Source organism: Cyprinus carpio, unplaced genomic scaffold (assembly GCF_018340385.1).
Source record: "Cyprinus carpio isolate SPL01 unplaced genomic scaffold, ASM1834038v1 S000006701, whole genome shotgun sequence".
In the NCBI taxonomy this organism is placed as follows: Eukaryota; Metazoa; Chordata; class Actinopteri; order Cypriniformes; family Cyprinidae; genus Cyprinus; species Cyprinus carpio.
The window spans coordinates 672,323-744,411 of NW_024879310.1; the positions used below are offsets into that span (position 1 = coordinate 672,323).

General features: G+C 37.4%; 2 pseudogenes; one reads left to right on the top strand and one right to left on the bottom strand.

The window, feature by feature from the left end:
- The first annotated feature begins 1,774 nt into the window (after nucleotides 1–1,774).
- Nucleotides 1,775–55,282, top strand: LOC122134591 (annotated as a pseudogene).
- A 5,739-nt stretch (nucleotides 55,283–61,021) lies between these two features.
- LOC122134406 overlaps nucleotides 61,022–72,089 on the bottom strand; it is a 14,833-nt pseudogene continuing 3,765 nt past the window's right edge.

Here is a 72,089-nt window from a genome sequence, read left to right on the forward strand (position 1 = left end):
ATATTTATTTCTTGCTTTCTATTCATATTTTTTTTTCATTTTATGAGCAAAAAAAAAGAGAAGCTCAACAGAGGTAGAAATGTATTTTCTCTTTCCCCCAATTACTGATTTTTTTAAAGTTTGCATGAAAGTCAAGAAAGAGAAATCCAGTTCTGATAGCAACGAGCACCACCTTTGTTCAGCACAGCTTCATGGAGGAGCTTTTGTCCTGGCAGTCCAGGCTGATTGTGTTTGTGAATATGTGGGTGACAGGCAAAGTGGTGAAACACCACCCCTGGGGGCATCAATTAATTACCATCATCACCTGACCGTTTCAACATGGCTGGCCGCATCTATGGTGGATTTCTCTCTACTCTAGTTAGATAATCTATGGCAAATGTTTTGATGGTTTCTATATAAAACACAGTGATCATCTCTCACTCACATCCTTGCTTTAACCGATTTACACTAATTGCCCCTCCGCTAATCTTGTTTAAGCCGATCGGGTTTACCCTAAACCCAAATGTTATACTGCAGCCCTGAGGTGATAATATGTAGATTGTTTGGAAAGGTGGTGAACAGCAATTATCTGGAAGGCAGCTGGTAGCGCTTGAAAAATAATATTATTCCGCTATATTGCAATAAGCCTGTGCAAAATGCAAATTCTGTCCCCACTTTAGCAAAATAAGTTGATAGATTCAGCTAATTTCTAGTTGAAAAATGATGTCATTGCATGATAGCAGAATTACAGCTCACAATCTTCCCCTCCCAGTCCATTACCATTTCGCATTGTTGTCCATGACAACCTCCCACATGCTGAGCCTTTAGGTTTCCACGGAGGTCTACTCTCAAGATGTGACCGAAGGCACTTCTCTCACTAGGGTCGAAGAGAATAGCAAAGCATGCTGGATGCTCAGCTTGAATCAACACACTGGAACTTCTTGTTATGAAATATTAAAATAATTGGTGGACAATTTTAGCTGATAGTATGAGTTGATTTCACTATATTTATGGTTAGTATTGCAGCAGCACAATGGCTTTTGCTTCTTATATCAGACACAGACATGTGTTTCTCAACCTTATTATATTCTAGAGTTTTAAAATATATTAACTAGATGGTATATCATATAATATATATAATATATATATATAATATAACAGATAATTTGAATGCTTGTTTTGTCTTATTTTACAAGTCATGTTAGGGCCCCCTTGGAAGCCTTTGTTGATGTCCCCCCTGGGTTAAAACCCACCAATTTAAAGGGATAGTTACTTAAAAAAAAAAAAAAAAATAATGGCTTCTGATGTATCTGTCATCATTTACTCACCCCCTCATGCCGTTCCAAAACCTGTATGACTCCTCTTTCTTATTCTCTGTATCATAAAAAGCAGATGATTTTAGGAACGTTCGTGCTGATCTCCCCTTACAATGAAAATGGATGTGGGACCAGAGAAAGTACATCCTCTGAAGCCATATATTAGCCTTGCGCCAACTACAATTTTTAAATGATATTCAATGAACCATTTTATGGAAAAGAGCACCTGGACATTTCTTATAAATAACTCCATTTGTGTTCCATACAACTAACAGAAATGCTGGGTGTCCAAAAATGCCTATTTTCCCCATATACCATGCAAAAAACAATATGCAAAAAGAGTATGTCATATCCGAATATATGGTATTAAAAAAACATTAAGTGTAAGTCACCATATAACGCCAAAGACATATTAATGTGAAAACACGTGAGCATGGGAAATATGATCTGACTTTTTTCTTTCATGTTTGAGTGAATCTATGCTTTTTAGAGCAACTCCATTGGATTTGAAATTTGAGACTGGAAAAGCATCTGAAGGTCCAAGCAGAGCGCCCCCATTTGGTCAGTCTAGGAAGTTGCCGTCTCAGTACAGCCATCACCCCTCTACCCCTAGCCTGAAGGTAAGATTCATTATATCTATACTTCGATAAGACTTTTTTTTCAAAGGTTTGCAGTGACCTAGATACATTTCCATTTTTTTTTTATAAACTTTGGGGGGAAAAGTGGAACATTCTCCAAATATGATCCAATAATGTTTAGTTGTACACGGAAGAAGGAACAACTCACCTTTATATAACACCCATATACAACAGATGGCCAATCCCTTGGCGTCCCTCTGTGTTGTGATTGAAAAGCCAGTACACCCGAACTCTGAGCCTTAAGCAGCATGGGGTCTTAAAAAAAAACACCCTCTCTTATTAGAAAAGCCCCTTGTTTCATTAACCACCACCTTCATCTCCACCTACTTACTTTTCTCTGAACAAACTGACCACCATTTATACCAGTGTCCATCTGGGTCTGAAATTACTCAGAGACACAGCTGAATTATTATGAAGGCTTTGAGAATTACCTTATGAAAAGGGCATGAGAGCAGTGAGGATTTTGAAATGCGTTATTTAATTTATATTAGTCACGCACTGTATTGGTATTATAAACTGATATACTAGCTTGTGTGATTCCTCTCAGGTCACAGGCAGCTTTTATCTCGTGCCTAATACAGATGAGGCGGGGTGGGGGCATGATGGGAAGCAGGGTGAGGGAATGTGGTTCATCTCACTGACAAAAGGCGGCCAACTCAGTGAATTAAGCTCAGTTTAATTTAACTTACTATACATCACCACTCTGCTGGAAAAAAAAAAAAAGAAAAAAAGATGTCTACTGATGTAAATGTTACCATCTATAACTATTGTTGATGGGTGTTTCTTCACTACTGGCCCCACTTTTGGCCTCTGTCTCATAAAACAATATGTTTCTTCTAGTTTTATTTGAGTTTTATACAGCCAACACAACATAGGAAATTTGCCAGTATTTTTTTTTTTTTTTTTGTCTATCCTAACAAATTGTATAATATATTAATGAGGGCGGGGAAATGAGAAATAAAAAAGTCTGACTGATGTATCTATAGAATAGATTATAATATATAGATATATATATCTATATATTATATATATATATATTCTCTACTATAATATATTTACCGTTTTTTAATTTAAGAAAAGACAACTTGACTCCAAATTGTGGCACAATAAAAATAGTCTGTTCACAATGAGAATAACTTTTGATCCAACGTCAACGTTGTTTCATATTTTTTAATCAAGCTCTTATTATAATACTTTCCTATCTCCTTAGAACCTAAAAGTACTTAAAATTTAAACTATAATTTACTAAATATTATTAGGTTGCCCGATTGTTTGGATCAGCCGCTTAGGATACTTAGGCCTGTGCATATAGTAATCAAATTACTTATGTAATTATGCAATAAATGGATCAAAAGGACAGTAAAACGTAATTATAATTTAGCAAAAATATTTCAAATATCTGTTCTGTTGAATTTTTTATTCATCTCATCTCAGATCGAGGGGGGCGGGGGGGGACAGCGGCACAACCGTGACGCGTATCTCTGTTCCTTCTCCTAAACCGAGCGAGGGCTCCGTGCCCTTTCCAATTCTCATTCTTCGGGCCTCCGGGGTACGCCATCCTCGCGCTGCGGTCCCGCGCCGCCAGCTCTGTGCGCCCCTTGTGGCGGCTGTAAAAAAATGTACCCGTCGGGCAAGCGAAACCGGCCGCGTGTTGGAAGGAGAGGGGGGCGGGCCAACTGCGACCGTATAGGCGCTCGCGCCGCGCGGGCGGGAGAGCGTGTACCCGGGAGGGGGGTGGGGATATATATATATATATATATATATACTCTATATATATATATATAATATTACAGTTTTAATTTAGAAGAATGACAACTTCTGATTCAAAATTGTGCACAATAAAAATATTCTGGTTCACAAGTGAGAATTAACTTTTGGATCAGACGCCACTGCATTTCATATTTTTATCAAAGCTCTTAATTATAATAATTCTATCTCCTTAGTAACCTAAAAGTACTTTAAAATGTAAACTATAATTTACTAAATATTATTAGGTGCCAGATTGTTTGGATCAGCAGCTTAGGATACTTAGGCCTGTGCAATATAGTAATCAAATTACTTATGTACTTATGCAATAAATGGATCAAAAGTGACAGTAAAGACGTATTTATAATGTTAGAAAAAAATATTTCAAATAAATGCTGTTCTGTTGGAATTTTTTATTCATCAAAGAATCCTGAAAAATATATATATATATCATGGTTTCTACAAAAATATTAGGCAGCACAACTGTCTTCAACATCGGTAAGAAATATTTCTTGAGCATCAGATTGTCATATTAGAATGATTTCTGAAGGATCATGTGACACTGAAGACTGGAGTAATGGCTGCTGAAAATTACACTGAATTGAAATAAAAGCTTTAGCAATTTTACTAGCCTACGTTTTTGCTGCTTATTTTTGATGGAGTGCACTCTTGGTACAGACATAAGAGAATTCTTTCAAAAAGCTCAAGGAAGCACACACTGAAAGCCACATCAAAGAAAAACTTAGGGCAGTAATCTATCCTACAAAAAAATAAAACAGACATTCATTTGACTTCTCTCTCTTCAATTATATTTTCAAAACTAAAGTTCATACATGTTAACGAGGAGTAAGCACCTTGAAACGCCAACATCCTGTAAATAGTTTGTCGGAAGTGTAGCAGACTCACCCGGCCGCCGAGCGACATTAACATCCAGGGTCTAGGATCGCAGCTCAGCACTGCTTTGTATCGAAAATGCTACAAGACTCATCACGCTGCACCCCTGTGGAAACCAGTGTAGCATGGACGGGACTAAGCCGTCAAACCAAAGTCCTCAAAGCACAACCATTATCATGGAGACATATCTACGGCACGAACGAATCCTCGTATTCCATTCAAACGAACAATACAGCCAAGAATTTGAATCCTTACTTTCTGCAGCATCAGCCATAATTAAAAAATTCAAACATGATTCTGAAGTGTAAAATCTCTTACTTAAAGGGAATCAACAAAATTCAAATCAGTTGAAAGTCCTGCTCCTCCTCAGCTTTCTTTGGTCTGAGGAAACACTTTGACCAAACAGGCTAGAGAGGTGTGTGTGTTTTGGGTGATCTTCACATTGTGTTAGCTTCTAGCATTTCACTTATTGTTCCAATGCGTTTGCTTGCTCAAAGATCTGGCCACATTTTGTCTTTGGTAATGAAAAGTTCGCATTTTACCGCAACCCCTTGATTCTTTATTTATCATCTCTAAGGGCAAAGTGAGTCATAAAGAGCAGGAACCCGTGCAAAAAGAACGTCAAATGCAATAGCTGGAAGTTTCAGGCTGGCCCGTTGCCCCCCCCTGACATGCAGAGATTGAGGCTCCACGGCTCTGGGACTCCTAGGGGTATACCACCTCCCTTCCCCATCCCTTATCTGAGAGGGAACAGCCGTACCAGCGACGGAGACAGTTGTTCAACTTTACCACCCATCAGCCACGAGAGTGTGCAGGGGTTCAGTGGACTTCAGAAGTGCTCGATACAATACGCACCTCAGTTAGTCTATGCATAGAATATATTTCAGGCATCGAGATATATACAGAAGGAAGCCTAGCTCACTTTAATGCATTTTGACACTTATTTTGCTAACGTATGTTAAAACCGCGAAGCATGGGGGAATAGTTGATGGATCCTCTCTATGGAACAAAGGATTTACCTTACGACAAAGCAAGTCAGTCTCTGCATGCTACAGCTATTATGTAATGCTAAAAACCATAGCTTCAGCACCCCAAAGGGAAAGAATAGGAATGTTGCTTACAGATGATGGAAGTGATCTGTTGGATTTTAAAAGTAGATGTATGAGGACCCAATGCATTTGTTTGAGTAGTTTTTTGGTGAATGGTCTATGGTTGAGGATATTTCTCTCTTAAAAGCAACAGATTATTCTCAGATACGCTTCCTGCATGAAAGCTCATCAAGAATGCTGCGTACAACATATATAGTTTTGTATATACAAGACATTTATAATTTTTTTTACAAGCAAGGGATGCATTTAGTTGATTAAAAGTTACAGCAAAGGCATTTATAGCTGTTGTAAAGATTTCTATTTAAAAAAATATGCCCATACTTTAAACTTTCTCTTCACAAAGACTCTCGCAAAATCGCGGCTCTTTATCTCAAACATCAAGCAAAGCAGCTATTTTCAAAATTAATGTTTCTTGAGCAGCAAATCAGCATATTAGAATGATTTCTGAAGGATCATGTGACACTGAAGACTGGAGTAATGGCTGCTGAAAATTCAGCTTTGCATCATAGGAATAAATTACATTTAAAAATATATTCAAATAGAAAATAATTATTTTCAATTGTAATAATATATTTATAATATAACTGTTTTCACTGTCAAACAAATGCAGCTTTGAAAAAGAGACTTCTTTAAAAAAACTTTAAAACAAAGAGTTATTACATGACTAGGAACAGATATGGCAAATACACTAGTATTATTTGCAATATCACCATAAATGTGTGCACAGGGTGCATAACCCACAATAAACCAGTCCAAAATCTTGCAGAGAGGTTTTCTCTTGCATGTTGGCAGGGGCATGAGTGTGTGTATAGTATTACACTTCTATTCCTGGTCAATGTGACCCAAGAGTGCTGCTAATCCTGTTTCTATGAAGCCCTTCCTCATTCTCCACACACTGTTTGCTCAGTCAGACTATCCACACATGCTTTTATTTGTCCTGAACATATACTGGCAACCCTGCTGGAATAGCTGACAGAAAGATAAGGGGATTGTTGCTTATTATTCTGCTTTAAGTTCCCTGTCTTCACCCAGTATGTTCATACTTAACCTCCACAGTTTGTGTTTGTCACATTTGAACTAAAGTAACCTCTGATCTAGGAGCTAACCACTGTCCTTAATATGTATTTGTCCTTTCATTGAGAGTTAGAATTTTTTGTTTGTTTTATTTGTTGGGTGTGTTTGTGTCAGTCAATGCACACTTTGCATGCAGAATGATCCATCTACAATGCATTTTCACAGCTTTCACAGAGTATCATTCAGTTTACCTTTTTTTACTTTTTTTTAATTTTTAGCTGCATCACTCATGGCTGTATGCCCAATGCTTTCTGGATGTGTGGAATTGGGTAAAGGTTAGAATGGAATACTAGAGTTTGGCTTGGTTTTTGACCTTTCCCAGCGCAGTGAAATCTTAAATACCGTGGCAACCTCTGGTGGTTCTTTTTGTGCATCAGGCTTCTTGACATCTTCTATGTTCACTAGCTGTTGTTTTCAGCCTGGAACAGTTTTGGGGCGTGTGCTCACCATACTCTACGTCCGCCGCTTTAATTGAGATCAACTATAATGCAATATTAATGCAGTTGGTTTGACACAGAACTCAGCCTCTTAGTTTACTGAAAGTGCATGAAGGCCAAGATCTGTACTGCTCTGTCCATCCGTGGTTTTTGGAGAGATGCAGATTAGTTCCTTCCAGAAATGACCAAGACACTCTATGCAATCCTTTTTCCATCCCTGTGATATAACAAGTCAGGATGAAAGGACCTGAGTGCATGCAGATATTTGCTGGATATCTCTGAGTCATTGGTTTTTCTTAACAAGAAATTGTTAAACTCTTCCCACTATAACAGTATCTTGGGATGCACCACTGGTTTGTGCTACAGAAAAGTCCATCTATTTCTGTACTGATTTCATGTGTTGAAAATGAAGAGAACAGCAAAACATTTTGAGAAAGCTGTACTTTTTGTTAGAGCCTCATGTTCTTTAAGGTGTGTTAAAGACCCTGGGGTTCTCTCTTGCTCAAAAAGAACACTGTAAACATTGATAGGGTAAAGATTGATGTTTTATAAAATTATCCCAAAACTGATCCAAACTGATTTTAAATGAAATATTGTACATAACATTATTTATATTGGTGTCTCAGAGACCACAGTTACAAACATGAAAAAATAACATTAAACATTATATGTAATTTATCTATATAAAATTATATTAACAATAATCATATGAATTATAAATAGTATCATGTCATACATAAATAACATGTTGTGAATAATGTATTATAATGTATTTAAGTATACATTTATAATATTTAAATAAATTAATTTAAATACGTTTTATGTAATGTTACATACCACCCCCTGTTTAGCTTCTATAATGCATTTAGATACATCATATTTAAATAAATACATTATTGAAAAAAAAAGAAAAATACAATTAAATTTAATATTATAATACTTTATTCATAATTAATTATGTAATACAATATTACTTGCATTATATTATATATGGTATAAATAATTATAATGATGTTATATTTAAATAATAAACTTGTACAACATATATTAATAATATATTGTAAATGCAATACAATTATGTATTTAAATACATATATACTATTTAAACATTTTTTTAATGCACTGCATGCAATATTTTATGCACCACCCATTTATTTGATATATATTTAGATTTTAATGTATTTAGATGCATCATATAATATATAATAAATACAAAATTAAATAAATATAAATACAGTACAAAAAAGTATTTTAACTTATAGGAAGCAAAATAAACAGATGGAATTAATAAGCTTTATTAAAGAAAGTGCAAAGCTTTATTCTAAACAAACAAAAAGAAAAATGAAAAATCTTCACTGCCATGTCATTTAGTACTTCTCAGGTGATTTTGGCATGGATAAACCTGCACTTTCTTTTAATGAGTTTGGCTTCTCAGAGTGTGCAGTTTTGGCTGTTCTAGAGGAACGGTTCATCTGAGAGCGTGGGGAATCAGTCTCTCTGATTAATGTCGGGGAGACGGGCTGTGCATGGGGAACAGCCACTCTCCTGCTGTGCTTTCCAGATTCACGCGCCTCTCCGCACTCATTGTCATTCAGTAGTGAGGTCTGTCTTTTTGCAAATGGCCTCATGAATTTGATTACAAAATAGCTCTTAGTCATGCTTTGCTGAGGATGACGTCTATGACAAGGAGAGGTTATTTAGTGGTTCTGCTCTTCAGAGCAGGCCACACTGTTCTGAAAAAAATGTGTCTTATTTCAACAGAAATGAAAAATGAGTAATCTCATCAGTATGCCTTATTTTTTTATTTTATTAAGCAATATTTTTGTGGTAATGCAAAGTGGCTGCAGATGCACAGCAGTGGTGTTGAAATAGGGATATTTACTATAAAAAAATTAATGTTAAGGACGTTTTGTCAGTTCATTTTTCCTATGTTGGAGAAAAGATTGACTAACAGTTTCATGTTCTTTTTAAAGTATATTAACATAAAGTCAAACAAACTATTATTTTCGTTGAGTATAAAAGTATAAAAGTGTTATACTACTTTAGTTTATACACCTCTGGTTATAAATGGGGTAAAGGCTGCACTAAAGCCCCGTGAGTCGCACTCCATATCGTGTCGAGGGCAAGCACCACAAAAGGGGTTGACAATTGTATATCCTCTTCCTTGCTTCCACCAAAAATATCTGGTGTTTAAAAGTATCCCATAATGAATGGCAGAGAGAGAGAGCCATCTATATACAACAAGGCAAACCGTCCATGTTTAATCTGTTGATTTCCCCACTATTACATTTGAAACTCAGTAGCCCCCCTCAGGACAGAATCATCTGTTGACGTCGGGTGGCGGTTTTGTTGGGGCTGATGTCGATAACCACTCCTTTCAAAGTAAAATATAGTCATCGATGTTAACTTTCGTAATATTCCTGAGCTCATACTGTTCTTCTTTCTCGGTTTGGACACCAGGGGGACATTTTTACCTCTTGTTTCACTGTTTGGTATTAGCTTTCCATCATTTCCTGCATGCCAAGACTACTAAACATAGACCTTTCACTTTCTCTTCTGCCACACATAAACAAAGCCATTACCATTTGATATCCCAACTGTTTCTCTGTATATAAAGAACTATGTGGTTTCTGTGAAAGGATGCAATGAAACAACTTTACAAGCGTGACTTCACCAATTCAGGGTGGAACCTTGCTCTTCGTAATGATAAAAGGCAACTTATTTATACATACAGGTCACCTGAAATATCCTGACTTGTAACAATTAATTATTGCATTTACAGGTAAAGATGCTAAGGTTTTTTCCTGCTGTATATTGACTGAATTGCCAGTCTGAAATTGATTTATGAAAACAGTAGATAGATATGATACAATACACTACACCACACTAGATATTATACTGTAACAATGGATACAATACTCGACACTAATACAATTGATATGATACAGTATGATAATACGTTTATGTAACAAATCTCTAGGGAATTTTTGAGAGCAGAAACCCCTCTAAACTACATGTTTTCCAATAACAATTTTTTGCCTTTGTAAAACCCACACCTTAGCACGCAATAAGCTCTGCTCCGATGGACCACATGATGTGTTTTGAAGGGTAACATCTTGCACACAAGTAAATTTTGAGTTTTTTGCCCAAATCTTTTCTCTTACATTTGTAGACAGACTGAATCGCATCCAAGCTTGGCGTCACTTCGCACATTAGCGTTTGTGCCTCATTGTTTTAATGGCACATCTGTACAAAGAACAATTTTTGAGCACAATGCTTGTAGATCAAAGTTATAGGAAGCAAGTGGAGCTGCTGTTCGCATGTGGTTTTGGTTATTTGGCGCTGCTGCTTTCCAGAATGGAAAAAATTTTAGCTGTGTGCGCAGCTCGTGCTGATTCAGCGGGGATGCTACAGTTTATTGTCTTGTAATAACACTCAAAAATTATGGATTTATGAACCTAGAACCTGTCCCTGTGTTGGGGGGAGGTTATGGGGCGAGGTGTTAAACAAAGGTCTCCTCTGATTTTGTTTGACGGACGCCCTAATACCAGCGGTGCAAGATGCTCAGTGTTAGTTGGGGGGTAAATAGACAGGGGTGTTTATTTAGTCAAGACATGGTAAGACAGCCGTTCGGCGTGTGGTTAAGTTAAGGACCAGGGGGACTAGCGATAACTTACTCGTGGTTCGTGCGGAAAAGGTCAGTGGGCAGGGGGGGGGGAGGCAGTTGGGGTGTTTGGTGTAGGTTGTGGTAAGAGGATGACTTAAGGGGTTTGCTTGGTGCAGTGTGTGCAGACCACTACTATAAACGTTGGTGACTGAAACGGGGCGGATCAAGAGAATCCAACTACCTTGAGCAAGCGCAGACTGAGCTCGGAGCTTTTAGGACAACCTCCGCCAGCAGTTTACAACGTCCTCCACTTGGTCTGGTACAGAACACAACCTGAAACAACCTTCTATGTGGAGACTATTAACCCCTGAAGCGAGGTGGGTTGAGTGCGATACCGGGTCCCGGTGCGCGAACCCAGAGTGGGTGAATCCACATGTTCCGCGCTGGAACCAATGCGGCCTCGGGCACCTCGACCGCATCCTCCCATCACACATCTGCTATCTGCTTCCGGGAACAGGTTTATCCATGTGGAGACCTTTACCTACCTTGAAAAAAATCCGGTGATTGGCCAGATTAGCCTCATGCAATTAATATAGGCAAATTTTGCTTTGGTTTAGATTGTGGTGTTGTGTTTGGTGTTGTGTGTGGTGTGTAGTGTGGTGTTGTGTTTGAATGTGTGGGTTATGTGTTGGGGGGTGTTGTGTTGTTTAAACATCCTACACATGTTGCCCGATAGATGATGGAGGGGGAGTGATACGAAAAAAAAATAAAAATAATAAACAGACATAAATATACCAATGTCATATAGATATTCAATACTAGGACTTTTAAATCACTAAGATATTGCACATAGGGTACGAACCAATATATCCAAGTAATCCTAGTATATCTTCCACACACATGTCGATGTGATCCTTGGAAAAGTTATTTATTTTGTTTAAAGATTATTTTTATATATTAGATAGTTTGCATGATACTAAGAGATATCATTCACTATAGGAGCCGAGGAAATGTATTCGTAAAGTATAATAAGTTTGAAGTATATCCATGTTTTGACTTTTAACTGCTAACATTGAGCCCACGAGCAATTGGGCTTGGGTCATAAATGTTCCCCCCTCACGTTCAACAAACCAGGTAATGCTTGATTCGACCCCACAGTGGTGAGATGTTTCTTCGCTTGGGTCCATTGTAAACGGACGGCAAACAATTCCCTTCCCCCGCCGGGGTGTTTTACCTCGCACACAGCGGGTGACAAAGGCTGGTCAGAAAACTGCCAAGAATCCTATCAAGATCATTTAAAAATGCCTCCTCTCGTCAGATGTGTTGATGTAAAGCGTTATGGGCATTTTCATTCTCTGCTTTCATTAAAAGTGGTTTTGGTTGGGGTGCAGGCTGTAATGCTGTGTTTTTTGGCCAATGCCGCCTTCTTGCCGGTTCAACCACCACCTGAGGAGGCTTTCCGAGAATGAAAAGCTGGATGCCTGAGGGAGGATAACAGCCTAGTGTGGAAAACATGGGCACACACAGGTAATGCGAAAGATCCTACAGTAGACCACACCGCGACGGTAGTCATGAATTATCTAACACTTAACCACAACACACTAAGGCTGTGCTGTGCACAGAACATCCCCCCAGTTGTATGGAAAATGCATTCCTGTTAGAACCTCAATAACCTTGTTTGTGGGCTGTCTGAAAATCACCATATGTAAGAATATGTACAATCCCCTGACATATTAAAACCACGTCTATTACATACAGTGTGTTTTAGGTATATTAAAATGTTCAAAAAAGAAAAAAACAACTGTATTTCCTGTGCAAGCACTATAAAACGGATACGATTTACAATGGCCCATTTATAAGATTTTTTGGTTTTAAGGGTGGTGCCACATGGCTGAATGTGCAAGTGTTTGAATTTCAGTAGCACAGTTAAGGCAGCTTTCAGTACAGCCCTTACTGCAATTTCCGTTTCTAGACTGTGTTAGACAATGCAAGCCTGCCTGGATCGTGAGTTGCCCATGCAACCTTTTATGAAGAGCATCAATTTCCTGTTGGTCTTCTTCCTGACGAGAGGCGCTCTACCATCTTCCCCTGCCACTCACAGTGGCTACACAGCAGCCAATGCTAAAACAGAGCATTTAGAATATGTCCTTTGCGTTTTCCTTGAATTTTCCATGTTGTGTAGGCAGAAAAGGACGAGGAGGGTATAGGGGGGGTGATCAGATAAACGACGACAATGGTCAGATATATTTCCTGAGCCTGGTAATAAATTCTCGGGGGGTGCCACCATGAAACACTATTTTTTTTGTGGTTTCATGGTAGCTACAAGAATTTAGATTTGTCAGTATCGTCTAATTACAATTAATCCTTAGAACAATTCCAGATGGGCCAAGCACAGTAGACACTTTATGTATATGCGCTTTTGTACAAGGAACTTAGAGACATGCACCTTAAAGGAAATATTTCAAACCAAAAATGAACAGTCTGTCTCAGTTTACCTCAATACCCAAGTTGTTCCAAAAACGTTGCTGGTAGTCAATGACTTTCCATAGTATGGAAAGTATACTATGGTAATTAAGGCTACAGCAGTGTTCGATATACCATTCTTCAATAGTCTCATAAGAACTCAGACGTAGTTTTTGGAATGGACAGATGAGCGAGTGAGAAAAATTGACAGAAATTTCATTTTTGGGGGACCATACCTTTATAATAACATGCATCAAGCTCTTGTGCAATAAAGCATGTATCTATGCTGTCCCTTGTGCTTTTGGCAACTATGTTTTTTGTAGACTGTATTTTATAGGAGGAAAACAACTCCCCTTCACACGTTTTCTCTGTGCCAGAGCTATTTCCTCATCCATCTCTCGTCCAGCCCGACAGTTGTTTTGGCCATGCAGCTGCTTATTTAAAGTTGAGGGATATCTTTTATCAATATCTAGTATTTATTTCACCAACCACACCTACTCTCCAATCCCCACACCTCAATGATCCCCTCATATTCTCCCAATATCTGTCAGGTCTGCTGGATTTGTGTCTGATGATATTTCAGTACTAACTCAGGGAAGGGAAAGAGAAGAAAGAAAGGAGATAAGAGATAGGAAGAAAAGAGGATAGAAAGTTTGCGCTAGTCGATGTGCTGTTATGGCCTGGTCTGTCTACATGATTTCGACTTAATACTTGACACAAAATCATATATAGTATATTATATTATATTGAATACATTATAGTAGATTATATTATATTATATTATATCATATCATATTATAGTTATATTATATTATATTATATATAGTATTATATAATACAGTAGGACGATACCTCAGCTGGCATTATAGCAATTCACATATCCAATGTTCTTGAGAAAAGAACTAAAAAACAAAGATAAAAAACATTTATTTAAACTCACTTCACACCACGTGACAGCAGTCCGCCGTTCCATGTGACAAGTTAGTCCTGAAAAATAGTTGCACTGATTGCTTTAAGTAGGTAGGCCCCGCCCCGTGCGCAGCCAGCACGTCATTTCACATCAGACCACGGGAACAGGGGAGGGAGGGGAGACTCAGCTAGGTTGTAGGCGGCGCCACCGGCTCACCAGAGCCCGGCGGGAAAATCTCATCTGTGGGTTTTTAATACTACTGCGCTGAGTACCGTGTGGCCGGTACAGCTGGACTAGGTCTCGAACAGGAGTCATCTGGAGCCGTACTTTTTGAAGCTGAGCTCGGGTATGGAACTATTAAACCAAGCGCAGCAGCGTTAGCCTTTTCCACAGGCAGTGGTTCTCATCTTGTAAGTACTGAACTTATAGGTTTGAGGCCTGTATGGGTCAGATCGCATTACGGACACTGTATGAAAATGGGCAGATGTATCCTGTTAACGTGGTTGGCTGGTGCGTTCTTGAAAACACGTTTCTTGTTAAATGGGATTAAATAAATATGAAGAAAAAATTGGTAGACCAGAGGAATCATTGTCAGCTGCTCTGCGTTATTTCTAACCGACGAATGAACTATAAAAAAAATATAATATCCAAAATAAACAATATCATTAGGACAGAGGGGTTGGATTTATGCAGTATTGTGTGTGAGGAGTTTTTGACAGAGAGTGTTTGAGTCTGGTAATCAGGATAGGATTTGTGGTGATAGGAAACGCAAAACTCTGAGCTGGTACGAAGCAAGAATTGATCAAGTTGGTTTTGGATGTGTGTTAATCCGTTCTGTGAATGACCTCAACATCAATTCTTTTATGTATTACATAGCAACTAAGTTCGATAAGTAAAATAAATATTGATACCGTTTTGTAAAGCGTTTACATCTGGAGTGGGTATATTATGAAAATAATAATAATGTTGTGATAGAATATGACAGGAAAAAAAAGACATTAAATGTGGCATTATTCTAAGTTTACACACACTTTTGTGTCATGCCAAGGACCTCCAAATATGATGATTGCTGTACTACGGGCCACAATCCTAATAGGTCTAGCCTACTGTTATGTGTTTTAACTTGAGGATAAAATGAGTGTCCAACCTAGATTTGTATATTGAAAATTAATCTAGATTTAATTTAATGCTGGATAATTTTTTGTTCACGGTAAAAAAATGTTGATTCCAAAGCAGAAAGTTTACGATAATAATTAAGATGAAACTTGCACGCCCGGCTCTAGCTCCCCTTGCAGCCCCTCTGGGATTTCACCGGACCGCCAGTTTGAAAACCACTGGTTTAGATACGTAATAAAGAAAAAAATGACCATGTATTTGCTTTGTAGTCTGTCTTAGCAGATAAATGACTTGACATTGAGAGAGGGTCCTGTTGCCGTGAGGAGAATAGATTGAAGGTACCAGCAGGGACTTGTCTGTGATTTAGCTACATATGCAGCATGAGCACTATTCTTTGACTTTATCCTTTCATGCTGGAGCCTGGCATGACTTTCTCTCTGAATTCGCACTTTGGTTGCCACTATTTTTCTACTTGAGCATTCATCTTCTGGTGGGTCGGGCAGCAGTGTTTAAACTTGTAGGCTGTTGAATGGGGCTAAATGGATCTAAATGCATCTCTGCAGTGACCAAAGCCTGTACTCAGGTACTTGCCCCGTTAAAAAGCCCCTCAGGCTGTAGTACATGAAGACGATAATAGTTGGGGTTAGGTGGGGTTGAAAGGAGCCAAAATTTCGCTGCCACTTACGAGTAAGCTGCTTTTTCCTGCTTTTCTGCACGTCTGTTGGCGCCCTCATCTTGTCTATGTTGATGGGAATTCTGAATCATTAGTTGCAGAATCGAGAATTATTTTGTTTTTTTTTTTTACACACATCATAGTTGTTATGCCACATGGGCCCTAACATCTACAGCATGGTATTAGCATTGGTCCAGTTAAAGCCATATACGAAAGCGAGCTATACTAATATCAGAGCTAAATTAAACTTATCTCACTTTTAGTCCCAATCAGTCAAATCCTTAAATATTGTGCTAACTATGTCACTCATCAGCTTGTCAATTATTTTTTTTTTTTTTTTTTTTGAAAAAAAAAAACAAAAACGGCTAGTTACTCCAGTGATTTGGTAAGTTGGTTGACGTCAAAAAACTTTCAAATCTAATGTGAGACACAAATCATTCGAAGACTGGTTTTTGAAAGCCATTTCCACTGATTCCAGAGGGAAAGAGTTTGCTTAAGATTAATCAATTATGGCTACACATTAACTGTTCTTCTAAAAGATATGGATTTTTGATTTGTTGCGTTTTTTTTTTTTTTTTTTTTTTTTTGTATGGCAAAGGCTTATGACTGTTGTCTTTTCCTTTCAGATTACAGAGAACCTGCGTCAATGCAGGACCACCACTCATCAGTAGTTGCCAAAATCTCACTGCCTGTCTCCAACAACAAAGAGGATTGTGCGCCCTGGAGACAGTGCCATTGTCAGTTCCATTATGAAGTAAGCGACCTTCAGGATATTCATGGACTCATTAGTCAGTGGATCGATCCTCAGCCTCTTCTCTCAAAGAAGCCCTCTAAGTCAGCCCATCGACAGCAGTTCTCCCTTGTCCCCTATGCTTAAATCGGAGGGCGGGCGTCATTCCCTTCTCTCACCACCCAACGGACACCATAGGTCGCTAGTGTATGTAGGAGCTCCAGTTAATGTGAGGAATACCTACCCCTCCTATTCTCCTCGCTCTCAATCATCCACCTCATCAGCGTGCCAGAAGTGGCCATCTACACCAGTCCCTTCTCCGAGTGAGCATTCGTCAGAGACCAAGCTTCACACGTTTCCTCCTGTGACCCAGTGAGCCGTGCTTGCCTATGTTACATTTCACCAGCCCATGCCACCCATACCTCAGCCAGGACCATACTGCCCAAGCCTATTCTGGTGGTAACAGAGTGGCCGCAAAGGTGCCTGATTAGTCCCCTAGCTCCACGCGAAAGGCCTCTCTTTAAGAAGCACCAAGGCCAAGCCCAAAGCCAACGTCGTAGGAGTGGTGTGCAACCAAGACAGCTATCGGTCGAGCTTAAAACCCCATGACTAGCCCCATACAGACTCACATAGCGTCCTCAGTCATCTCATCTCTACGTGCTCCGTACTGATATTACGCCATCGTCTAGTCGGGTTTTCAGTTCCAGGGCAGTCCCAGAACTGACCCCCAAATTTCTCCACTGCATCCCCATTCTCCTCACCTTCTAGCCCACCTTAGAAACCAAAACTGCCATTGTTCTGCAGGGATCGGCCCTACTAAGTCCACCTTTCCGGGAGCCAGACCTCAGCCAGATCGCCTCTCTTGACCTCCTGTCCCGCTCTAACCAACTCTACCCCACCGCTCACCGGATCTGTTCCAGCCCCCTTTGCGAACCACCATTGGTCCACATCATTCAGGGTATCTGGACCGCCAGCAGCACCGCCATGCCTCGACCACATTTGCAAACCACCAGAAAGTCGCGCCGGCTGGCCCGAAGCGAACCTTGGAAGCGGAGTAGCATGAGGGAGCATTCCCCCTCTTACAGCCCCTTACATAGCTGTCGGCAAGGGGAGGTTCCTGTGCTCCTGCCCTGGAGCTCGTACCATGGAACGCCTGCGCGACTCCAGGAGAGCTCCATCCCCAAGAATGTGTGCGCAAGAGAGTTTATGCCCAGACTCATGGCGGAAAGCAGGGTCTCCTACAGAAAGAACCACTCAGGCCCTCGTGTGGATATCGTGCATCGTTAGTCCCTTCACCCACTTCTGGACCGGATTGGGCGAAGGCAGGGGATGTAAGGGCTAGGTGGTTGGGACACTCGCTCGCTTCTAGCGTTGCCTGGTTTCAATGCTCTGGGGATCCAGGTCACCGTGCCATCCAGTACCCAGGCCACAGAAAGATGTCAGCAGGCCACAGGGACCTCCCGGATGCCTCACCCTGGTATGAGGGAGCGCAAAAAAGCATAGCATCACAGAGATCAGCGACAATGAGGATGACCTTCTGGTAGTACCATCGGCGCCAAAGAGAAGAACGACTCAGAGAGCAAGAAATGGAGAGGCTGGTGAGTGAGATGCAGTAGTACCTTTACATGCATTTATATAACACAATATCAAACCAAGTAGGATGTATTAGAAAACTGTCTTCATACAGTATATACACTAAAATGACCTTGAAACCAAAGTAAATTGCATTTAGCTCTGAGGAAAGATCTAACATCATTTTTTTGAAGATGCCCACTTGAAAGCCACATCATAGTATAAAGAATTCTTCTAAGAAATACTGCTTGTCTCTGTTGTACATGTCAAGTAGAGTGCTGCCTCTGCATGTCCCTCCAGTGATATGCAAATTGCAAGTTTCTACAGTCAGTATTTTCCAGAAAGTGCACACCGATGGCTGTATCTAGTCTTAACACACCTAGCAAGCATTAGCAGTTGTGCTTTTGGTGAGAATGCAGGACATTTGGAGGAAAATGCTACTACACGTCTCAAGCACAACTGACTAATCTGCTGTCGTGCTGAGGCAGAGGGCTCTGATTTTACCATGGCAACCCCATTGTTTGTTGTCTCTTTTATTGAGAGGTGGGAGGGAACAGTAGAAATCTTGGTCCAGCTTTGCAGCCCAGAATGAAGCCACTGAGACAAAGGCCCCTGTGAAGTTTTATATGTGTTTGTGTCTGAAACAGCTCTTGTTTGCTTCTCTTGTAATTACCCATTGTGGTTCTTTATTGCTCTCAGAAAAGAAGGTGTATCTAATTGAGCATACAGAGTTAATACTCAATATACTCCCAACAGAGAGTATCTGTAATATGTTAATTCGCTAAGCATCTGCAGTTCTAGTATGCTCCTAGTATGCTTTTATTTTGGCTTTTTTTGCTGATAAAATGTGTTGGATAAATGGTGAAAGAATTAGAGCTAACAATAAATGAGCTTCACATGCCAATGACCTCATCCTCCTCCGCAAATGTGCTTTTTCTCCAAAAAGGTTCGGTACAAATTTAGACAAACAAGAAATGACCTTTGATTAAGACCTTGTTCTGAAATATTTGCAAAATGTCAAGTGTAAATAGCAAAGAATGTTTGCTCGGTGAAGAAAGATCAGATGTTCTTTAGTAAATGTGACTGTCAGCCATTATATCACCTCATTATCAAAACTCTATGTCTTGTGAATTGACTTTCAGATAGGTATTTTGACATGGTCTGATGGCTGGAAACAGCTCTCATCTGTTTATGCAGTTTTTTACAGTTCTATTCATCATTCGTGGAGCAAGTCTGCATTTCAATAAAAACATCAGGAGTGTGATGCATCTGACGTGCGGATCGGCGAGACGTTGAGCTCATTGACTGCCCCTTGGCTCCTGCTGAGAAGGAGCTGAGTCTGCCTAGCATGACAAGAAGAAATGTGCTAAAGGGAGTGTTGCAGCAGGTTTAGATTTTTTTTTCTGCCAGCTGACTGTCATATAGAGGAGAGGTCGAGGCAAAACATCACGTAACATGGTATGGCACAGAACGCATGGACTGGAGCTGCAGGAATCAGGAAGGAGACCGTGGTGTTGACTTCAGTCCTGGAGGCTAAATCTGAGCTGGCAATGAGCAAAGGTGGTAAGATTTCAAATCGGATACTTACATAGGGGTCCTATGCTAAGCAACTAGCATTAGAGATGAATGCGATTCTCCTAATGGATAAGGTTTATCAGGTCTTTAGAGGTGTGTGCAGGTTTTACTAGTAGTGATGCAACCTTAAAATCAATGCAGTAGTGTGATGTAGCCTATTTTAAATTTGAGCCCATTCGGTAATGAAAAGTAGCAATATTTTACATTTGATTTACAGTTTATTTTAATAATTATCAAAAAATATAAAAGGTGTGCATTATAGTTGACACCTGGATGAACAGTTAACAGTTTGTTTTCATGACTGTTAGTCATTCTCCTTGCATGCTATTGACGTTAGAGAAGTGTATAGTAGTTTCGCATGTAACTTACAGACGGTCCCTAGATTTGCGAATATCGAACGTCCAACTTTATGCCAGTCACACACTTTTATAGCATTAAATGTGTATTGTTTCATTTGGTTAACTGCATTAACAGTGTTTGTTAAGATCTAACCTGTGGGAGGACGCCAGCGCACAGAAAAGTTCTTTTGTTCACATTAGTTCAGAGTTACTGCTAGTTTTAATGTAAAAATTATGCAATTCACTTCATAAACTATAACGTACATCATTAAAGAGGTCTACGACTCAAGTTTTATATCGATCTCGACTTCGTTTTTCATTTACATAACTCCTGGCATAAATTAATAAATGACTGTCATTGTAAGATAAAAAAAAAATGAAGCTCGAATCTTTTTGGTTTAATTTTGCCACGAGGTTTAATGCATAAACAAACCCGCGTGACCATAGCAACCTGAGATTATCAGAGATTGATCAAATATTTTTATCCATCCCACAGTCCGTTGATCGTGTCCTGTTTTATGTAATATATGTGCATATAAGGCTTTTATTATTTTTATCATTATATATATATAATATATCCAAGTGGATGCTGCACACTGCTGGTGGTTGAGGAGAGACCCCCCACATGATCGTACAGCGAATTGGGTGTACAACAATACATTATAAAACGCTATATAAATGCATCATTCATTTTATTCATATAGGCTAAACGTATATAATAATTGATAATAATATTATATTAAATAGGGCTATATTTTTATATTTATTGTTATGCTTATTTCCCCTTTTAATTCGTGTATTGCTTACCTAATTAACGTTCTTTGTTAAATTAGTGTTTTCATTTACAAATGAAACTAGCGAGTTATTCATTTATAATTCTAGTATTTATTATTATAGGGTTATTGTTAAATTCATCCTCTAAAGTGCACTTTAATGAAAAGTGTAATGAAAAGTAGCAATATTTTACATATGATTTACAGTTTATTTTAATAATTTTCAAAAAAATATAAAAGGTGTTTATTATAGTTGACACCTGGATGAACAGTTAACAGTTGTTTTCATGACTGTTAGTCATTCTCCTTGCATGCTATTGACGTTAGAGAAGTGTATAGTAGTTTCGCATGTAACTTTAGAGACGGTCCCTAGATTTTGCGAATATCGAACGTCCAACGTCAAGCCAACTTTATGCCAGTAAAAGAGTGCACATCGAGAGAAAATAAACAACAGATGTGCATGGTAACAACTTCTTTAACTGAGCAAACGCTGCTAATACACATATACATTTGTTAATAAAGTTAATAAAACGAAAGCCATGCATGTTTTAATGCTAGTGAATAAAAGGAAGCGATCCACTCGCATGCATCTGCTCATCATGACAGTACCTGGATCAGTGAGCTGCGTCTCGGGCCGATGACGTCACTTCCAGGGAGGCATGTTGTACACGCCCCTGCCTCTTGACTCCACCCCCACGTCAAAACAGTGTCACAAAGCGAGACGCGCAGAAACAGAATGAAGCGCACAGGAAAAACTGCAGCGCAAGCTCAAACTAGACTGACGCGCAAAATAAAATCAGTGTTGCAAATAAAATTGTAGATATGACCATGGAAAATATGTATTGCAAAATCATTGCTTTAGCGCGGTATCATTTATGTTTTGCAATTCTTTATTTTTGTTTGCAAAAAGCGCAAAAAAATTTCCTCAATACTTTAATTTTTGTTTGCAAAACTTTATTTTCTTTTGCAAAACTTTATTTTTTTGCGTATAAATGTGATATTATATTGACTCCATAGAGCTCCAATGATGACATCACATTTCCATTACTCCATAAAACTGACATTTGCTACACGGGAAAAGCAGACGTGTCAGTAAGGAAGTACCACTGATCTATATAAGATTTTTTAGATCAGAGGGAAGTATGCTGTTTTAGTTTATTTACCGAGACAATTTTTTTTTAAAGGAAAAAAAAATAAAATTCTTATTTTTACTAAGAAAAATAGTTTTTGAGCATTTTTAGCACTGAGCATTATATCATATTATATTATATTTATAATATGTTATATTATCTATCTGTTTGTAACAGATAGAGAGGGAGGAAGAGACAAGAGGTATTGTAATTCATAAACCCGGTATGCAACTGCGTTTTGACCCAGTTAAGTGCAATTAGAATCTTTCTGATGAAGATAAAAGCAGTATCCTCTGACACACAAGATGCATATGAGCTCCCTCTGGACCATTTTGTTGATGGTTTGATGTGTTTGCTTCCTGGGTTCTTACAGTTCAGTTTAAATTGAGCTATCTGCTCTGGGACAGATTATTGCTGATTCTCTTCACAACAAGAAAGAGAGAGAGAGTATTTGGGGAAAAGAGACAGTTAACTGACTTTCTGTGGCACTGATTATCTGGGTCAATGCAGACTTTACTCATTCTGACCCGGCTCTTGTAATCAAGACAGTGAAGAACAACACTGAGTGCTCTTAGCAACAACACGTCGGGTTATATAAAGCAATATTCAAGGATTCTCAAAAAGATCTGTTTGACATTTTCACAGGTGACTTTGTAGTCCTGGAAGATACAGACATTGATACTAGAGTTTGATACTTACAGTACATGACAGGTGCTTAATTTCCATTGTTCCAATCGTTCTTGCGATTTTATTAGTTGTGCAAATATCATTAGTAGCCACTGGTGTTTTTGAGAAGAGCTGGCAGTGAAACTCTTTTTGTTCAAAAGTGTGCCAAGGGATTCACACGAGTGGCAGTTAGTTCTGTCCTCCGCTGCATCTCGATGTTCTAAACTTGGCCATGAAATGACACAATGAGCCAATCTGATTAACCTGAAGAGGCCACAGGCCACTCTATATCCTTACCTTTTTAATGCATTTGTACAGATAACAGGCAAGGTCTAATATTAACCACTATTTATGTCTTGTTCTTTTGCCAGATATCTGAAGGCTTTTAGAGAGGGCCCTGTTTTCTGTCTTTGGTCGCAGAGGATAATGCATCCGTTATGTGAATTGCATGCCACTATTCTGTGCAATACTCAAATACAAGTTTTCTGTTTATTAGGCCACAAATAGACCTTTATGTGTACTTTCAGACACACAAGGACAAATAGTCCTTGAAGACTACAATTTGAATATATATATATAAAAAAAACCTCATTTAGGTTCTCGAATACTGTGTGTTTTTTTATGGAGTTATTGATGAGTCATGGACTAATATGTGTATTTCTCTATGGCATTTTTTGGATTCCTCATTCTGAGGGTGAAACAAGTTTCCTGTGTTTCACAACTGTGTATGTCTAGACATTTTTATCTATTCCAAAAATGTAGACTGTTTTCCCTCAGACTCTGTGTGAAATTAGAGGTTCCCCTCATTTTGGAGTGCACCATGAACAGATGCATCTGGTCCTGTTGACTTGGCTTGTGGTAATGTGTTGTTATTCATTGACATTCAGTAAGAAAGCAGTTGTCTATGTTGTTTAAAATATCACATATTTTGGCAACAGAAGTGTCGTCCCAGGATGTTTACTGGAGGACTTAATGCTACTGTGCTTGACTTAGTCTGTAGTCTGTGTTTGAAAATATTAGAACGTTTTTCACACTTTGGGTTTTCTGCAGGCAAGCTTTGAAAAGAGGAAAGAGAAAGACTTCTTTATTCCTCCGTGAACATTCATTCATTCATTCATTCATTCATTCATTCATTCTATCTGTATCTATAAGGAAACTATTTATAGGTTTATGTTCCCAAAAGTGATAGTGTGATTAACATTGGTTTAACCAGTTGGATGAATTTGTGGCGGGACTATCCTTTTGTTCAACCAATGGCAGATGGGCTGAGTATTCAGGAAATCTGTTTGAAAATGATTGTTTTTGCAGTTCAGTTTAGGCACAGAAAGGACACACTTCAGCTCAAAATCAACACGTCAACGTGTGAAAAAATAATATTTAATATAAATATTAGATGTTTAAAAACTTATTTTAATATTCATTTTATTGAATGTAAAATATATACAAATATGCATGTGACAGTGCTGACAGCTCACAGTATCACACTTTAAAATCTTTTGGATGTTTGTTTTGGATAGCCAGAATGGAAGCGACAGAACGGAAGTCTATCTGGTTAAAGGTATTCAAGCAGTCCAGGCACGTCACAGCAGTAGGAGTCGCACCGTGACCCCGTCACACATTTAGAGAGAGAGAAAGGTCAGGAAGAGCAGGAGAGAGCCTCTGACATGGTTGGGGGTTTGAGAGGCTCTGAAAAAGGATTTGAGGAGCTGTAGGTTTGTGTGTGTGTCATTCCAGACAGAGGGAATGTAAGAGCTGGGATCAGAAAGCAAAGCCCATGTCTCCTGAGCTCTGATTGGTCCATGTGTGGTTGGAATGCATTAAACCCGTTTATGTTCAACACCTGAGACATGATTGAATCTGACATTTTTAAATTCCCAGGACACTTAAACAGCACTAATTTTCTGTTTTATTCTTCTTTCTGTTTTATTCTTCTACTACTTCTTTTTAGTCAGGGAAACCGAACTGAGGTTCTTTTTCATATTTAATAATTTTTTTCTTTTTTTTTAAACACTGAATGTCTGCCCTTCAGTCATCAGTTTTGGAATCAATTTGATTTTTACATCAATCTTCATTTGCATTAAGCATAATATTACGGTTGATTTACTTTTAAAATAATTCATGAATTACACTATATTAAGTATTGCACAAAAAAGGCACACACACACACATATATATATTATTCAATAAATTATATTTATTATATTAATTGGATGTTATTATTATTGGATGTACACTATTGATGAATGGCTTTGAGCAACAACAGAAAGTAAAACTAAAAGTTATTAGACAATAAAGAGCAATGTTAATGATAATTCAGAGATTTAAGAATGGAACTTCAACGTTTTTATTATTTGATATTAGTTTTATATAATAACAATTACGTGTTTAGTTATATTATTGAAATTTGAGCATCATGCCAAGTTAGGAAGGTTGTGTAAAGATCATTTTAACTCCTTATTTAACTAGATTACAGTAGAAACTCAGAATTGGCCACTTTACAGATCAGTGTAAATAGAACCATTGCCATTTTCCTGAAATGGACACACCTCAGTGAGAAATGTGCCTTTAAGACACACACTCACCAAAAACACATAGCAAAGTGGGGAGATTTGTAAACAGAGAGCTAAGTCTGTTCATTGGAACAGTATGGAAAGTATGAGGTGCTTAACGGTTATCCTCCATACCCGTTCAGTGGAAACCATCTATATTTTTCCATCTGGCATTCAGCATGTAGCATTTGACTGAATTGTAATTTTCACATTAACCAGTCTCAAAGAGAACATCTGACAAGCACCCACACAATCAGTGTTGTTGTTTAGTAAGCACTGACCCCTGAGTGGGTTACAATGAATGGTGTTTAAACTTGCATCTGGGCCTCCCCTACCGTGTGTTTCAAAACTTACATAAAACAAGACATCCATTTCAATAAGCCTCTGTTAACATTGAATCATATCATCATTAGCAGCCACCAGCAGAGAACTGAGCCTGATGAGCCAGTGAGCCAGATGTAGTGCGATCATACCTACCGGGACAAGCTGTGAGAAAATGGAGTGTATGTGTGTGTGTTTGAGGCGGAGGGACTAGGGGCTTTATTTGTTCAACTGTCTCAGCGTGTGTGTGAGTTCTGGAGAGCTACTCAATGAGGAAACATCTGAGAGAACCACAGGACTCTAACTAGTGTGCTACTTTTAACACGTCACCATGAGGGTGAGTGAGTGGTTTCCATTGCATTTCTTTTTCCAAGGTAGTTTTACTGTGCATATAAAGTGTATTTAATCCAAATGTACCATAAACTAGTGTTTAATTACTAAAATTGTACTTTTACACATTTTAGTCTGACTTACAGTGTGCTGTCATATATTGGTATTTACAAATAGGTATTTAGTCTGCAATTATTGAGTCAAATATGTTGTTGCATGACTTAAGCATGAACATGTTCCCTCATGTGTTCTATTAGCACTCCTTAACAGCACAATTAAACTGTGTATTGCTTTAGAAGTGTTCAGGTAGCACTGGCTTTGATTGAAAACATTCATCAAGCCTGGCTGTAAACTCCAGGATCAGAGGCTCAACAGGCCTGGATGGAAGCAGATCAAATGATTAGACTCCTTCCTACAGTTCCCTCAGCCTCTGTGTGTTTCACAGAGCTTTTAATACTCAGGGTGTGCCATGATCTTAAACAATTTCCTTCCCCTAGGGGGACCTGCTAATGACAACTACAGAGGGCCCTTTAAATTCGTAAATGAGTGTTGTGCACATTGGGGTCTGTTGTAGTCCTGGTCTAAAATGGGACTAAACGTCTCTTTTAGAAGTGAGAACATCTGCGTTTAAGGTCTTGACAGTTTTTGATCGAAAAATCTCTAAAATGGGAGATGTTGCTCTTGGCTCTTAAGCAGAGATAATTAGCTGTTACAGTATACAGCAATTATTTGTGCAAATTGTAGTTGACGAGAAACTTTCTGTGATATCACCTCTTCAGTATTAGAAGGGTGTTTGGATTGTTACGGAGCATGGAAGCCTGAGGAATGAAAGCACGGGTGCTTTTTGAAATTTAGACATGTAATTTTCTTGATGAGACACGTCAGGTGAATACATTTTGATGTGGTTCTGAGCTGTGGATTTTTAAGTGATTTATGTCACAACGGATCAATTTCAGTGGTCTCTCTGAGCCACCTATTTAAATTCAAGCTAAAAAAATTTTCATTCGGTAATTTGGATTGAAGATTATGGTACTTTTTGCTATAGAAGCATCTCTCTGTCTGTGATTCAGTAGTTTGATGGGAGAGGGCCATGGGAACAGTCGGAACCGTTCCCCTCAGCCATGTTTCTCGTTTCAGTGTGGTCCTGGAGATTCGGGAGGCTGATGATTACAGGTTGAGCTAATTAAGGGTTTGTAGAATACTCATCACAGTCCTCCACAAATCACACTGTGCTCATCTAGTCTCTTGAGCACATCAAAGAGAGCACACACAACCTGCTAGAGTACCAGCATGCCTCTTTTTGTTTATCTTCCTTTTCTGCTCTGGATTTAATCATGTGCAATTATTTTAAATCCTACAGCAAGGTTTTGTAGTCAAGGTTTGTGATGGAGCTGCTCGAGAGGGATTGAGATTTTATGAAAATTAAATATATATTTTAAATGTATACTACCATTTAAAAGTGTGGGGTCAGTAAGATTTCTTAAAGTTCTGTATACTCGCCAAGGCTGCATTTATTTGAAAATATTAGAGTAAAATAAAGATAGAAGTAATAGAGTAAAAACAATAATATTGTGATACATTACAAGAATTTAAAATAACTGTTTTCTATTTGAATATATTTTAAAATGTAATTTATTCCATCAACTTTCAGCATCATTACTCCAGTCTTCAGTATCATCTGATCCTTCAGAAATCATTCTTTTATGCTGATTTAATAAGAGACATTTCTAATTATTATCAGGGTTGAAAACAGTCATGCTGCTTAATATTTTTTGGGGAACTGTCTTTTTTTTTTTTAAGATTCTTTCATGAATAGAAAGTTCAAAATAACAGAATTTGTTTTAAATAGTAGCCTAATCTTTTGTAACATTATAAATGTCAATACTGTCAAATGACAATAGTCGATCTTTTCTGTATAAAAGTATTAATTTCATTCATTCATTCATTCATTTAAAAAAAGAAAAAAACTGACCCCAGTCTTTTGAAAAGTAGTGTATAAAAGTAAAACAATAAAAAGTAAACTCTTACATTAGCATTTCTTAAAATCTCAAAAGGAAATTTGTATTTGAAATTCATGTATTTGTATTTGAATACAATTTGTATTTGATATTCATTTATTTTGTGCTAAGTATACTACAAATACATTTGCATATTTATGTGATTAATAAAAAAATACCCTGCAATACTTGTATACTTAAAGAAACTGGTATACTTTAAAGTCTGCTAAATTGGAACAATTGGCACTTTAATTGTTTGGAAATAGTGTTGAGGTCCAACTAAAGATATACTTGATATACTTGTGCTAAAGTGATACTATTGCAAGGTATACTTCAGGTACACTTTAAATATCTTGCATTTAAAGACTGATATTATACAGAGATCATACAATCCTTATTAATAGTGATATTAAAACACATTTTAGGCATACTATTAATAAATGTGCATTGTACTATAAATAATTTCTCCAAATTAAGTTTAATTATTATTTGATATCAGTAAGTGATATGACAGTAAATGTGTTAATGGATTTGATATATATTTAGGATGAAATACATGTATTTTAAATAAATCATTTCATAGGGTTTTTTACGAGAGGAGTGTCAGCCAATCATTGAATGTCATCAAGTATATTCAAATTCATGAGTGCTCATTGTTCTCACAGTAGTAACTCAATTTTTCGTTATTACCTTGAAATGCCTAGCTGCCTAATTTAACAAGGAACTGCACTTGCATTAATAAATTGCATTCATAGAACCCCAAAAAACATTGTTAAATGCATTTTTCCACACAAAATATTACAGCCAGTTTTATAAGCATTTCTAGATATTAACATATCGTAAAAAAAAAAAAAAAAAAGTTTATTTTTTCCATTTGCGTACCAAACAGACTGTGTAACTCAGCAGAGTCGGTGCCTCAGTCTGGAGCAAATGGCATATAATGGCCAAAGGTCACACTGAGAATGTGTCTTTGAGGTGGGCCCAACTCACTTTAAAGGGCAGCTGTTACCACATTCAGACCCCCCAGGCTGACATTACATGAGTCGTGTGGTTGGGTAGTTGTTCAGTGTCTGCCGTAAGAGAGCGCCTGTTCTGACAAGCGCTGGATGTTTGTATGTGCTGAAAGCAGGGCTGCGTCCTCTCGCTTGAGGACAGGGTCCTGATAAGAGTCTCTCCAGACAGTGGTGCTTCTGTTTATTTCCTCTCCTCTCTTCAGATCTGCATCAGTAGGATGCTGAGTGCCAGAGGCTGGCGCAGAGGAAATTAGATAACATGAGGAAAAACTTTTTGCCACCCCTGACTCATCTAATAGCTCATCTCTGTTGTGTTTTAGGAACGGCAGCGGCTGGAAACAATCTTGAACCTCTGTGCCGAGTACAACAAGGGCGACGGGCCGGCGGGAGATCTGGGGCTTGGCTCAAGGGACGGGCTTTAATGTCAGACGTCCTTCCTTGGACAGTGTGAGTAGTGCTTCCCTAAGGGTGACGCAGAGACATCGTGAAAGCCAAGAGGAGAACCTGAAGGAGGACAGCAGTAGCACTGAGAGTGCACAGCAGGACGGACGGACCCCACCAGCTCTGCTAAATGGACAAAATGGACAGGTCTGATTCTTTCTACTTCTTAAAATAAGAACAGTTGTGGTATATATGTTTGCTCTATTAGCAATGTTAGTATCTAGCTTTTTAATCAATTATACAATATTAATGTGCTTTTCATAATGCATATTTGTATTATTACACTACAAGTTTGGGGTCGGTAGGGTTTTTTTTTTTTTTTGGATAAAAATAATATTTTTGTTCATATTTTTATTCAAAAGTAACAGTAAAAAAATTCATAATATTACAAAAGATTCCTATTTCAAATAAATGCTGTTCTTTTGACTTTCTATTTATCAAGAAATGTATTACAGTTTCCATGAAAATTAAGTTTTTAACATTGATAATAATAAGAAATGTTTCTTGTGCAGCAAATCAGCATATAAGAATGATTTCTGAAGGACCATGTGACATTAAAAATTCAGCTTTGCCATTACAGGAATAAACTGCATTTCAAAATATATTAAAATAGAAAACAGTTATTTTGAATTGTAATAATGTTTCATGGTAGCACTGTTTTACTGTATTTTTTATCAATAAACTACCCTGGTGAACATGAGAGACTTCAAAAACATTACAAAAGAACTTACTGACCTCAAACTTTTGAGCAATAGTATATATGAAAAGTAAATCATATAAACTGTGTGTGAATTGTATCTAGGCAGAGGACTCTCTGGGATCAGGCAGCATTGGCCGTCTGGAACTGGGATACCTGGAGGAGGAGCGGGTTCGAGTGCTGGCAAAGGTAGATGAGCTCAAAGCTCGAATCACAGAACTGGAGCAGCAACTTCAGGAGTCCAAACAGGAGGTGAGCCGCTCTCATAAACATTTTTATATAGCTAGTTAAATACACTGAAGGATACACAGGAAGTCCTTTCCTAATTATAGTGGATAAGAGTTGGAAGCAGAGGGAAGTGATGCATAGTGGAACAGAGAATGTCAGATGGAGCTCTCGGGTGTGTTTATGTGCCCTGTGTGAGAATTGCTCTATCTGACATGTTGATCTGTACAGGCGGAGATGGAAAGAGCTCTGCTGCAGGGAGAGAGACAGGCCGAGCTGGAGCAAATTGAGGCTGAGACAGAGATTATCAACCAGCTACAGCGCAAACTCAGTGAACTGGAGAGCACCATTCAGAGAGAGAAAGACAAGGTAGGTTACACACACCACATAAAAGTTCACAGAATGTAATTGTCCATATTCTGAACATATTTATGCATTCATTTTACATGTAGAAGTAAAAATGTTTCCATAAAGGTGTGGTCATATTTAGCATTGCTTAGGAATCCACATCATCTCAAATTTCACATGAGGGTGAAATATTTCCCCACTCAGATTTCGCAACTGGTTCAGTTGGTCGTTAATTTGCCATGTTGATCAACGGAAACCATCTGCTTGGTTTAAAAGTGACTTCATTGTATGCAGTTCTTAATATGTATACACTATTGACAATAGAACATTTTTGCTTGTGAAATTTCGCCGAAATGTGACTGCACCTTAATTGTTAAGAGTTTCAAATCGCCAAACTGACTGTTTTGTGTTTTATACTGTTGAGCCTCTCTGGACTGAACAGCCTTTTCTGGTCTCTGACATTCCTTAAAGGCATGCCATTCTGCTGGATGGCCACTCAAAGCCCATTCTGGTCTCAATTGCCATCCCCAGGTAAAAAAAACAAAACAAAAAAAACCAAAGAGCGACAGTGCTCATCCAAACTAGCCAAACCGCTTCCCATTACATCTGGTCATTCTACATTCTACAATAGAGGATCTGAAGATGATAGTCACATTTAAATGCAGTTCATTGGTTTTGTTTGGCCAGAAAGCCAAGGTTCTGCTTAGTAATCAAGCATTCATTCACAAGAGGTGTGGTCTTTTCCTCTCCTTTTGTGGTGGTTCTCATCAGGTCCTCTACAAAGCTTGGCAACACTAACAAGCCTTCATTAACCTCTAATCTCCTCACTGCTTTTTTACGCACTGACAGTCTCTTCTGCTCGCCCCCTCGGGTTCAAAACTGTTTAGCTTAGCACAAACTCAGGCTTTGGGATTAGCACACTGGCTGTGAGGGACAATAGCTCCAGTGGTGCAAGACTCTGTGACTTACAGTGGGTGTCTTTTAGAAAGTCTTTTTCCTGCACGCTGTTTCAGAAATCCAGCTTTATATCTTATCCATCAGATTCTGGGTTTCTCTGGGTATTTTAGTCTCCTTTTTCGATTCTGCCAAGTATTAGGCTCTTGGAGATATCCTTAAAGGAACAGTTCACCCAATTCTGTCATTATGCCTTTTGTTATTATAGACTTACTTTCTGTTGAATGCAAAATGGGAAATTTTGTACACTGTGCTCGGCATTCTTTCCTATGAATTTTCAGTGAATAGGAACTGAAACTTTAAAACTTGGGGATGCAAAGCAACATAAAAGTATCAGTACGACTAATGCATTTTATATTCCAAAAAATGATGTCTTGATGACATTAGGAGTCTTGTGGAACCCAAATCACCTCTGGGTTTAAGAGAAAAGGCCAATGAAAACTGGTGAGTGTGCCATGGATGACTGGCAAATTGGATTTTGATTGGGGTGTATTTGATGATGGCATGCATCCATTCATTCAGATTTTTGCTTTGGAGGCGAGTATTGTTTGTGCACTGCAGCAATACAAACTCATTCACCTCATAAAGGAAGTGTCTCTTCCTGGACTGGCCATACAGTGCAATAGTGGTGTCCCCATTTAGCATGATTCCCCAGGGTGCTTCAGTTAAGAGCAGTTTCCCAAAAGAGCAAATCAAGGATGGTCTGCGTCTTTTTAAAGATTCCACTCCATGTCCTCTTGGTTGTGGTCATTTCCCCATCCCCCGATGATGTCCACGATCGTCTTCCATGTCTGGGCATACAGCGCTAAAGACGCGTTTGTGGATGGTTCATGCCTGCATTTCATTTGGAGCTCCGCCAGAGGATCAGATGTTAATAGCAGCAAGAAGATTCGGCGGGGCTGCCCCCTTCAGGTGTTTTGGCTAATGCTGAGTCGGACCCAGAGCTGACGGCCATGCTTGCCCGGGCTGCCGTAGGCATCAGGTTGCAGGTGAGCTCACCACCCAGCCCAGAGCACTCGTGGCTGGATGATTGGTTTCTCGGCATGGAGAGTGGTTTCAAAACCGCGTCCTCCCCCAATTCCATTCTTCATGCCACATGATTGTGTGTAACTCCCCCACCAGCTATTCCAATCCACATTCTGAGGAAGCTCAATCTCTCATGACAGCTCACTCTCCTCTGAGAATGGTGACTCCATCCCCAGGTGGTCCAGCTGATCTGGAGTCAATTCGGGGACATTCCGGTATATCTGTTTGCTTCCCATAAGTCCTCCCACTGCCAGTTATACTATCCCCTGATGCACTGGCACACAGCTGGCTGTCTATGCAAGTATGCATTTCACCAAGTGAGCCTTCTCACGAGGAATAGGTCTTGGTGGTTGCGCCTTACTGGCCAACCCGGACCTGGTTTTCAGAACTCATGCTCTTCACGTCAGCCCCTCCCTGTCGGATCCCCCTGAGGAAGGACCTTCTTTCTTAGGGGCAGGAAACCATGTGTGGCTCCTGGATGCTGGCTCACAGTCTTAGCTCCTCAGCATAAACCTGAATGAGTGGATTCACTCTGCCATCTTATATACCCGTATGTAGCGGGGAGTGGCTTGGCATGCAAAATCCAATCGCCAATTTTCATTGACCTTTTATCTTAAACTCAGAGGTGATTGTGGCACCCAAGTAAGAACCCAAATGTCGTCACAACATAACATCTCCATTCCCTTCATCAGGGAACAAGGGTTACGTACGTAACCTAGATGTTCTTATTTACAATTTTAAGTTGTTTAACTGAATAAGCTGAATCATGAATGAAACATTTTAATCAGTTTTGTGAACTGAATTAACCAGTAGCAACTGGTTGATTGCTTGTATCAGTGCAAAATGTAAACTATATTATCGCCGACTATAATCTTCTAAATACAATTGTAAGGAGTGAAGATTAAGATAATGTATATATTAACATCACGATTTACTGTAAAGCTGCTTTGAAAGAATGTGTATTGTGAAAAGCACTTTACAAGTAAATCAACTAAGCTGCAGTTTTAGTGTTTTAGCTGATTTCACAATTTTCAGTGAAAAACACCTTAGTCTTTACATAGATAGAGCTGTCATAAGATTTCATAAAATTAAACAAGTGCTTTACAAGTAAAGTACTGTACAAGTACAAGTACGTACAAGTACTGTACGGTTCATGGGCAAATTCCAAATGGAAGTGTTCATCCCTATCACCTTAGAGTGGTACTTTGGAGTGAGCAGGGCACATGCGTGCCATCATGCAGTCGTTTTGGAATGCACTTGGCAAAGGGAGCGACAATTATCTTCAGCTGGCATGTTCCCGTGACAACGCAGCACAGTGTCTGCAGCAGATGTCACTTTTTTAATGACATAAATGTCTTTTTTATTGTTGTTAGCATAACTGTTACAAATAAACATACATTTTATGTTAAACAGTTTTTAAAATATGCTAGTATATAAAAACTAATATGTATAAACCTTTTTCAAATATAAAATGTATATTTTTTTTATGCTGGTGTCCTTCAGTAAATCTGCTGATGGATACTGTGCTGCATTGTCACGGGAACATGCCAGCTGAAGATAATGAGAAAATTGTCGCTCCCTTTGCCAGCTGCATTCCAAAACGACTACATAATGGCATGCACGTGCCCTGCTCAATCCAAAATACCACTCCAAGGTGATAGGGATGATCACTTCCATTTGGAATTTGCCTGTGAACTGTACGATACACGATTTAGCCAATGGGTTCAAAGCAAATAAACTGATCAATAAAGATCTGAATGAACAATCGTGTTATATATAACAGGATTGCTCATGTTACCAGACCGGCTGTAATTTGTACTAGATTGATCTTGACCACAAACAATCTGTGCAGTGTTTGTACAAACATGGGAAATATCCCTATAAACCTTGAAAATTGATTTTTAAAGTTCTTTAAACAGAATCTAGTTCTGTCTGTGCTTTGATATATTGATGTTTTGACATGTTATGAATGTTCTCATATTGGTCTGGAAAAGAAAACCATGCATGAATGCAATGTGCAGTAGAGTAGTTCAATATCTAGCCTTAGAAATATTTGAGGACTAACTAAAAAAAAAAAAAAAAAAATCTCATGCATAAAGTAAAGAAAAAAGGCCAGCTTTAAACTAGCAGACGATGCCAAACAAATCAATTCCTGCCATCTGATATAGCATAATCTCATCTAAACAGCATTTACCAGTGGACATTCCTTACATCTGAAGTCACTGACCAAGAAATGCCTGAGAACAGAAGTCTGTTTGGCCCTGTTGATGGCCTACAGTCCAGTGCCACATAGTTCATAGTATTTTATAAGCCTTAAGGCCTGTTCACACCAAGAACAATAACTATAAAGATAACTATATTAGCATCCACACCAGTGGATATCATCTGTTTGTTCAGTGCAAACGCTCGTCTGCTGCTTTAAATTCTCGAGCTTGTTATAGCAGGATTGATTCTGACTGACTGTCTATGTACTGGAAAAAAAATCATTCTGAAAGTGATTCCAATGATATCTTTCTCTGTGCCTTTATCATTATAGCTGTGGTGTGGACTCGGTGGTGTGCTATTCTTTAATATTGAGAACGATTTTTAGAACTATATCTTTATCGTTATCTTTATAGTTGTCATCCTTGGTGTGAACAGGCCTTTAGAGTTTATCCTTTCTGGCTCCACCCACTCTGTTGTGAACTCTAACCATGGACGCTTCTGCATGGCGTGGATTTGAGCTGTGTGTTCTCTTTCTCTCCCCTCCCCGGATGGTGTGTTTTCTTTCTAGGAGAGGGCTAATGTTGACGCGGAGCGGGAAGCCCTGGAGAGGCTTCAGGATGAGTACAATGAGTTGACGAGCCAGCTTCATAACTGCCCTGAGTCTCTGAGGGAGCAGTTACAGGAACAACTCAAGAGGGTCAGTGACCATCAGGAACATCAGCACTTTAAGAACTGCTTCCGTCCCACAGTCCTGGCTTTATAAACCCACCTTTCAGATACACATTCCCAACTAAGCTCATTTGGGTTGTCTATACACCGAATTCACCATGATGATCCTAGTAGAACCATTATTCAGTGTTTATTTTTATTAAGTATGATTTCTGCTGGGAACATCATGTTTTTATTCTTGTCTGCCTTAGTTTATTGCACTAAAGAAAGTGTCTAAATTTCTTATGGAAGGTAAAGTGGTGTTAATTGGTGAACTTTTGCATGTTTTCGACATTTTTGGGATGTATTTTTTGGGGTGAGTTTTTTTTTACATGCTACTGTCGGGTGCCAAAATATTAATAACACTTAACAATGTACTAATCTATTACTGCAGAAACTAACGTAACGCTAGTTTTGTTTTGATACCTCTCACTTCTCTCACATGATTATTTCCCTCAAACCAGTTAAGCAAAAACCCCATCCAATTGATTTCTTTGGTCATATCAATTATGCAGTCAGAAGTCAATAAAAGTTCAGAGTGCAGAAAAATCAAGAATGAATCCAATCACGACAAACATGCTATTTATCTGGAAGTGCAACCAGTGTTATAATAAGGTTAAGGTTAGGGTTAGGGTTTAGGATAGGGTAAGGGTTAGGGTTAGTATTTGTTTAAGTATTATTTAGGCAGTCTGCTGTTATTGACATGCCCAGTGAAATCTTTAAAATCGCTAAAGGGTTTGCACTTAACTTGTTTGAGGGGAAATCATGCACTTCTTTCTATATACCACACAGATTATGATAATTTGGACAAAATATATTTTTGCAATGTATTTTGATTTTATTTGTGTGAAAAGACACAAAAATACAAAGCATACCAGGAAGTCACATTTATCATATTTATTTTGATTTGCATAGTTGAAGGAATCTCATCGGACAGTGCTCGGACAGTGTTTTTGATGACTAGCCCTTTTTGCAGGCAGAAATATCCCAAGGGTTGCACGAGAGAGAAGTGATGTCATGTGTGCACTGAGCCTTCAAGCTTCACAGTTTCAGAAATGCTTTGATGAACTGACAGCAAGGTTAACCAGTGTCCTTGAGATATGTATATAGAAATAATAAGAATTTTCATACAATGAATTTATGATTTGAAGTCTCAATGTCATTCCTCTTTTTTCAGTCTTTCCCAGATTTACCATCCCATCTGACTGTTTAAATGATGTTTGATGTACTTGGGTTTGAGTTGTATGTATTATGATAGATCATAAAGGATTCTGGAAGAGTGTATCATTTCCACACAGATCTGTGTATAGCACCAGGGTTTTCAAGCGGACACCGGGGATCCCTGAAATTACTGCAGGAAGTCTATAAAATTATATATAAACCATAAAAATATCTTAATAATATGTAGAAATTTTCAAAATATGGTTTATGTAATATTAAATGAATTAATGTTAGCCATATCTATGTTTCTATACCAATAATTTTCAATAATCGAAAAGAAAATTATTTTTTTAAATTTAAATAAAGAAATAATGACTATAAGTAGTTTTATTACTAAATGTTTATTTAATAATAAGAAATACATTGCTATTTTAGTTATTTAGTTAATATTTTAATCAAATACATTTTAAAGTATTTTTAATTTTGGATTTTTGTATTGTATTTAGAAAAGGATTACAGACCATGATGCATAACGTTCCGACTGTTTCCTCCCTGTGGCTTTTTAAGCTGACTCAGCTTGACTGCTGCGGAGCATGCTTAATGCTGTAGTTTTATGTGATGCTTTGACCTGTGTTTGACCCCATGCTTGAATGTACGTGTGTGTAGGAAGCTGAGACCCTTGAGGCCACGACTAAGCAGTTTGAGGACTTAGAGTTCCAGCAGTTAGAGAAGGAGAGCAGTCTAGAGGAGGAGCGCGAGACCATCAGCCAGCAGCTGCTGCAGGACAGAGCTCAGTACCACAGCAGCATCACCAAAAGAAAGGTAAATAAAATATAGACACATATAATAAAGCATGGATGCACCAAGAGCATCTCAACTTAATGTTGTTTCCAGGAAAAAGTTGCGTCGTTGGAAAGCCAGGCCAATCAGCTGGGAATACAGGCCACTCAGGAGTATGAGAGAATGGCCAAGGACAGAAGTATGACCTTGCAGCTGCTACAGAAGGTATAGGAAATGAAAATGACTTCCTATATTCTCTTTTAATGTTCTTGCTCATTTTAAGAACACTTTAGGATGAGGAATTGCACCAAATTTATCTAAAACTTTATCCACGTCAATGTCTATGTTGTTGCTTGGTTAAAAAAGAGCAACTTTTTCAAACGCTTAGCATAAAATGATTGAATTAAAATCTGTGCATCGGGAAATAATAACTAACTAAAAGTACACATTTGAATGAATTGATTTGTTTGGATAGTTAATGTAAATTAATGTAAATGTCACTGTGCAAACAGATATTTTAGTTAGGTCAGATAAGTGTCTAATGCTCACCAAGGCTACATACATAATAAAAACAGTACTATTGTGAAATATTATTATTATTTATAATAACTTTTTTATTTTCAGCAGCCATTACTCCAATCTTTAGTTTCACATGATCCATCAGAAATCATTCTAATATGATTTGGTGCTCAAGACATTTCTTGTTATTATCAATGTTGAACACAGTTGTGCTGCTTTATATTTTTGTGGAAACCATCATACCGTTCTAAACTGATTGACTTGGAATCTGTGTTTCAGGAAAAGGAAAGGCTGGCCAATCTGGAGAGAAGATACCAGAGCTTAACTGGTGGAAAGACGTTCCCCAGAAGCTCCAACACTATAAAGGAGGTAAGCAGAAATGTAATCAAATGCTTCATGAGCCTGCGCTAGGCTAAAAGATATAACTGCTGAATATTTGCTCCCCTGCTTAAAAATTAGAATGTATTTGTTGGTTAACATATTTTTAAAATGTTGAGTTTTTTCCAAGTACAGTATGCTCTCATGTGAACTTCATATGGTTAATGGGGACCCCTGCAATACATCTTTGTAGTTTGGTTTTCTTGGGCATGGAAAGCTATAAGGTTTAGCTTTGTAGCCAGATGTTCCTGGTAGTATATGCGTCCCCCGTGCCATCCCATAACCGTTTGGTTAGCGAAACATGAAATGAAATCTTTTAGGATAAAACTCAGGATATTGTTTGATTTATAAACCTCCGCCCAGGATGTGCTTCACATCAGCGAGACTGACCTATTAGATAGTGACCATCCCAACTCCTTCACCTTTCATGCTTCCTCATTCCACTCATATCCCATGGTGCCTCAGGAGGTAACTGAACTAACTGTCGCGTGATCTGAGAACATGCCAGTACAAAGCATCTCAATTTGTGTTGCCTTTTCGAGAGCAATTGGCTCGTTGGGATCTGATGTCTGTAGGCTTCCAAAGACAAATTGCACTTCCTCTGAAGTTTTGGAAGAGGTTTATTGATTTTGTGTTAGAAAAAAGTTTTGTGGAGTCTAAACATCAAGTGTTGGGAAATAGCTAACACAATTTTGCCATTTGAATGAATTTTTTTTTTTTTTTTTTTAGATTAGTCAATGTAAATGATCTGATTCTTCAACAAATTATTTACAGATTGATTTTATCCACTGTGTTTTATTAGTTTTATAACTGAGATCATAATTGTTTTTGTTCCATATAAATATAGCTTTGATTACACCAAAAAAATAAATAAATAATAATAATAATAATAATAATATTATTATCTTATGCTTATGCTAAGGCTTTATACATATTTTATTAAAAATACAATAAAAACAGTAATATTGTGAAACATTATTTAAATTACGTATTATATGTATTATAATGTAAAATTTTATATTTTAATACATTTTAAAATGTATTTTTTCCCTGGATTCTATGATGAATAGAAAGTTCAATAGAAAAGTCTTAATTTGAAATAGACTTATATATATATAATTTCTAAATAAAAGTAATAATTTCTTAGAAAAAAGTTTTTCTGACTCCATACTTTTGAATAGTATGTGTGTGTGTCTATATATATTTGATAGTTATGAAACTAAATAAATATTGCTAAGAGTGTATTTATTGTTGTTGAGAGTTTGCAGAATAGCTACTTTTTCAAAAGTTATTTGTCTGTAGTTGGACTACTTGAAACTATAGCTGCATCCCATATGACGTACTATACACTATGCACTTATACACCATGTTCTTATGCACTATGTACTCAACCATGTAGTGTATGAATTATATCAGGTTATTTTGTTATTCATAATTGGAGTCTGATAACCCCTCCCCCTTCACCACACGATTAAAGCTGCGACAGTTGAGTGCATGAAGTGTACAACATTACAACATTATTACATTTTTACAGTTGTTTAATCTGGGCATTTAAAGTGCACTTTTTCTATTTGGAGTGTTTGGAGTGATTTATACTACAAAATGGCGTAGAAGACTGCATAAGTACGCAATTTGGGATGCACTGCTTGAGTAACTTGTAATTTGAAATTCATATCAAGTTAGATGGAGGCATGAATATGACAGAACTGATCTCATTGGTTTTGGATTTGAGTAAACTGACAGCTGAATTTCTGTCCTGTGTGAATTGATTGACTGGTAACGTCTCTCAGGAGTACTTGAAGCTGTCGGATGTTTATAAGATGTATGGGAGTGATTACCATGACATCCAGCTCACCAACGCTTCCTCACACGGCCTCTCGCTTGCCCTTGACCCAGCTGTAACTGCCCCCCGTGAGGTACCATAGCTGCTCTCTTCTTGCTGCTTCTCTCTTTTAAACATATTTTCCTTTCTTCATACCTATAGTGCTATTTACATTTGTGCTGTAGATATTTGTTAGCTTTGCGTCATATACATGACCATAACCAAGCATTATAGTACTAAGGGTCCTGCTAGGAAACAAGTGCCTTTTCCAGTTTAATAAGGAAATGAAATGTATCATAAATATTCTGACAAATAATGTGTTAAAGGAATAGTTGAGAAAATGAAAATTAGCTTAAAATGCACTCACCCTCAGGCCATCTAAGATGAAGATGAGTTTGTTTCTTCATCATAACAGATTTGGAGAAGTTTAGCATTACATCACTTGCTCACCAATGAATCCTTTGCAGTGAATGGGTGCCATCAGAATCAGAGTCCAAATGGCTGATAAAAACATCACAATAATCCACATATAAATTGAGTGATTACATTTTCAGCAAATTTTCATTTATAGATGAACTACTCATTTAATAAACTGCATTGTGACATACTGAAATACAGTGAATGTTTTATCTGAATTAAAGTTAGCTTGATAACTAACTGAAATAAGTTTAAGGTAAAGCACTGAAATTAAACATTCAAACTGAACATACATAAATAAAAGCTAATTTAAAACATTAATTTAAAAAAATATATTAATAATATATAGATATTACTAAAATAAATCATTGTTTGCATATAATTATGCTTTCCAATACAGTAAGGAGTTGGAAACAGGTAGAAAAGTTAAAAAGGCATGAATGAATTGATTGATTGATTGATTGATTGATTGATTGATTGATTGATTGATTGACAAACAAACACAAATGGCACCTGTTTTATAGAATGACCCATTACTCTAGGCTTGATGCATAAAGGCAGTATCTTACATGTTAGTTTTTGTCCTAAACCAGCTGCATTTTTTGCATTCATTTGGTTGCAGATAGCCAGTAACCAGTAGACATTGGGGTCAAATCTCACTCCACATAATTAAACATCAATATGCCCTGATTGTCTGTTTTTCGCTTTCACTGTAGACAGATAAATTACTGTACAGTACCTGCTGCTGGAAACTTGTTGCATTACAACTAGTTAGGACACAGTATAAGGGCTGATGTTTATGCATAGAGTAAATGGAACTGAAAAGCTTTGTAATACTTAATTATGCGCTCTAGTTGCTAACTTTATAACTTCTCTTTCCTGCTCTGCTACTTCTTGTTTTTTTCCCTTCTGCCTGTGTCCGCGTGTCACTCCTGAATGTCAGGAGTATGTGACCGTCGGCCGATTAAACCAGATCTATGGGATGCCGAAGGTGGAGTCTTCCCCTACCTCGCCCATCCAATTACTTCAGTCTTCTCTCGCAGACTCCGCCTTCTCCTACCTCCCCTCCCCTCACGGCTCCTCCCTCTCTCTCTCCTTCGAGGTGTGTCTCTCCTCTGTGTTCTCTCTCGTTTTATTCCTGGTTAGGGCTGGGTATCGCCAACAACATTTATCATTCAGTCATTGAACGAATCCTTCAGTTGCTCATTAACACTCTTCTCTTTCTCTCTCTGGCATTCCACCGTTCCACCCCTCTCTGTCTCTCTCTCTCTCTCTCTCTCTCTCTCTCTCTCTCTCCCGCTCGTGCTGTCTGTGCTTATGGATGTGCTGCATGTGTTAAGCGTCAGTCGGACTGGGGCAGGCCTCAGATGCCCGCTCTACATTTAGAGCGCTGGTACCAGGAGGTAATGCCAGCTGGAGATGCAAACCATCTCTGCCCTCCACTTCCCCTCCCGGCTAAAGCTTTCTCATCACGCAAGCCTGCGCAGGTAACAGCCAGAAGCTCAGCTCTCTTTTACTCTCTTCTGCTCTTCCACATTTTCACACTTCATCTTCATAGGCCTCTTTTATATTGATGTGTCTAAGTAAGTTTGTTTTTGTGGGTGTTTTGCGTGAGTGCCATATTGTTTTTATTTTTTGGCTCTTGATTCTTGTTCAAGGTCTCAAGGTTTCTATCTTCTGTTGTTGTACTGTTGTGTGGAGAACCATCTATAGCAGATTCCTAATTGTTAAAGGAATAGTGGACCAAAAAAATTTAAATTCTATAAGTGTTTACTTTATTACTAATCCTCATGTTGTTCCAAAGCTGAATGACTTTGTTTCTTAAATGGGACACAAAAGGAGAAGTTGAGCAGAATGTCCAAGCTGCTGTTTTCTGTTAAAGAGTAGAAGGGGACCAGAGGCTATCAAGCTTCAAAAAGGATGTGAAAATACATAAAAATTTGTCATAAAAGTCATATCATAAAAGTATTCAGAGGTACAAGGGTATTTGAGCACAGCCACAAGCTTCAGCTCAACAAACACAAAGCCACCCATAATATATGACAGCTATGTGTGAGGAACAGACTGATGTGATTACACTTATAATCTTGCTTGACAGACATAGTCACCATTCACTTTTATTGTATGTAAAAAGAGCAGCAGATTCTGCTAAATAACTAATTTGGTGCTTCATAAAAAAAAAAATGTCAGGTTTTGAAAGATATGGAGAGTGAGTAAATGATGACAGAATTTAAATTTTTGAGTAAAATGGTTATTTTACACAAAGCAACTTTTTACTGGTCATGCATGTTTGTTAATGGATTCTGAGGTGAAGTGTGTTAAACTTTATACACAACTGTTCAAAATGTTGGGGTTGGGATTTTTTCAAGATTCTTCAAAAGAACAGCATTGATTTGAAATAGAAGTCTTTTCTAACATCATAAATTTCATGACTGTCAATTTTGATAAATTTACTGCATCCATTTATAAAAGAATGAAATGAAATGAAATGAAATGAAATTAAATTAAATTAAATTAAATTAAATTAAATTTTATAGATGTGTGCTATAAGTCATACCTAAACCATATGATGGCTTTCCTCACTGAACATATTCCCTTGCACTGTAGCTTTCAAATCAGTGCTTCTGCGTGACCACGCTCTGAAGCATGTGTGAAATCAGTCCAGGGGAATGGCGAGAGGTCATAGCTGGGATGACATAGTGACCAGGAAGCTTAAAAGCACATGTGGTGGAAACAGCATCAGCTTCTGATTAGTGAAGGAAGTCCTTATAGGGATGCAGGAAGTATGGCAACGAGACGTAGAGTCTCATTCCCTCGGGGAACCATGGTTGCATATGTACCTAGAGACATTCACCTTCAGTAACTCACTCTGCATCAGGATGCTTTGGGAACGAGAATACCCACTCCGCCATGCTTATAAATCCCTGCCTAGTGTGGAACACTACACAGCTAGGATGAAAGAAGAGGAGCCAGGAGTGGCAAAGTTGCAAAAACTTATGTGGGGTGGACCAACAGGTTTCTCCCCAATGACTGACCACCCAGAGGGGTGTGATAAGCTGCTATGGCCACCACATACACCTTCAGGGTGAAGGGAGCTAACCTTCCTAACCGGAAAACCCTCCTCTGATCAAGAGGTGGACAGGTATGGTGGGGCTGTTGTGTTGGTGAGGTGTGATGGTTGCCGCACCAAGAAGTGAAAAAGTTCCACTTCAAGATGTACAGTGTCCTCGTGGAGGGAGCACTGGACTGGAATATGGTCTCAACAACCTCAGCTGAGAGACTGGAAACTATGAGCTGTACCCTCTCAGGGGCCACACCCACAGTTTCCAAAACTCCGGGCAGGGGTGAAGGATGGAGCCCCCAGAGGAGTTCCCTCCTCACAGCAATCTCAGAAGGAGAGCCATTGAGAAGGGCCACCAGGTCCGAGAACCATACTCTCAAGATGCAAACAAGTCCACTTGGGCCTGCACGAACACCCTCCAGATCTGCTTCACCACCTCGAGGTGGAGCCTTCATTCCCCGGGACTCAGCCCCTGCCTTGACAGGATGTCTGCTCCCTGATTGAGGTGCCCAGGGATGTAACCTGCTCTCAAGGAGAGGAGATTTCCCTGGGCCCATAAATGGATCTGATGCGCCAGCCTGTATAGGGGACACGACCACCGATGTGTTTGTACGAACAAGTACATGATGGCCTCTTAGGTCTGGAGAAAGTATTTCAGTGCATGAAACATGGCTAGCATCTCCAGGCAGTTGATGTGCCAGGAGAGATGGCACCTTCCCACTGACCCTGGGCAGAGGAGCCACTCATGACCACTCCCCAGCCTGTGAGGGAGGCATCCATTGTTAGTGTTATGCGATGACAAGGAGCCCCCAACACCGGGTCTTGAGACAGGAACCAAGGTTTCATCCACATGTCTAAAGCATCGCCTCGTGACCTTGATCATGCAAAGTGGGTTGCCCCTGGGGGAAAACCCCTTGGTCCTGAGCCTCCACTGCACAGCAGGCCAAAATGTATCACATTCCCAACAGTATCTGAAACTGTTTGACAGTGAGTGACTGGCCTAGCTTTTACCCTCTTAATGGCTTTTAGGATCGACACCACCCCCAGATAAGTGGTCCTCTGTACTGGAGAAAGCACATTTTTCTTTGACATCTCGATAGCAAACCACCATCTGCTCCGACTGAGCTAATATCAACCAATCGTCTATATAGCTGAGTACATGGATGCCCTTGAGTTGCAGAAGAGCCAGAGCAGCATCCATAAGTCACAACACAAGTTCTCAAGACAGACAGAGACACAGAGTGCTTACTGAAGAAACAAAAGCTGCATGCTTTCAAGCTTCCTGGTCGCTACGTCATCCCGCATATGACATCTCGCCACTCCATTAGACTGATTCCACACATGCTTCAGAGGCATTTCCGAGTCGTCCAGACAGAGTGTGAGTTCCTGAATGGGAACTGAATTTTGTGTTGAACTACACTTTTAAATCTTAGAGATACTATGTTTATTGATGTAAACAATAACTCAGTTTCACATTAGTAACATGAAATGCAACACTTGGGCTCACAATTAATATTTCTGGCCTGCAGGTGTACCGCTCTCGACTGGACAGTGATACCAGCCAATCATCACTGAGACCAAAAATCAGCGCTGGTCTGTCCCCCACATACACTACGGCTACACTGGGACGCAACACTCCTGCCAGGGTAAATACTGCATTGAGACTATTTTAGCATCATGCCAGGGTAAATTCTCTCTGTTACACCCTGCTAGGGTAAATAGTGTAGTTATCAGAATCTCTTGCATCATTTAATGTGGTAATTAAGTTCCCTCCTTTATTCTTAATTGTGCTGGTGGAAATAATTGTTTGTTTTATTTACCCAGAGTCCTCTGATGGTAGCCAACAGCACCGGGAGTCTCCCACGCAACCTGGCAGCCACCCTGCAGGACATTGAGACCAAAAGGCAGTTGGCTCTTCAGCAGAAAGGTAATGAGAAACACAGCAGCTTGAGAGCTGCACATTTCAGAGCTGATTCGTAGAGATCAACATAAATGGCTAATGAGCCATCAAACTTCAAGGAGTTGCTCAACCAAAAATGTTCATCTTTTATCATCATCATGTTTTTCCAAATCTACATGCTTTTTTTAAATTTCCACATTAGTTTTATTTTCCATATTCATAGTGACCATGGGATGCCAGTTTCTTCTTCTGGCATCTTCCTTAGTTGTCTTTTAATTTTTGATCATCAATCATCTTTTGTTGTCCCTTGCCCTCAAACAGAATTCTTGCCCTCCATGTTTGAGTCATCCTCCAGTACGGACAGTCCCACAGGTAGAGCAAGCTCTAAATAGCATTGGACTGCCCTTCATCGTAATCAGCATCCTCATTAATTCTAACTCAACATTTTGTGCACTTCCTCCCCCATTGGAACAGTCTTGCCTGTGTCCAAATGTTTTTTTACCAAGGTTATTTTCCACTGATGGCATACAGTAGCTGTGCATGGATTGAATCATGATATCAATTATAATCTTGTAGTTTCAAATATTTAAAGCACTTTAGCTGCACTACCAGTCAAAATCTGTACACACTTGAATTTGTTCAGCTACATAATTGGGAATGAATATATATATATATATATATATATATATATATATATATATATATATATATATATATATATATATATATATATATATTATATATATATAATTTATTTATTTTTTGATGATCTAAAATCGCAGAGACCAAACATGTTTTTAATTAGTTTAATTAGTTTTAATTCGTTTTTTTAAATACATTTTATTTTTTTAATTTATTAACGTTAACATAATTCCAATGCTTTTCAAAAATTATATAAAGAATGAGTAGAGGAGTTTTGACTGGTAGCGTACAAAGGAATCTTGATTTAGAGGTATTGCTTGGGCTGTTTATTCAGCGCACATACGTTGCATATTTATATGTGTATGTGTGAGGCATGATGGAGCAAATTATGGGCAAACTATGCCATCCTAAATGGATGTGCAGTCACTTGGGTTTCAAAGCACTTTTGCAGTCTAATAGAGGGTTTGGCAGCTATATTTGACCTATAAAATGCTTAGCTTGTTTCAGTTTTTGGGCACATTTAGTTCGCTGCATATCCTATTTGTGGATTTGACTTTTCATATATGTTTTTTTTTTTTTTATCTAACATCAGGCCAGCAAGTGATTGAGGAGCAGCGGAGACGTTTGGCCGAGCTGAAGCAGAAAGCTGCCAGTAAAGGCTCAGTGTCAGTGGGAGGCGCTACATGGCTCTCAAAAACGCAGATCAACAGTCCCTTTTCTTTAACCTCGGGGCAAGTCGTGCACCACTCCATCCTGCACCACACTGCGCCCTCTTCTGGGGAACAGCCTTATGACACCCTCAGCCTGGAGAGCTCTGACAGCATGGACACAAGCATCTCCACTGGAAACAACTCTGCCTGCTCTCCTGACAACATGTCCAGGTTCGACATTTCCATGTGCTTTCCTGAATCACTTTCTCTGAGTACTTAGCCAATGGCTCTGTGACAGAAATTAGTGGCGGGTCTGTGGTTTCTCTCCACATGCCTGTCCCAAGCTAAATGATCAACCATCTGCTTAATGGCTTTCACTGAGTATGATCCAGTTTGCCCAATAATGCCTGCAAAAGTGGACTTCATAGGGTGTTTCGGCCGTCTCTAAAGTGACACTTTAGCATAAATTAGATTTATTATTTACTCATTTATAAACATTGCATTTATCAGTAATTGTGAGGGGTTTGAGTAAGACAAATGATATTACATTAAATATATAAATAAAAAGTATTTTTATTATACATATTATATCTTATATGAAAATTATAATAAACATTACTGTTTCAAAAGTTCTGAGTCAGTAAGGACATATTAAATTAAAGTGATTGTAAGACATTTTAAATATCACAAAATATTTCTATTTCAAATTTAGAATTTTTAGCTTTGAAAATTAAGTTTTGTCATCTCAGAAATACATGTTCAAATATTGATATAAAAACATTTTAAATTGTAATAATATTTCACAATATAACTGTTTTTACTGTATATCTGAGCGTAAAAGACTTCTTTCAAAAACAAAAAATGTTTTGTATTATTTCATACTGTTGACTGATGTTCTGTAAAATATAAAATAATTTTAAATGTAATTTAATGTAACACTATTTGTATTGTCTGGTTAAATATTATATTTTTTTTCTTTTTAATTGTATAAGGTAATTCATAATAGTGCTATTACTTCTTTCAAAAACATTGAAAAAATCCTACTGGTCCCAAGCAGTTTGAACTGTAATGTATATTGTAAATTTATATAAGAAATGATATTCTTATATTTTTTAATTAATATAATTTGTTATACTGTCTGTTATTATACATTTATATTATATTACGTCCATGTATAAATGTGTAAAATAATGTATATTTTACATAAATTCACATGCATGTAGTAACTCTGTGAATCAGAATGCAGCGGCCGTGCTTCATCCCGCCCCCCTTTCCTGAGAAAGAAAAGAACCAAATGAACGGCTTTGATGCTTGAGGCTACAGATTAGGTTGTTTCTAGGTTAAACAGACTGCATGAAGACACGTCTTTAAAGCTTGTTAGGTTGTTTTTCTGGGTTAAACGGGCCGTGCTGAAATGGTCATCTGTTCAGTTTCCACATAACAGGGACAGTCGGAGCACACATAGGACTAATTGGACTTGCAAAAATGTCAACAATCGAAAAGGCGTCTTCCATAAACACATGCCTGAGGTGTTTACTTGTTGTCTTGCTTATCCACCCTTCCTGTCATAAATGTACGCCCACTTATTTGTCTCAGCTTTTCACCATCCCCCTCTCTGCATATACCAATAATCCATTGTACTTATGTAAACCATACGTACATATGGCAGTTAAGTGTCCTTTTATACCAGAGGTCTCCAACCCTGCTCTGGAGAGCTGCTGTCCTGCAGATTTCAGCTCCAACCGCAGTCAAACACACCTGAAGCAGCTAATCAAGGTGTTCAGGGCTACTTGATATTACAGACAGTTGTGTTGGAGCAGGGTTGGAACTGAAGTCTGCAGGATGGGAGCTCTCAGGAGCCAGGGTTGGAGATCCCTGTTTTATACTTTCATCAGAATTTGACATTTATAAATAACAGATGAGCCAAAGGAGAAAGGAAAAATAAGTCGTGGAAATTAATGAGGTGCAAATACCAGCACGTGACACCAGGGCTGAGTGAAATTCAGAATTCAGTTCATGAGTGTGGATTTGAATTAAATTGGTCACGCTGCAGAGCATGTTGGAGTGGAATTTGATTTGGAATGACAGGAAGAGAAAATGCACTTAATTGTAATTCAAAGAATTTCAGTACAGTCACATAACTGATTTTCTTCTACACACACACAAAATTAATAATTTATACGGTATGCCTGCTTTATATTGTTTGTCTCCATTTTAAAGACTAAATTAGATTATTCTGGGAAATGTTGGGATGAAGTGCATCAGAGTTCATAAAATGAAAGTTCAGTTACTAAATATAATGAAATAATATATATTAATCTACTTTTTCATTTATTGATAATTAAAATAAATATTAATTATTGACATGTCATTTTCTGGAATTGCTTAATGTAATATATGTTTAATTACTCTAAAAATGAAGTGTACTCCGATGTTTAAAAGATTTTCAAATGTTTTTGAAAGAAGTTTTCTTATGCTCATTATGGTCAGATTTTGTTTTAATGAAAAAATACAGTTAAACAGTAATAATGTGAAATATTATTACAATTTAAAATGTGTTTTCTATTTTAATATATTTTATTCCTGTGATGCAAAGCTGGATATTTCAGTCTTCAGTGTCATATGATCCTTCAGAAATTATTCTAATATGCTGATTTGCTGCTCAAGAAACATTTTTATTATCAATATTAAAAGCAGTTGTGGAAACCATGACAGATTTTTTAAAGGATTCTTTGATGAATAGAAAGTCAAAAATAAAAATTTTGTAATATCATAAATGTCTAAATAAGTATAAATGTCACTTTTAATGAATTTAATGCATCCTTGCCAAATAAAAGTATTCATTTAAATAATTAAATAAAAATATATCACTAAACCCAAATATTTGAACAGAAGTGTATTATTAAAAACTACACTTATAGCCATAATATGAATTTATTTGAATGTCATTCCATTTCAATTTAAATTCAAAAATTCTTATATTCAAATCTGGATTCAGGAATTGAATTTCAAGACATTTTTCATTTCAGTTCTGAATGAGCCACAACCCAGTTGACACTGTTGACCTGGTTGTCTTCAGTTACAAGCGTTATCATGGGGAATGTGTGAAGATGTTGTAAACAAAAGCCTTTAGAGTACAGTGAAGCGGTGGAGCAGTGGAGCTGGACTGGTGCATTGAGGCTTTGTAAACAGACGCCCTTCAGCTGTTTCTCTCTCAGGAGATAAGTTGTTTTACTTGAAATGTTCTCATACAGTTTGTTTACTCTTGTCTTTATAAAGCTTCAAGCTAGTCTGGGACTCTTCCCTAGAAGGAATCCATTACTCATTTTCTTTTTCTATGTTTATAGTCCACATGTGCTTCATTTCATTTTGCACCGCAGATTTTCATGCTTATACTGTATGTGAAATCCAGTTGTATTTTCATATATGACGAAATGTTTCGTAATCCACCACTACTGGCCTCCATTCCATCATTCACCAAATAGATCACCGTGGGGGTAAAATCAACTGAACGCTTGCACAACTTTCGCTTGAGTATTTTAAATGTTTGCTGTCTGTCTTGGTTCAAAACACATATTAGAGAATTCCCCCCTCAGTATAGTTAATGACTTTGACTGATGTTTTATGTGTTTTAAACAGTGCCAGTGGTATGGATGCGTGGGAGTGAAGATTGAGGAGATGGAGAAGATGTTAAAAGAGGCACAACTGGAGAAAGCTAGACTCATAGAGTCCAGAGTAAGGCATAATATCAGTATACAATCAATACAGTAAACATATTCAGCTTTTTTGCCTCCCAGCCTCGTCTTTTAACATCTGCCTTCTTTTGGCTGTAGGAACGAGAGACTCAGACCCGTAAACTCATGCTAGAGGAGGAGAGAAGAAGAAGAGAGGAGGTGGAGAAGAGACTCCAGGAGGAGACGATACATAGACAGCAGCTGATAGAGAGGGAGGTGAAGATGAGGGCCAAAAACTTCTCTCAGGTGAGGAGTTGCAGATCTGTGCCGAAAGTCCATAGTGATTCTACTAAAACTGTGCCAATTTAATGGATTGATTTTGTACAAATATTTATAGGTTATGGTTCTTAAAGATGTACTCTTTGTATTCATATTGGTTTCATATGGTTATTAAATTTTTTTATACCATTTTAAAGAAAAGCTTCATTTAATTTTTTTTAATTCATTTTAATTATACAGTCATTATTTTTTAATTTAATTATAAATTTAATTTTAGTTTTTAATTTAATTATTTTAAACTTTGAAATGTTAATTTATTTCTTGATTTTATATATTTGGGAATTTGGCCTAATGGTTAGAGAGTCGGACTCCCCAATCGAAGGGTTGTGAGTTCAAGTCTCGGGCCGGCCGGAATTGTGGGTGGGGGGAGTGCATGTACAGTTCTCCTCTCACCTTCAATATCATGACTTAGGGGCCCTTGAGCAAGGCATCGAACCTCCCAACTGCTCCCCGGGCGCCGCAGCATAAAATGGCTCCAAATGGCTGCCCACTGCTCCGGCGTGTGTATCACAGTGTGTGTGTGTGTTCACTGCTCTCTGGTGTGTGCACTCGGATGGGTTTAAATGCATAGCCAACGAATTCTGAGTATGGGTCACCATACTTTGGCTGAATGTCACTTCACTTTTCTCTTTTTTTTCACTTTCTCTTTCTCTGTATATATATTATACAGTTGCGATCACAAGTTTACACATGCTTTGTAGAACCCTCCAGATTTATAATAATTTTATAATTTGAACAAAATAAGAGGTATTATAAAAATTGCCATTCATGAATAAGTTATTACATAAATAGTGTTTTTTTTTTAAAACGTAACAGCAATGTTTGCAAGTCGTTTTTTCCACAAGTAAACATAACTGAAAAATATTAACATTTTGTTAAAATTAGTAATATTTGTTGATTAAATTTAAATGAAAATATTTTGTAGATTCTGCAAGATTTCGCACATTTACGAACACAATTATATAAATATAGTAATTAATAAATAATTTCATTAAAATGTATTTACACTACAACCTGTACTGTCATAAAAAGGTGAAATTTATCATGTCAGATATTACTCTTTTTTTCTGTTTTTGCATGTTGGTTATACCACTTAATTGATTTGGGCCGCCAAAAGTTTTTCCGACATTAATAAGCTGTAAAGTTTTGTTATTTTCTAAATGAGAAATAATAATAAATGATACAAACTACTTAAGGTTTTATTATGAATAATAATTAATCTTATTATGCTATCAAGACAGTTGTATCACCCTGAAAAAAAATTCTTAAATTTCAAATCCAGAGTCAGGAATTGAATTTCAAAGACATTTTCATTTCAGTTCTGAATGGGCCACAACCCAGTTTGACACTGGCATATGCTTATATATATATATATATATATACTGTATATTAAAAATATGTTCCGCATGGAAGATGTGAGTTCAAATCATTGTATGTATGAAGTATTTTTTAAAAGAATTTTTGAATAAAATTAATTGATAGGACAAAAAAAAACCTCATGTAATTAATCCTAAAATAACCAGTGTTAACCACATGTGTTGTTTCCAGGCCCGCCCGATGACCCGATACCTTCCCATTCGCAAAGAGGAGTTTTGACCTCCGTTCCCACATCGAGTCCTCAGGTCACAGCGTGGACATGTGCTACCACGTGATTCTCACGGAACAGATGTGCAAGGGCTATCTTGTCAAGATGGGAGGAAAGATCAAATCCTGGAAGAAGCGCTGGTTCGTCTTTGATCGCCTTAAAAGGACGTTTTCCTACTACGCCGGTATGTGTACCGCAGCATCGCCTTCCAACATCCTCCTTACTGTGCACTATGCTAATGCCGCTCCGCAAACGTGTCATTATGCTTTCGTCGCCCTGAAGTTGGGGAAAGAAACGAGGGCAGAACAAAGAGTGGATTGTGGGTGAATCCAGCAGTGGGGGGATACGGATAATTAGTAATTCTTAAGCTCACAGTGGCTGCCATGATTTCCGATAGCCTCGGGGTAGCTAGGGGCATACAAATAACCAGAAGCCCGTCCGCATGCTATCTGATGGTGATGAAATCTGCCGCAATGCTGAGGAAATCGTGCTCATCACCCCAGCCGTGGCGCTCGGCAAAGCGTGAGCTCTCGCTCTTTATTTCTACGCGGACTGAAAATGAAGGGGTTGCACCGCAGTAACAAGGTCACATCGGTGCTTACCAGATCATTATTCTCGAGGGGAGTGGGGGCTTATTTGTTTTTGAAACCATCGCTGTGCAAAACATGTTAATCAGTAGTTTTGTCTTGTTTTCCAGTAAAAATACTTGGAAATGCTTGTTTTCGGGGAACATATTTGCTTCTCGAGTTAATTCGTCTTATGATGTTTTCAAAACAAAAACATTGCAATAAAATACGTATTAAGAGAACGATTTTTCGCAGGGTGACATCTCTGTCTGTTTCTCCTGTCCGCAGATAAACATGAGAGCAAATTGAAGGGCGTCATCTACTTCCAGGCTATCGAGGAGGTTTACTATGATCACCTGCGCAGTGCCACAAAGGTACGAGCCCCTATCAGATAAAAACCCCTCAGCTCACATCTCCCGCTGTTTTTCTGCTCTGCACTCCTGTTGCACCATTTCATTTGATCTTTTTCTGTTAGCTTCTTTCTTCTCTTTTGTCTCCTTATGCTGTAACTCTGCTGTCAATATTCCCTACCCTTCTTTTTCTTCATTCTTTTGCTTTGCCGACTGTTTTTCACAGAAAGGATTTTTCAATCTGATTTGGCAAGCGTACGTATCACTCTTCACCACTATCACCCAATCCTGCATGTTTGCTTAGAGGAAATTGCTCTAATTCGTGCATTTTTCACACACACTTACTCCCTCGTGACATATTAACATACCTTGTCTACTATTGGACTATTTGCACCTTCACTTAGTGGATATTTTTTGTGCAGTTACTGAGGATAAGAGTATAATGTAATTTACGAGTTTCTTTACTACTCCCACCTGTGGTGAGATACTAAGTGTGTGTATAATATAATAGCCCCACAGAAGAGGTTGTGTGGTGTATTATACACCATCAGCTTCATGCTGTATAATGTAACAGGTTAACAGGAAGCCGTAACATAATTTACTCCTTGACAGTGTCAGAATCATTTGGAGAGATTTGTTTGCCCATTGCATGAATGGAGTGCTCTCTTTAACAATGACTGTTTTGGTGGGAAGAACTTAATTATCACATTTTAACAAGCACCATCTGGCTCAAACATCTGTATTAAAATCTACAACATTACAAAAAACATAAATTTTACTACATGAAACATTAACTTAAGTTCAAAATCAGATCTAAAATATGATATGAAATGTGTATACAAGGTCTGAAATATTACATGAACCACATAATAAAATTTTTGCATTATCCATACATGTTGTTATTATTATTAATACTTTTAAAATTAGTAAATTATTATCAAACTAACCCAATCGGATTCATACTAAATATAAGCATTAAAATACTTATAATAATAGCACATTTCTTATATTTATTTATTGTCATATTATTACATGTATTTATTATTATATTCATTAGGATCAATAGTTTAAATATTAGCACATAGCTATTGTTAAATAATTTTTTTTTTTAATTATTATAATTATATTTAGCATAATCACTTTAAATGTAGTTTGACTAGTTGACTGTAGTTATTAAATATATTCATTATAAAGTATTAACATGAATAAACCTAATATATTATAAGATTAGGAATAAGACTACTTAATAAACTTTATTATAATGTCTTGCAAATTATGTGATTCACACAATAAATTGTACAGTCAAAATAATTTTAGCCGCATTAGCCATACACATTATTAATAATACTTGGAAAAGTATGAAAACTAATATTAAATTAAATAACAAAAATTCCAGTTAGATTCATTCTAAATTTAAATGCACTGAAAATACATAAATAAGTAGTACATTTCTTATGTTTTATTTATTTATTTAAATATATCTATATTGTATAGTGGTTTTAATTGTAGTTTGAAATAGTGCATGTGGTATTTGGTGTCCTACACGCGTGATAAATTAATTAAATATAAATGAAAATCAATTTGTAACAAATTATGGATTAATATCAGATCATGCATACTTGCCTCAATAACTGAGTAGTAGAGAGAGACTCCATACGTGGCACCCTCACTGATCTGAGTGTGTCTTTTTGATCGCAGAGCCCCAACCCCTCCCTGACCTTCTGCGTGAAGACCCACGACAGACTGTATTACATGGTGGCCCCGTCTGCAGAGGCCATGAGGATATGGATGGATGTGATAGTGACAGGAGCCGAGGGCTACACGCAGTTCATAAACTGAGACAAAACCCACTGCTGCTCGCTGACCCACGTGTCAATACGGAAAACCATTCGGCAGGGAGACTTCAAATGACCCAGACCTGTTATTCCCAACGAGAGGAAAAACTTTATTTTGTTACTTCCTTTTTTTTTCTTCTTCTCGTGTTTCCTGAAGATGTTATAGTTAATTCACTTCAGATGCACAGACAGATATCCACCAGAGGCTTTTCCACGTCTGCCTGGATTGAAAAAGGGAGAGAAGACGAAAAGATCCGGTGAACCAAACCTGCAGGTGGTGGCTCACTCTCCATCGACAAAAAATGCCTTTTTGCCGTCAGAGATATTTTTCCAGTTGCAGTTCCAGTTTATTTTGTCTGAATGTGCAGAAACGTGACTTTCATTTGTAAAGTTTGTCCCACGATTTGTAAAAATGCCAAATGCCATCAAGCCCATTCTGGAATAGTATTGCGCTAAATACTTGATGGGATTGACTGACATGCAATGACTAGAGAATAAAATTAACTGCAGTCATTTAAATGATGTTTTAAATTAAATGGAGCATTATATTCACATTTAAAGATCACAGAAACAAAGACTTATAGGGATACTCCACCCCAAAATGAAAATTTTGTCATTAATCACTTACCCCCATGTCGTTCCAAACCTGTAAAAGATTTGTTTCGTCTTCAGAACCAATTTAAGATATTTTGGATGAAAACCGAGAGGCCTATGACTGTCCCATAAACTGCCAAGTAAATAACAGGTGTCAAGGTTCCATAAAAGGTATGAAAGTCGTCATCAGAATACTCCATCTGCCATTAGATGTGCAATATGGGTTATATACACTTTTTGCAAGCGAAGAAAACAAAAATAACGACTTTATTCAACAATTCCTTTGTCAACAGTCTCCTCTGTGTCTCTCCATACCGTATGCTGTAAATGCTCTTCTGAATCACCACAAGGATGTACTGTTTTCTTTCAAATCAATGCTAAATACATGTAGAAACAGTGCATCCTGTGGCACAGATGACATAGAAGAGCATACACAGCATATGGTGATATGGAGAGATGCAGAGGAGACTGTCGACAAAGGAATTGTTAAATAAGTTGTTATTTTTGTTTTCTTCACTTACAAAAAGTGATCCCCCCGTCACTTCATTTAACCCAGATTTAAACGTCTGATGGCAGATGGATTATTCTGACGAACGACTTTCATACCTTTTTCTGGACCTTGACACTGCTTTTACTTACCAGTCCTATGGAATAGTCACAGGCCTCCCGGTTTTCATCCAAAATATCTTAAATTATGTTCCGAAAACGAACGAAGCTTTTTACGGTTTGGAACGACATGGGGGTAAGTGATTAATGACAAAATTTTCATTTTGGGGTGGAGTATCCTGTCATTCATTCACCAAAGCTCACCTACCAGCTCAGGAGTCTATATTTACTGTCGAGGGACATCAGCGACTCCTGTCCAACTTTATCCCACTGTGTCTCTCTGTGTTCCAGCTCATTCTTTTTAGACATAGAATGTAGAACACACACACACACACACACACACACACACTATATACAACAGTAGAGTCTATTTGCCAAGTCCTGACAACTTGATCTTGTGATTTGACTCCCTAGGGAGGCAGCCATCACCTATCACTGCCAGCCTATAAGAGTTTGGAATAGTTACCACAAACAGGGAGAAAAATAAACAACATCATAATCATGCAGTGCCTTGATAATGACCCATATTTGTCACTTTTTTAGTATCTGAAATACTCTACACTAGTGAAAAACTTTTTTAGCGGGAATCACAGTCTTAAGGTGCAGCCACATTAATTAAATTTTGAGATTAAAAAGTTGATTGTCCATTTAATAGTAATGTATGAAGCACAGCTCACACAGAAGTCAGGTTCAAAACAAGCAAGTTTTCCGGCTTTCTGTTGGTCATATGCAGTGAATTTGAATCGGTTTTTTAAAATCTGCTTTGGAAACATTTTTTTTGTCATCATCGAAATTCCAGATTGCGAAATTTCACAGTACAACAGTTAAATTAGGGAAAATTTTGTGAAAATTACACAGGCAAAAAAAAAAAAAAAAAAAGTTCAGCGAAATTCCCAACTACATGGCTGCCTATTGATATAACTTGATTATTACAGCAGCTTTATGTTGGCTGAAACTCACATGACCCAGCTGAACCTGTTGCGAAATCTGGGCAGGGAAAATCTTTCGCCATCCACACACGAATTTCAGAACATGTGGATGCCTATCGAAATTACTGGATTTCGCCTGCAAAAAGTTCACTAGAGCAACAATAAATGTGACCGCACCTTTTATTTCATGTGATACATAGTGGGTTTTTACTGTTTTAAGAGATTGTGAACAAACACGTACTTGTAATTAAACAAAAAAGGTGACCTATTGAAAATCAGTCTGATACTGCTTTAATACAATTTAAGAAGCCCATTCAAAGGGTTAACTAGCTGTTCAAGTATTATTGATGTTTTACAGGCCTTTGGTTAAAATAAAGTGTTTTTATTTATGGTTAGCGATGTTACAAGCTATGACACTGTCAAAAATGACCAACGTGTTCTGCTTTCTCCCGAAACCAAACTGTATGTTGAAATGAATCTACAGAGAATTTAAATCAACATGAATAATTAGTCTTCATTATGCGTTGTAAGATGTCATGAGTACTATCACAGAACTAGGTGAAAACAGGGTTTGTAGAATGTTGAACATAAATACACTCACGGTTTTCCTTATTTATGGTGTTTTTGTGTTTATTTGCCTAATTATAATCCATGCTAACACATAAACATGGACATGCCAGAAAAGACTGTAGCTCAGAGGTCACAACTAAAGTCAAGACTTTCAGATGTTAAAAGGGCAAGTAACCCTCACTGCGTGTAATTGAACACTGCAACGCAAGCAGAAGTCTTGCATCATAGCTACTGTTTGTTTTCATGACACCAGACAAGAGAAGCAGCATGCTAAATTAAAGGCTACTGCTAAGAAGGGCTACGATACATGGTTGACCCCAAAGTTAGGAGACCAAGGTTGTTTTGGTTGGACAACACCCTAGTTAAACAGTTTAATAAATTAACCCTTGAAACACTTAATTACTCTAAGCCATATTTTAGAAGTACATATGCTATTGACAGTGTGTGAAAATACTCAGTATTTTCATAGTTAAAAATATTTCATACTCTTTGAGGGTGTGTTTACACACAGTTCAAGTTGTCTGGGTTCTGTCTCAGGGTCTCTCGCAGGTTTATGAAAGTAAAAATGCAAACGTCTAATTTTTCTTAAATCAAGCTAAACTTTACTTAGAAGCAAAAAGACATAAGAAATCTTGTTTTCTGAGAAACTGATCAAGATGAAGTATGACGTTTGCGATTAAAATAAGAAGCAAACACAAAATGGGCGCAGAAAAATGAACTTAGTTTCAAACGGTGGAAAATGAGTTTTTAATACATATCAGATTTTTATTCTTGTTTTAAGCATCACGACTCAACTCAATTGTTCTATTCAAATTCTCAGAAAACATCTCAAGTAAATGTATTTAAATGTAATTTTAAGGTGTTTAGATATTTGTATTGGAAAACATCCATACTTTTTTTTTTTCAGTGCATGCAACATTTAACTTAATAAACTATTAGAAAATTTAAGGCTTTGCTGCCCAATTTAAGACCTTGAAGAAAAAAAAGTTGGTTTTTGCGCCCACGCACTTAACCAAAATGCAATGTTTTCTCGGCTTTTATATTTTGTCTTGGAACTGATGATCATTTTATAACGCTAGATATATTAGGTGAAAACTACTTTCAAATAGTGGTTTTTAACCTAAATATGGAGCAATTTGCTGTATGGTAGCCTCTAAAAACTATTTCAAAGACATTATTTTAACTTGAAACATTTCTGCATAATTTCAACACTAAATATGGGAAAAACGGCCTTTCAAATAATGGTTATTACTAAATATTACAGCCTGAAAGGCAGGACCTAACAAAATCTCTTTAAAATTCAAACTGAGAAGTTAGTGAGTATCAGTGACGTCTTTGAGTCAATACATGTACGGGCCAATACATGTTGAACTGTTTGGGGTGTACCTGTACGCTTTAGGTCTCACTCTGAAGTCAGCGTTTGCTGAGCAATTTGTTCTGAGATCATTTACTGGAATTATTTGGTAATTCCTGGAAACGTGTGAAACTGACACCGCTCAGTGGGCAGCAGTAGGGAGAATATTTTGAATTAGCATTTCTAACATGATATTACTGAACGTTAACAGGCGTTTTAAAAAAGATGAATTATTTTTGCTAAACAGAGATATCAAGCATCTGAGTGGTTTTGGAGACCGTATTTTGTGACTGTGCTACTTTTAAACGCTCAAGGGGGAAACAGTATAAAGATATGATTGTGGTGTTACAACAGCAAACAAAAAAGTCTGAAAAGCAGCGGTTCATGTGTTGCACGAATAAAATGAACCAGTAGAAGAGTTGAATCTATCCACACCAACATACCGTGTACTTAGTAACTAAATATTATCACGTGCTTTGAAATGTGATATTTTGGATTACAGACAGGAAAACTGTCTACATGTACTATTGTAAACATCTGCAATTGGCAGATGTGTGCACCTTTTTTTTTTCTTTTTTTTTCAAACATACATAATTGGGGCTTGGAAAAGTTTAAAACTTGAAATTAGGATTTATAACTTGACTAATATGCAATAATATTAGGGGGTATAGCTCCGTCTTTTAAGATCCCAGACATTTGAATATGTACAATAATAATAAAATCTAGTAATATAATAAATCACAGGGACACTAATGTTTTCTGATGCAGCAATGTTTATTATTAAACAAACTCATTCATAATAGCAACTAAAGTGCAGAATGCAGGAATGCATTATTTTTTGATTAAGAAGAAAGACAGTGATAAGTGATAGAAAAGCAAACAGAAAAAGTGTCGGGTATATAAATCCTGTCTCCCCATATATTCCAGTGTACAGTTCTCTTTAGCCCTTAGCACTTCAGATCATCGCCCTGAGGTTAAAATCATGTCAATCCACCTTTTATCGAGCAACATGTAACATATATCTAGTTATCTATCATTAATATAACTAACATTCATAACTGTCTATCATTTTAAAATGCTGATTTGGTGCTCAAGGAAAAAAAATCTCATTATTTATCAATGTTGAAAATGATGTTTGATTTTTTTTTTTTTTTTTTTTTTTTTTAGGATTCTTTTATGAATAGAACGTTTCAAAAGAGCCATTTTTTAATATAACATGTTATTGTCTTTATGTACTTAGGGAATTCACATTTAAGCGCTTTACAGTTATCAAATCTATGATGGGGTTTTAGTTGAGTTTTAACAAAATTCAACAATTACAGTACTGTCCAGTTTGTCGTTATATGCACATGGGGAGCCGTGTAGTCAATCACAGACAATTCCCCTGGAGGAATAGAAACACAACCTCGTTTTTTTCGTGCACTATACTGTTGAGCCTCCTGTCCATATAAAACTGAAAATGCATTATGGAAAGATTAGAAAATACAGGGTTGTCAAAAGCACCAATTATGCAATGCTTATATCATGATGTCACTAAGATTTATAAATAATGAAATTCTTAAACAGTCAAATGGAAACTGGATTTTCCCCATTTTTTGTTATGATTATTATATTTATATTTAGATGGGTTTATAATTAAAACTACCCTATATTGTATTTTCTTTCAGATTTTTTCAGAGTGATGAAATAAACAACCATACTGATCTTGTAGTAGTCATTAGACGATTCACTACAGCTTGGTTTCAGGTTCTGCACCTGTTACTTCCTGCACGAGCTGCAGGCGGATGGACTTCACCTGATTCTTTTTCAGCTGGAATGGAAGAGAAAGTTATTACATTCTGATTACAGAGCTGATTTGTATTTTCTATAAGGGTAACTGGACATATGGGAATGCTTTAAAAAATGAATAATGAGCTGTAAAATGTACTCCGTCTTGTGCTATCCAAGATGTAGAATGAGTTTGTGTTTTTTCAATAGGAACAGTTTTGTGAGAACTGTAGTATCTCTCTGCAGTGAATTGGTTGGCTTCAGAATGTGGATCCAACATTGTATAAACACATCCGAGATGTAACTACACATTATCAGTTTATTTTTGTACGTTTTGTGCTATCTAGCTAAAATCACACAGATCAAGAATTATTTTAAAATGAAAAAAAGTTTCTACAACAAATATGTCCATCGGATTTTTGATGTTAGAGGACGCAGCGGAAGTGTTATTATGGATATGGACTCGGCAATTTGGCCAGAAAAGACAATTAAAGTTAAAATGCCTTGATGCATTTGTTCTTACAAACACGCACCTTTTCACTTCACAAGACATTATTTTGATGGCTAAAGTTCGTGTGGAGTATTGTTATGTTTTTTATCACTGTTTGGACGCTCATTCTGACAGCCCCATCCACTGCAGAGGAGCCATTGTTGTGTGTCTTACATCACTTCATCCAAGTGATGTAATGCTGAATTTCTCCAAATCTTGTTCCGATGAAGAGCAAACTCATCTTGGTTGGGCCAGAGACTGAGTACATTTGCGTCAGCTTTCATTTGTGAGCTTCTTGTGTCAATGGTTAAACCAGCTCAGTTTATCAGTTTATCAGTGTTTATTATTTTTAATGTCAAAATATCAGTGACCCGTCCCCCAAAAATAACTTTTGAACCCCTCAAGGGTAGTTTGAAATAAAACAACATAAATTTGAATATAAAACATTTAGCAACTATCCAAATAGTAAAATGACACGATCCTCATCCAGATCCCACACGCGTGTTTGATGGGTGGGGTCTTCATATCAGCTGTGGAGACAGAGGACCTGGCGAGCTCACAATGAAGAAGCCAATCAAAACGCTGGGCTGCACCAACTTGAGATCAGAACGAGGACCAGAGCCCTTCAAGTGTCACGCACAGCCTGCAGAGGATGTCGCATCTCGGCTTAAACCCAGACATACGGGAACACCTTGACGTGAGTTCAATGCTCACCATTTGTTGGTCTCCATTCGTGTGCCGTTATACCTGTCACACAATTGCTCCAACAAATCACAACAAACAGGGTTCACAACCACACATTGTTGTGTATGCGTCTGACAGACAACAAAGAGTCTATTAAGCCATAAAAATCTTTCCTTCCATTCATTCTTTTCTTTATAAAAGTCACCTCAGGTGGGTAATGTTACTATCATTGTTCATTTTAGCGCAACGATATCATTGCAATGGTATCGAATTTGGTTATCTAGCTGGTCCTGCAGGTCGACTACTTCTCTAACATTGGTGTCGATTAGGGTGTTTTGAATGTTAATTTTTATGGACATTACCAATCAAAGTGGCTTTTTTTTTTTTTTTTTTAAATTAATCAAAGAGTACAGCAAAATCATTCATGATGTTACTGACAATGTTTTATTTTTGATTTAAATGTCAGAATAGTTTATTCCCAGTTTTGGCAAAGCTTAATTTTTTTGCATCATTACTCCAGTCTTTAGTTGTCACATGATCCCTTCATCAGAAATCATTCTAATATGCTGATTCGTAGCTCGACTCAGAACATTTCTTATTTAGTATTTATGTTGAAAACCGTATTGTGCTTCTAATAGGTTTTAGTCAAAACTGTGATACTCTGGATTCTATGATGAAATAGAAATATCAAAAGAACAGCATTTTTTTATGTTTATTTTTTTTTTGTAACCTTTATACTCTCTTTAATGTGAGTTTGAGCCAATGCAAATGCATCCTTGCTGAGCAGTAAAAGTATTAAATTTCTTTCAACACAAAAAAAGTCTTACCCCAAATCTCTTGAACAATCAGTACATATTATTGTAATATTATATTGTTTTTAGTTTTTGTGTTTTTTTTACAACATCTGATTAAAAACTGATGATCATTTTTTGCTAGTTTGTAGTAATTAAAATGAACTAGTTAAAATACTTTTATAGCGTTTTAGGTTTGTTTGTTTTTTTACTTGTTAGATCACTTTTTTGTAATGGAAAAAGAGCTGTGTAAAGATTCTTAAAAATATCTCATTTTTGTTTCACAGGAGAGACAAAGTCATCACAGGTTTGCAAGGACACGATAGTGATTAAATTACAGAATTATTATTTTATTTTTTTGGGTAAATATGTTTATTAACACAGGGGATTGTCTCCACGTCTTACAGTGGTGGTAGTGGAAAAGCTGGGTTGTGTTGTTTTTTTTGCGACAACCCCCGTATTTGCACTGATTTTGCACCCAGGCCACAAGAGTCTTTGGAAGGAGGCGGGATCTATTGTAGTGCAAGGCAAACTGAGAGATAAAAAACAGATGATGATGTCAAAGACACACGTGATTTTATATCACTTTTATAAATTCAAGTAGTCATCATGGCATGTATAATCATCCTTATGTAATTCCAAATCCTTATGACTTTCCTTCTGTGATCCCATAGAAGAAAGAAAGTCCACATACAGTGTTTGGGGATGACATGAGGGTCGAGTGGAGTAAATGATGGAAAACTTTCATTTCTAGCATGAACTAATTCCTTGGATGTGCATCAAAAAGAGGCAGCTCACAGGACACTGCAACAAACACACAGATATTGCCTTCTGACCTCCAGCTGGTATGTGCCAGTAACTTCATGCAAACGATTCTGATCTTTAGGGAAAGCAGCCGGTTGTTGGTCTGGTTCACGGGTGAACTGGTTTCTTCTGGCCTGAGGGGGAGTCGCAGGTTTACGGGTAATGGATCCTTGTGGATTGTAGATGGCAGAACGGGTTATCTTAGCGGGGGCTGTAGTGCTTACTACAGTGTCCTGTTCTCAGAGAGAGGGAGCGACACCACTGTTTTCAGTCAATTACTGAGTAAATGCATTGGGGTCTAAACAAAGCTGCAGGATCTAAATAACATTACCTGGGTCGAGAGAAGAACCTCATAACAAACGCGTTCGTGCTGCTTTCCTTAGCCAGTGCACTTATGCCACAAGAGTAGTTCAGTCCGAGAATCTATGCAGCTGTTGTGTCCCGCTAGCATCGCCACCCGCAACACGTAGGCCCTCGTCGTTCCCGTCCATAGAGCCCGTCGGGTTGCACATTATTAGCCAGAGTCCAATATCCGTTCCAACACCTGAAATTAAACGAGTGAGTGTGTTTTTTTTTTTATTTAAAATCAGCAGGATAAGCTCGACTCAGGGGTTTTCAAAATGGGGTTCCAGGAAACTTTGGTATTGGGGGGGTTACACAACATAAATAATAACTTATTAATAAAAAAAACTTCAACAACAACAACAAAAAAGAGTTTAAAAAAAAAAGTTAATGTGCTGCTAATTTGTATTTTTTTAAAATCGGATTGTTTAATATTTATGATATTTTTGTCGGTTTTTCTTCTCCTCCTCCTGAGCACAATAAAACCTAAGCACAGTAGTTTGTGCCATTATTGACTTTCTTTTTTAGATAGGTTTTTTTTATTTTATTTTTAAGTTGCTATTACTACAGCGTCCCAGAAATGACCTGCAGATGACAAAACAAAATGTTATGGCTGCAAATTATGAATTCATTTCCCGGGGTTTTCGATCACTTGTTTCCAGAATCTAACTAACTTATAACATGGGAACTATTGGTACGATTGACCACATTTAACTAAAACGAGGGAACAATGAATAAATGTGATAACAAATTTTAAAAGTTGGCCAAAGTTTGGGGGGGGGGGTAAGTTGTGGGAAAACAGAGTCTTTAAATCATGGCCACACTATCTATTTTTTCTTCAGCTGACATGTGTGGGGCCCTCCGTACTATAGAACATAACTTCTGATTTGAATTGAAATTGAATTATTGAGGTAAATTATTTAATTAATAGCCAATTATTTAATTTGTTGCAAAAAACAAAATATAAAAGGAATAAAGATAACGAGTGGAGCCTTTCATTTAATAATAATGTTATATATATATGCACTGAAAATAGTATATACATCGATTTTGAACGAAATATCCAATTTTGTACACCATCATTAAAGATAGAGTATCTTTTAGAATCGTTATTATACTTATTTAATCCCTAAAGGCTGAATGTACCTTCTCGTCCTGGGCGCTGGTTGTCCAGGTTGCGAGGTGAAGGTCTGTACTCAAATCTGCTCACTCTCTCAGCCGAGAAAACTGTATGTGTCATTACAGCAAGGCGCGTCACAATAAGTGTTGGCTGATTCATGGGAAGACTTCCTCCAGACATTAGTAAGGGCGTCTCACCTACCAGGGGATCCTTACACACGAGACACAATGAGACACTTTAACAGAGTGTTTGCTTCCTTCAATTCGACACATAAATCTATACTGAGCTGGCCGTGACCAGCTCTTAGGAGCCATAAATAGGGTTGTTTTCTTGTAAAACCTCACAGTTTAACGGGAAGCATAAACTCTACAGCATTGCAGTAGTGATGTATGCAGGAGAGAGTGACTTCATTGCTGACAGCCACCCTGGCTGCGAAGAGGAATCGCAGCATCACAGATCCTTCCGCACACTCAGCAACTATCAATCTCTTCAAATTTATTGACATATACCAGCAAATATTTCAGAGAAAATGTAGAAATCCATAATATGACCCTGATCATTAGTTCTCCCTGCAATCATATCTCGGATCCCCCTCACTCTTAGACAGCTTCACCTCGTCCATCTAACTTTTCTACCAATTACGTACCCATTTACATACTGTTTTAAAATTTTTAACATTTCTTTGTTCTTAAACTGTTTGGCTTTTATTTTCCCAATTTTTAATGTAATGTTTTCACTCAGTTTTTAAATAATACATAGTATATATGGTTATAATAGAGTGTCTTTTAATAATAAACATCAACCTAAACATTGTTAAAGTTAGGCTTAACTTGCATGTTTAAAATGATTTTCCCAATGAGATCAATTAAGAAAAACTGTCATTATTATCCTATATAACCTTGCATAATCTTGAAACACAAATCACAATATCTAATTTATGTTATTTAAATTCCTTTGTCATACATTTTGTTCATAAAAGAACACTAGGGAAAGAACCCATAATATGGAATAGCACAGAGGCACATGAGCTCCACGCTAGTCCTAAAAAAAAGTAAGAAGACGTCTATACTGTGAAATCTACATGATATTACTCACCTGCCTCACAATACAGATCTTGTTGTATAAACCATGGGTATAACAAATCTGCCCTCCTGCACAGCACAACAAAAGAAAGCCATGCAGATAACCAAACTGTTCAGTTTCTGGTGAGCTGTCAAGACCTATCAAATGAAACTTGAGGGAGGGGGTTGTTTATTAGCTGGCCAAAAATACCCTGCTGAAAAAGAACAGCTAATTTGGCTGGTTTCAGCCGGTTTAGCTGGCCTTGCAGCCTGGTCAATCAGAAAAAAATTCCATCCTAAAAGCTTCCGTCCTTGACAATACTGGTCAAAAGTTTGAAAAATTAACGATTTTTTTATGATTTGAAGAAGACACTTTTTGCTCACCAAGGCTGCACTTATTTAATCAATAATACAGTAAAAAAAAAAAAAAACTAAATAATTATGTGCAATATCATTACAATTTAAAATAACCGTTTTTATCAAAAACATTTTCTTCACTTTTAAAACATCTTAATTATTCCAAACTTTTTGACCAGCAATGTAGCCCACAGTAAACCAGCTGGGACTTTATGCTGGTGTAATATTTTTTTTTTTCAGCAGCATGTAAGACACCTGAGCATGACTCTCCTGTTCTCACCATCATATCAATGTGGAAGAGTCTCCCAACAGAGGGCGAAGCAGCCGTTCTCCTGTTGCTGTTGCCCCAGCCATTCCCTTTGCCTGATCGATGTTATTCTGATCTATAAATATATACTGCCTTGCCCCACCAAAACTCTTCATCACAAACGCAGTTAGCCTGAGGAAACAAAAGGAATCGCTTTCAAATACCCATAATTTGGTAACTCTGCCTTAAAGAGTTTTCAGGATGTTTCCTGTGCAAAGTCGATGTCTTAGTCCATGTCCATGACTAGGTCTTCCCCATTCCAAAAACAACTTCTTAACCGAAAGCTGTTAAATTCAGATATGGGAAGCCAGAATCCACACAGTAACCCCTAAGCTAAGTATCTGTACCAGACTCACCAGGTGTTACCAGAAGGATCACTATTCCCAAAAGCACTGTAAGATCCGTCATAGTGCTTGTATGTCAGCTCTCTCTGATAGCCTGCAACACGAGACAGTAAAATTTTTTAAATGCTTTATGATATACAACTTGAAAAAAAAAAAGCTAAAAAAAATACTCATTGTTTGTAAATTTATTAGACATTTTCTTATTAAAACAAACATGCAAACACAAATTTTATAATCAGTATTTTTGCTTTCTATTCCAGTAAAATCTTTAAATGAATTTGCATTTTATCTTCTATTTCATAATGGTTTTCCTCACCGCTCTCCAAGAAGGTTATGGCTCTGTCTTTAATCTGAGGAGTGAGTTGCCCGGTGCTCTCCAGGTATTGAAGAATGTAGATATTGGGGGCAAAACGTAGCATGTTTTGCTCTCCACAGCCGTACGGCATTGCCAGCAGATCACCGATGTTCCTCAGAGCACGACCCATCAGATCACCTACGGACCAGAGTAATATAAGCATCACTATGATTAAATAAAACTGAAAACTACCCAATAAGAGCAATTCTACTGATTACAGAGTATTTAAAATATAAATACTTATTATAGAGATATACTTATATTATAGAGAAATCAATGTGTATTATGTACATATGCCAGCATGTCTTTAGGCTCACCCAGAACAGTGACGAAGCTTTTGGCAGAATCCTTGACAAACACTTTGGGTAGAGTGAGAGAGACTGATGTTTCCTGTGGACTGTCTAATGGAATAGAGAAAAAACGTCATGTTTAAAACGTGGTCATGCTGTACTTTACTACAGACAATAATTTTCTCCATTTCTTGTAAACACTACAGTTTTTTAAATAATTTTTTTGAAACCTTTCTGAAATGTTTTTTGTTGTTGTTGTTGTTGTTTTTACATTTATCCAATGCAATAACTTGTGCATTACTGTATAAAGGATTTTTGCTCATTTTAACAAATTAAAGCTCAAAATATTATTATTATTTATATTATTATAGATAAATATTATCTATGGCAGTGGTAACTGACAGCATGTTACAGTGGTTAACTTCTATTAAAGTCAGAATAATTCAAATATAAATTCTTCTTTTAATAGACAACACAATGCACTGTAATGCCACTAACCTGTTAAGCAGATGAGTTTCATTCTGAGTGATTGACTGCTTAGTTCCCTCTGCCTGAGAAATATATGGGTAATAACTGTTTAAATTGTGTTTTTAAAGCAAAACAAACAAAAAAGCAAAATTATAGACAGACAGGACAGACAGACAGACAGACAGACAGACAGACAGACAGACAGACAGACAGATAGATAGATAGATAGATAGAGAGATAGATAGATAGATAGATAGATAGATAGATAGATAGATAGATAGAGAGATAGAATAGATAGATAGATAGATAGATAGATAGATAGATAGATAGATAGATAGATAGATAGATAGATAGATAGAGAGATAGATAGAGAGATAGATAGATAGATAGATAGTAAACGTACCTCCACCAGAACGCTCTGCATCACAGTATCAATTCTGCCTTTGTCCGGCAAAGTCACCACTTCGTTGCCACACAGTTCTCGGCTCTGCACCGCCTCAGCGCGCACTGTAATGTTCACCTTTCCTGTAAAACACACACACCAGTGACAGTGGTTGCAGAAGAAAAGTTAAGTTACAGAAGAAAAAAAGGTACCCATACAGGTTTGGAACAACATGAGGGTGAGTAAATTATGACAGAATTTAAATTTTTGGATGAACGGACTTTAAGACATTCTTATTATAAGTGTTATACCACGTCCTGGTACAAACATGATCAAACATAAAATAAGCGTTTCCATTTAGGGAATGAAATTGAAATAAAAATGACATTTATGATTGTTTTTGCTCATATGGCTTACCTAGTGCAGACGGTGTAATAATCCACTGGAAGGTTTTGCTCTCTTCAGAACAAACACATTGAGTGTATGTGCAGCCTCTACACGGCTGAGCTGTTGAACTGTCAGTGAGTCTGCCAGCGTGACCTTTCACCTTTATTAAAAGAGAGAGAGGTTTGTACAGTGGCAGTCTACAGGAAAATGCTTTTACTACAAACACTTGCAAAAACCGATCCAGGACAAACAAGTAAACACATTAAGGGGCCTCACCCATGATACATTTGGGGAGGTAGTTGAATACAGTAGCTTTGAGAGTGAACGTCTCCTCACGGATAAGAGAGTAGGGGAGGGTGAGGCTCACAAAGAAGGGCTTGAAAGCAGTGAGATCAGTCTTGGGGGCCACTCCTAACCCGACAGGGGATGTGCAGAAAGCTCCTGCTGCCCATTTAGTGATGGTGTCAGGGACAATCTTTGTGACATCCACAGATCCTGATCTCCTGGTGAATAAATTTTTTTTTTTTTTATATTAAAATATTTTTTCTGCATAATTAAAAAGGACTGTAATGTATACAGTATATACAGTAGTGCCATGGTGCAAGATACATACCCCACAGGTATAAGATCCCATATCCAGGTTTCTGGAAAGAATTTGCGGATCTTCTGAGGAGGGTTTGATACTTTTGAACCAAACCCTATCTCTGGCCCGGCCAAGTCTACATCCATCCGAGCATTGTCCACAGCAGCTGTTTGAATTGATAGTTTGTAAATGCAATCAGATAAAAATGGCATTTCCAAATCCTAAAAAAAATGAAGTTACTTACATTCCCTGAACATTGTCTCATAATAACGACAAACAACAGGTGCTTTCACATCAGAGTTGGTAGTGATTTTGATTCCAACTCCCTAGGAAAAAGTAAGTGTTACAGTATGTTACTGTGTGTAAGATAAAAAGTGTACAGTGAGACTCAGTGACACTCAATGACACTGGAGGATCTCTGAAATAAGAAATGGGACATTTTGTGTATCTTACTCTAAAGATGTTGTAGACATCATTTTTGTTGTCGTAGTAAGGGTAATAGAAGCGAGAGCGCTTGCGCCTTGCAGGTTCAGCAAAAGGGATTATCTCTCCCAGGTTTCGGCAGGGGTTAGGATCCCACTCCTCAATGTTGTATGGGTAACCTGACAAAATCTGGACTGGTAACATTTGTAGGACCTGTAGAGTAATAACAGATATTGATCCATACCAGTGACAAGGCAATTACCTAATAATAATAAAAATAATAATAAAGAACATTTAATTGGTGTGTGTCCATAATAAATTAATAAATAATATAAAAATCTACTTTATTACACGTTTCAGGTTCTAAGAAATGGTTAGGGTTAGGGTTAGGGTACCCTTTTTGTATTCATATATGTTTCATGTGGTTAAAAAACATTTATATAATTTTCAAAAAAATGTTTCAATTTAATGATTCTAAAAATGGCATGTAGTGTATCCACCAAGTAAAAATTAATAACATATTTTTGATACACCATATGAATTCAGTTTTTAAAAATTATTAATAAGCAGTGAAGCAATATTTTTGTTAAAATATTTTTTAAATATTAAAAATTGTTTATATATATTCTATATATATATATATATATATATATATATATATATATATTATATATATATATATATATATATATATGTCATGTGGTTTATCCACCAAGTAAAAATTAATAACATATTTTCCTGACACCACATGAGTTTTGTCTTTAAAATATTAATAAGCAGTGAAGCATTGTATAATTTTTTTTCAAATAATAAAATGTTGCATTATTTATTTCTATTTTTATTTCTATTATTTAAAAAAATACATGTAGTTTTTTTTTTATTATTATTATATTGTTATAATATTAAATGATATAAAAGATTACGTGAACCTACTTCTTAAAAGTTTCTTATTATACATTTTATTCTTTTAATGAGGCTTTTTTTCTTCTTCAATATTGGGACAGTTGTATCACTCACATTTTTAGTTCTTTTTTACTCCCAAAAAATTATCTAAATTAATTTTAAATCGAAAAATTAAAAAACATGCTTATTATTATGAAAATTTTTGAAAATGAATCAAAATTTGATATATATAGTGCCACGTCCCTGACCCATCTCTTTAAATAAAGCTTATCAACTAGTTCTAGTTGTAATGTACATTATGGTTTAACATACAGAGGCTGCATCCAGCTCGGCCTCTGGTCTCAACAGCAGCACACTCTGATCAATGGCCCGCACGGAGCACAAGGAGCCAGGGCTGGCTTTCAGGTTAAGAGATGTCCTCTCTCCAGGTAGTGCGGTGGGGAGGACGAGAACTTTAAGGACACCTGTAAAAGAACAGACACGCTCTCATCACACATTAATGATAAAACATTGAGTTCTAAAATGAGATTTCATGTGGGATTTTCTGACCTTGTTTGGCAAACATTCTTCAATGGGGAAGTTCATACTGTCTGCTACAGCTTCTCCACTGGGAAGAACTGTGTAAACCACCACCTGAGCGTATGGAGTCAGAGCTGCCATGCTCTTCAATGAGAATGTCAGTTCTCCTCTATTTTCTTTTATGAAAGAGAGAGAGCATTTGTGGAAACAAGAAAGGTGCATGCTGAAGCACAATGTGCAAAGACCATATAAATATTCTTAGGCAATAAGACAACAAAGTGATTGCTAATGAAAAAGAGCTGTGTACCTCTCCCAGAGTTCACACTCACAGACAAACGACCATTTTGAGCCATGCTGCCTCTGGACAAGACCTGGAGTCCAAGTAGATAATTACTGTTTGACAACTGATGTAATTCTATG